The 70,101-nt window shown below is 41.3% G+C and overlaps 7 protein-coding genes across 8 annotated transcripts; 4 read left to right on the forward strand and 3 right to left on the reverse strand.

Moving 5' to 3' along the window:
• Window positions 1-2,130: 2,130 nt before the first annotated feature.
• On the forward strand, window positions 2,131-11,440 carry LOC130162398 (putative protein MSS51 homolog, mitochondrial). Its single transcript, XM_056366125.1, has 7 exons — window positions 2,131-2,270; window positions 4,171-4,345; window positions 4,505-4,654; window positions 6,464-6,588; window positions 6,909-7,472; window positions 9,980-10,073; window positions 10,637-11,440. The coding sequence occupies exons 2-7, from the start codon at window positions 4,188-4,190 to the stop codon at window positions 10,842-10,844; spliced, it is 1,299 nt and encodes a 432-aa protein (XP_056222100.1). The 5' UTR covers window positions 2,131-2,270; window positions 4,171-4,187; the 3' UTR covers window positions 10,845-11,440.
• Window positions 11,441-12,478: 1,038 nt separating this feature from the next.
• LOC130161999 (putative protein MSS51 homolog, mitochondrial) lies at window positions 12,479-15,692 on the forward strand. 2 transcript variants are annotated; one of them, XM_056365415.1, is made up of 7 exons: window positions 12,479-12,845; window positions 13,160-13,209; window positions 13,349-13,504; window positions 13,605-13,729; window positions 13,890-14,453; window positions 14,766-14,859; window positions 15,360-15,692. In XM_056365415.1, exons 1-7 carry the CDS (start codon window positions 12,687-12,689, stop codon window positions 15,562-15,564), a joined length of 1,353 nt encoding a protein of 450 aa, XP_056221390.1. In that variant the 5' UTR covers window positions 12,479-12,686; the 3' UTR covers window positions 15,565-15,692. The 2 variants fall into 2 exon arrangements, with proteins under 2 accessions (XP_056221390.1, XP_056221391.1); XM_056365416.1 differs by lacking the exon at window positions 13,160-13,209 and having other exon boundaries at window positions 12,696-12,845.
• A 695-nt stretch (window positions 15,693-16,387) lies between these two features.
• Window positions 16,388-17,831, reverse strand: LOC130162000 (myeloid-associated differentiation marker-like protein 2). Its single transcript, XM_056365417.1, has one exon. The coding sequence runs from the start codon at window positions 17,580-17,582 to the stop codon at window positions 16,746-16,748; it is 837 nt and encodes a 278-aa protein (XP_056221392.1). The 5' UTR covers window positions 17,583-17,831; the 3' UTR covers window positions 16,388-16,745.
• A 265-nt stretch (window positions 17,832-18,096) lies between these two features.
• Window positions 18,097-20,041, reverse strand: LOC130162649 (myeloid-associated differentiation marker-like protein 2). The gene has a single exon (XM_056366422.1). It carries the CDS (start codon window positions 19,986-19,988, stop codon window positions 19,086-19,088), a length of 903 nt encoding a protein of 300 aa, XP_056222397.1. The 5' UTR covers window positions 19,989-20,041; the 3' UTR covers window positions 18,097-19,085.
• Window positions 20,042-20,670: 629 nt separating this feature from the next.
• cog7 (component of oligomeric golgi complex 7) lies at window positions 20,671-27,874 on the forward strand. The gene is made up of 17 exons (XM_056366157.1): window positions 20,671-21,160; window positions 22,247-22,395; window positions 22,679-22,795; window positions 23,168-23,336; window positions 23,455-23,537; window positions 23,680-23,802; window positions 23,949-24,147; window positions 24,262-24,389; window positions 24,527-24,681; window positions 24,793-24,909; window positions 25,030-25,095; window positions 25,258-25,444; window positions 25,561-25,701; window positions 25,876-25,959; window positions 26,101-26,215; window positions 26,717-26,860; window positions 27,046-27,874. The coding sequence occupies exons 1-17, from the start codon at window positions 20,995-20,997 to the stop codon at window positions 27,210-27,212; spliced, it is 2,310 nt and encodes a 769-aa protein (XP_056222132.1). The 5' UTR covers window positions 20,671-20,994; the 3' UTR covers window positions 27,213-27,874.
• A 423-nt stretch (window positions 27,875-28,297) lies between these two features.
• Window positions 28,298-43,728, forward strand: LOC130162423 (ubiquitin carboxyl-terminal hydrolase 31-like). Its single transcript, XM_056366156.1, has 16 exons — window positions 28,298-30,562; window positions 33,907-34,044; window positions 34,283-34,371; window positions 35,454-35,546; window positions 35,761-35,896; window positions 36,150-36,300; window positions 36,535-36,715; window positions 36,803-36,914; window positions 37,024-37,118; window positions 37,649-37,726; window positions 37,895-38,024; window positions 38,445-38,564; window positions 38,712-38,937; window positions 39,051-39,209; window positions 39,321-39,473; window positions 39,566-43,728. The coding sequence occupies exons 1-16, from the start codon at window positions 30,029-30,031 to the stop codon at window positions 41,107-41,109; spliced, it is 3,939 nt and encodes a 1,312-aa protein (XP_056222131.1). The 5' UTR covers window positions 28,298-30,028; the 3' UTR covers window positions 41,110-43,728.
• Window positions 43,729-56,600: 12,872 nt separating this feature from the next.
• LOC130162010 (heparan sulfate glucosamine 3-O-sulfotransferase 2-like) lies at window positions 56,601-62,609 on the reverse strand. The gene is made up of 2 exons (XM_056365430.1): window positions 61,121-62,609; window positions 56,601-58,002 (listed from the first exon to the last, which is right to left on the reverse strand). Exons 1-2 carry the CDS (start codon window positions 61,621-61,623, stop codon window positions 57,384-57,386), a joined length of 1,122 nt encoding a protein of 373 aa, XP_056221405.1. The 5' UTR covers window positions 61,624-62,609; the 3' UTR covers window positions 56,601-57,383.
• Window positions 62,610-70,101: the final 7,492 nt, after the last annotated feature.

Raw genomic sequence — 70,101 nt, forward strand, 5'->3', positions numbered from 1 at the left:
TGGTTTCTAAGGATGTTTTGCCCACAGCTGTCTCACGCAGGTCCTCTTTATGCCGCTCCTTCTTTCCAGTTTCTCCACTGTCAAGGCCATTTCTCCTCTTTCACTAAGGATCTCTCAATCCTCACCATGGCAACATACTGTAGGTGTTTTATCAGAGGGGGGGCAACTAATGCGGTACTATAGCAACAAGTTGATGTCTTACTATTATGTAGTGAAATGGGAAAAAACTTGAAAGCTGATAAGCAAAATCCCCGGAGGACTCGTACAGTGAACGATTGTTTTGGTAGAAAAAATTAATTCTTCATGTCACGAACACTTTGAGTCTGAATATTGTTCCTCCGAGAGATGATTCATCTCAGCGACAAACAAGTGCTGAAACGTGCATCATCTCATGAGCATCGTCCCTTATGTCGGTATAGTCAGCACTGTGTCCCGATGCTTGCAGTCCCGCAGACTCGCTCTGCACAACCACGTCTGCCAGCGCCGGCAGGCCGAGCTTCACGACATCTTCAGGACACTTTGTGAGAAAACTACTACAGCAGAGTAAAGTTTCTTTAAAGAAACCTTAAGCTGAAGTAAGTGTAAATATGTTTTCCAAAGAAACATGATGTATAATGACCACTTTCAGACGTCTGTTTGTCCTATGAGTGTGAGTGCGTGTGTGCGTCATCACAGCCAAGCAGCTGTGAGTATAGTGTCTAATTTATTGGTATAAGTGATTTGCAGGCCTGTTGTCTATTGAATACTGTTGATTACTGAGCTGATGAATGACAGATAAAGGAATGTGATAATGTAAGGCTTTAGTTTGAGCCCAGAGGGATTAGCTTGACGAGAAATGAACCTGCACTGAAACACCTGCAAAGACAAGGCACCTCAGAATTCAGTGTCACTGCTGGATCACTTTACATTTACATGAGATTTTTGTTTTTTACTTTTTTTGTCATAATTGTCATTTTTGGCTCTTGCTTGTGTCCTATGAGCCCACTCCTCTTTCTATTAAGTTGTAGTGGGGACTGTTCTGTGCTTCAGGGGCGCCCCCTGCTGCTCAAGAGGCTGCAACCAGGGAGAACCTGGTCCTTGACAGAGCAGCCAACACGACGCCTTTTCTCTCCTCTCCTTCGTCTGGTTTCCTCCTTGTAAATTGTACAGACTGCAAACATAAGTCACACAAAAGATAAAAAATGGAAAAAAAAAATCAACTGACCCTTTTAAACTTGTAAAAAAAAATAAATAAATGTATGATAGTAGAAACAAAAAAAGAAACCTAATGCTGAAAAAAATGGATCTCTGATGAATGTGAGATATATTTTATTGATCTTTTCTGGGGGAGGGATATGAGTATATGTGTACAAACATATGTATGTTTAATTTTCAATCTCAGGTTCCAATGGACCAAATAAATTTTTTTAAATTAAAATCCAACGTTTGTCATTATTACAAATATAATATTTACGACGTTCAAGTTTCCATCGATTATACACTGACACAGAAGCTTCCTCAGTGTGCGACTCAAAGAAATGACCTGACAGGCACGCAGACCTGTCAAAGCTGAGATGATTTCAGATGTTTTCTCTGCTCAGACTTGCACTTGATGAATAATAAGAGGAAGTCAAAGCTTTCAAGCTGCCGATATTTAAGAAGAAAAACACAGTGTGATGAAAGGATAAAGTATTTACATATCAAACATGTTTTTCATTTACACACACACGCACGCTTGTTTACTGCACTTCTATTGATTTCAGAAATTCGCCCTCTGATGTGTTTGTTATCACTTCATTCCCTGGCTTGTGATGTGCATCTTCTCATCTTGTGTTTTTGAGGGATATATCACTCTGGGGTGTTTAATCCTTGTGTTTGTGTTTATGTGTCCACTCACTGTTTGAGTCTCCACCTCTTCCCCCACACATCCCACCCACTTTTTTCTAAAAATGGACTTCTGTCCCGCTTTCCACCCCTCTCTTCTTCTGCCCCCACCTTCCTCCAAGGCTACCCATCTCCCCAACCCATCCGTGTCCCTCTCCCTCTCCTTAGTTTACCCCCACCCCCAAACCTCAGATGTCAGGAGCACTTCATAGTCCTCAACCCACCCATCTCCTACTTTGGCTCTGGGGGGGGTAGGTTTTCAAGACTTCAGCAGAGACAGTGTGAAGGCTCCATGAGGTGTTCACATATAGCATAAGGACCTGTCAATCACTTTCTTCTTTCCTGTACCGTGGAACCAAGACAACTGAAAATCATCTAGAAGCCACTCTGCTCGCCTGGAACCAAAGGTATGGCTGCTAAAATATCTGTGATAATGCTTTGGCCAGATAGTCAGTGGAGAGACTTTGCATGCTTAAAAAAACTGTCATGGTCAGATATGTGAGGAGAGAAAAGCAAAGACCTGCTCTCCCGTGGGAAATCTGTTCATGCCTCCCTGGTGCTCTGTAGATATGGAGGAACTAATTAGATATAGACCTTTCAATTTTGTCTGCAGACATGATAAGACCAAAATCATTCCCCAGCAACACTTAGTATGAAATTGAAAAGATACAAAGTTTCTCAAAGTAGTGCAAAAGTTGTTTTGGAGGAGGAGTGCCGAGAGTACAAAAGAAAACATTTATTGTGCCATTCCCAAGCTAAGAATAGTGTTTTATTGCTGCGACCTGTTTGGAGTTAATTGCACTGTGGCGTGGTTTCAAGGCCAGGTTAAGTACTGCTGCACTTTAGAAACAGGTTAATCACAATCAACAGGAAAAAGAATTACGGGCACTTGATTTAAGCCAAATAAATTAGATTAAAATGTAGCATACATGCTGCCACGCATGAGTCTAAACAGCTTAGTCTTGGATGTTAGTTCCCAGTAAAATCTAAAGAAAGACTGAAGGAGACATGTGATCTACAGAGACGTGTATGCTGCTGCCACCACCACCACCACCACCACCACCACCACCACCACCACCAGATGATCACATTTCCCTCCCCTCTTTATTTTCCCTCATGTCAAACCAAGTAAATAAATCATGTGACATGCAAGTAGGGGTGGATGGCTTGTGGGGACGAAGGATTTTGGTCAAGGGCAGAGACACTGTGACGCAACTGGAAGAACACGCCTGATGCAGCCTCTGCTTGTCTGAGATTTGGGCGATCCTCTTGTTGTGAGAGTTTCTGTCATCAGGGCATCAGGCTGGAGTGTGTGTGTGTGTGTGTGAGTGCGGGTGCAAGAGGGTGTATTTTAAAGCACAGAGGCAAGCCTGGTCTACTCTACCCCACTGCATCTGTTCAGAAACGCTACCTATAGCTGCCTTGAGATTAGCGCAATGTTTACTATGAAGGACTCTATGCTGTCTGTGTTTATGTATAGCTCATATCACTGTTGCTTGGTAAAAAAAAAAATCTCATATGCTTTAAAATTCTTACTTTGTGTACTTGTGTAATGTTATCATTGATACTGAAATAGCTTTTGTGGGTCCTGGCAGCAGTCATGCATTATCAAGAGCAGCATTTCAAACCCTGTCTGGAATCATCAAAAAGCAGATAAAATCTTTGTTGTGTCAGTGCATTGTGTTGCTTGGTTGTCAGGGTGCATACTACAAATACCTCTGTGTGGTTTGGAACTGTACGTGCTCCCACTAAAGTCTATATTTCCAGCTCTGCTTTTTCTCATTTGTCAGTCTGACTTTGGGGTGAGGGGGTGGGGGGTGGGGGGTTAGGGGGGCTGGGGGGTCCCTATCTCTGTCTCTGTCTGTGTCCCTCCCACCCCAATGACTCTGCTTCGTATCTGTCAGTCGTCTGTCAGGTTGAACTGGTGGAGGGGTGTATTGTTTCCGGTATCGGGACCAGTTCCATTACAGGCACCAAAACACTGCATGACATTTTATAATACTCTGTGACAGAATTAGCACCTCTGAAGAGTAATCACCACAACAATTACCGTTGCCATGATCACAAGGTAAACTGTAAAATCATGGCACATACTTCACAAAGTAACCTATGAGGAATGTGCACTTGCACATATTTAACCGGTTGTTGCAGCAGCCAACCCGAGGACATCGAGTTACGTGTGTGGTCAGAGTTGTGTTTTGCTGCACCAGTAACCGAAACCAACAATGATGTCACAGTTTCCTGGAGTACGCCTCTACATCACTGCAGCATGGCTTGTTTTTTAATGCATAATTCTTCTCCTTGTAGAAAGAAAAGGCTACAATATGGCGTCCCAGATCCCAGCACTCCCTCAGTCCTACGCTCCAGGGACTGATAGCGTCTTTTCTGACCAGTCCGGCTTTTATTCTCTGGATGCCAATGTGCCCGGGCTCTCTAAGGTGATTCTCAACAAGCTCAACATGAAGGACTACGGACAGTACAGGTAAAAACTGATGTTATTCTCATAACTCTGCCAGATTTCTTGTGTCACTTTCACAGCACCCAGACTTTGATTTGTTAATATAACGTGTCATGTCATAAATGATTGATTACTTTTCCATGTTTCACTTCTTTTTGGCTCAACTTTCACTAACTAACAAAGGGCTGCTGTTGAGGGAAAGGCTAAAGGAATCTCATTCCGCAACTACAAGGAGATGTTCCAGAGGATTGAGGAGACCTTTAAGTTCTGCACCGGCTGCAACAAACTGCCCGACCATCTCGCCAAGGGACAGACCTTGAAACGCTGCGTGAAGTGAGTGCAAAGCCGCGACTGAAGGGCGATACCATGACATCACTGATGTGCTCGCTTTAGTAGGTGGTCTGTGCTGCTTGATTTATAATATCTTAGCATTAGCACCGATTAACATTAATCATTGTTGACAATCAGAATATTTTAGGCCACTGAAACCTGCACTGTTTTCTGTTCAGCTCTTATCATCACCCGGTGAGGACATTGTTTTGACATTGCTGCCCAATAGCTGTCATGTGCGAAGCATTACCCGTTGCCATTGTATCAGCGGCAGAATGATAGGCAACGATGGTGTGGACAGCTCTACAGAGGTGGACAATGGCCAGTGGCAAATATAGCTAAGTCCCCTGACTGCTATTCATTTCTCTGCAGCTTATTAAGAGAAGCTTAATGTAGTTTATAGTGTCACAACACCACAGAGTGTGTTTCAAGGAGCGTGTTGAGAGTAAGGAGTGGGATATTATGCTGCATATTCACACGGGTCTCATTGTTTTTGCACCTCATTTTTGATCATGCTCTATGCTTTCCTGTTGCTCTGTTTATCTCCCTCTCTCTGTCTCTCTCTCTCTCTCTCTCTCTCTCTCTCTCTCTCTCTTTCAGGCTGATTCATAAACACTCACACACTGTTATCCATGTGCATTCCCTTCAAATTCTCAGCTGCTACTGCCTCTCTCAAAAGTAACCAGTAGCAGCAGAAAAAGAAACCCAGAATCGCTGACAAGTCAAACTCTCCAAACCTTTGACATCTGAGAATTACCACCAATAGTCTAACAGTGTCCGCTTGTGACTTTCCATTAGACTCTCACTTCTCCTTTTGATTAATTTTACCCTTTTCATCATTCTTGAGGCTGAAGTACCTCTGAAGACGTGTTATACATTTTACCCCTGCAGCCATCTCTGTTTTCTCGCCTTGTTTTGATTCCTTCGTCGACTTGTAAGCCTCATTTGGAGGACCAATACGTCCTAGGTGCGCCCTGACAGAACACGTTGGCTGATAAATGATTTTATGTAAATGTGCGTGCCTCTGAGGCTGCAAATGATTGCAAGGTAAAGTAATATAGTCTCCCAAAGCACCACCTGGCAGTGGCTGTCAGACCTCTAATCCAACGTATTACCTCACCACCTAAACCGTAGGCTACATAGGGTACATACAAAGAGGTCATATAATCAGTAATAAATTCCAGCTTCTGCCAGTCATGGATGTTTTTGCCAGCTGTCATCTAAAACAGGACAGAATCCGTCTTCAGTGTCATGAGTATAAGGTCAAATATAACGATGGGTTTTAGGTGGATGTAGGATTGTATTTACATCCTGGCACAGACACGACATTCTAATAATAAAGAAGCCATCTTGATATACATAAGTGATGCAACCCTGGGCGCTGCAGTCCTACACTACTGAATGCTAACATGAAAATGCTAACATGCTTGCATGACATTGCATGACATGTTGCAAGTTTAATGTTTAACATGTTCATCATCTTAGTTTCATGTGTTAGCGTGCTAACATTTGCTGATCGCTAAAAAAAGAAAGCTACAGCTGAGGCTTATGGGGAATGTGATTCACTTTCCAGGTATTTGGTTGTGAACCAACCTATTGAACAAACTGAAACTTTTACTTGTTGATGGTGCTAGATGAGAGGTCAGCTGATCACCACAGTCATGAGTATTTATCCTTGAGGTTCCTTGAATGTCTGTAGAATTTTTTAGGGCAAACTCCAAACTCCACTAAAGTGCTCCTGATTAACTTTCATGAATTTCATAGTTTCTTTCCATTTCTTGTGTTGCTTTTCTCCTTGTCGTTCTCTCACAGGTGCTTGAATGTGTACTACTGTACCAAGGACTGTCAGAAAAAAGACTGGCCTCAGCATAAAAAGGTCTGCAAGATGCTTCGCCTGGTGGCCATTGACAGACTAGTGGAGTGGCTGATGTTCACCGGTGAGAAATGAAAAGGGAGTGCCATTTAAATTAAAATGCCTGAACAGCTGTCTTAGTTCACAAAACAGAGAAATCACGCTAATGAGATGGTATAATTTTAAAGCTGAGCTGCAGAGATTGAATGCCTGAGAGACAAAAAGTGACAGAAAGTCGCACTGCAATACTGGTGTAATTTTGAAATTTTAATTAAAGTTCCTCAGCCTTTATATTTCTCTGATTGCTTTTCAAACACAATCTAAACTTGGCAGGCACAATCAACACTTATCTTCGTCCTCAGTTTTGTGTCACATAAAACCATCAATGTTCTACCACCCACACAGGAGACCTTCCATTACCCACTGAGAAGTGGTCCAAGTCAGTCGCTGAGGTAAAGAACTGGGACGACTGGCTCCCGATGCAGGGAGACCTCTGGCCACGTCTGGACGCCATTTTGTCCGGTACCAACATGGCAACACTTTGGAAAAACGCTAGCAGAGCACGGCCAGATGATGCTGACCTGCGGCAATCTTTGTGGCGGCTTCAGAGCGAGTTCCTCTCTCGAGTTCTCACAGTTGGGACGGCTATGCAACGCTTCGGCCTGGATCCAAGCTGTAAACCCATCACTATTCACCTAGCAGGGGCATCCCACAATGAGACCATGGGAGCCAGACTGACTGACTATGATGAGCTGACCCACATGTTCCCTGGACATCAGGGCATAGAAATAGTCATGGTTGGACCAGAAGTGGTGGACAGCTCCATCATGAGGCCTCCTCTCAGTGCATTTGGCCCCAAGCAGAGGGTCTACATCAGCGCCTACAAGGGGCTCTACCACCAGTTCTGGGAGGAGCTGGTGGAGAAAGAGGAAGCAGCCAAGCCAGACCTGGTGGTGGGATTTCATCCTGGTATGTACATACAACATCGTGCCATCCTGGGGATATGATTGCACAAACTCTAAATTCTTGAGCTGGTCTGGTTGAAAGGAATTTTTTCACCTCAGATTGCTTTTAAATCATCCAGTAATGAGCGGAATAAACATTGCAGCTATAAATAGAAACAACTTAGCTTTAGTAGTCAGAACCAGTGACTTCTCTCCTTTCATGCTTGTCTGACAATAACCTCTTTGAGAGAACAGCGCAAGTAGGACACATATAACTCACTAGATCTGGCCTATTCATTAGTGCCAGGCTTTTATTGGGGATTTGGGTAATTAATGGGAGCAGCTGGGAAAGAGTTTGGCTTCTGATTGCTGGACTCAGCATAATGTCGGTAAGCTGTCCTTTTGGAAGGGGAGTCTCAGTCCGCCCCCTCGGATTCACTCAGGCGCACATCGCATGCCATGGTCATGTGCAAACTAACTGATGTAAAACAACCTCTCCATCCCTGTCCTGTTTTCACTCAGAGGACAAACAATATTCAAAACAAATAAAACCCTTTTTCTGAATTAGGGATATAGTTAAAACTTTTGGAATACAAGTACTTTAACATTACAAGAACTTTTTCCCCACTTCATGAAAAATAGCATGTTAGACTGAAATGTGTCCATCCTATTGTCCAGCCTCACAGACAACCAACCTCATTAAAGTGGCACTATAACTCTGCACCTCCTAAGCTCATGAGTCATGTGTCTCACCCTTTGACCTGCAAAGCAGCAGTAAAGCCCCAACCCAACTGAACCCATAACCCCTGGCTCAGTTGTCACTGCAATCACTGCAGGCTCCACTGGAGCTAAATATATATGAGTCAGTCATCCTGTGAGTAAACTGTTTGAGTGTCTGGCTGCATCTTGACTGCAAAGCTGGCAGAGCACTGCATTATTACACTGTTCAAGCGATAGGGGAGGAAGGCAGAAAAAAAGGATGGTGTGTGTATGTGTGTGAGGAGGCTTGACCTTAGAGAATAGGAGAGGATGATGTCAGCTGTCAGCTCTCACAAAGGAGATGGATGTGGGGGAAGTATTGTCATCCATACAGAGATAGACCACTGAAAACAGGCACTTCAGAAACAGAAACTCAACACACAGGCTGCTTTTTGTAATTCATGAAACAAACTGTATATTCAAAGTTATAAAATGTAGTTTTTCAGACCAGGAAACAAAGGAAGTCGACCATTAATAACAGCAACTTTATCTGCTGTAAGGCCCAAAGTGGCGCTGGTGGTAAGCAATTATTGCAGTCATTAACAGTCAGACTGGAACGTCTCTTTGTCACCTTATCCCCGGAAGGTCTTAACGCCTAAACGCTTACTCCCTGTTAAATGTTTTACTTTGATGAGGAGTGTAACCTCAGGGGTGTTCGTATCACAGCGTGCATTATTCAAATCAGAATCCTCTCTTTCTGCAGTTTGACTTCCGGTAGGCGATGAATAACATGATACCATCTGTGTGCCAGTATCACGGGCCCGACATTTCTCCAGCCTCTGTGGCATCCCCTGAGCCCCTCCAGCAAACACACATAACCAGTATACACACCAGCATGTACGTTACAGAGCAGCTGAAGCTTTAACAAATTCATAGCTTTCTCTCCTGTTTCTCACACACATACTTTTTTCTGAATGCTGATTGAATTTTAATCTGTGATTACATCTTTCTCTCGGGCAGACTAATAATGTGAGATGTTATTGATCATCGTAGGGAAATTCTCTATTTTGCTGCTCTGCTGGTTTTGTCTCACACAAGGACACTTAAGCCGCATGGATTTACAGTATTTGCTGCCATGGAGGCTTGAACCTCAGTCATCTGGTTGAAGGGCGAGCCATTCACCAAACTACCCATGCTGCTCAGAAAGACAAAAACATACTACTGACATAAACCATGAGTCAGGGGAAAGTGACATCTGTCAGTTAATATGCCGCAGGATTATCTACCCACCCCAGCTTGAATATAGCCAGACTGCTGCACTGATTTGTCTCTCTCTCTCTCTCTCTCTGTCTCTCTCTCTCTCTCTCTCTCTCTCTCTCTCTCTCTCTCTCTCTCTCTCTCTCTGTAAGCGTGTGAGTGTCATACATTTTCGGTTGGCGTGGTGTGAGTTTGAGCAACTCCAGTAAACGAGGTAGACGAGGTCAACCTGTTTGGGGCGCGATCAACTTTGTCATATTGACTCATAATTAGGCAGAATGCAAAACACCATCAGTGACACGTCCTGAGGGAAATACATTAAGAGAAAGACGTGTGCAGGTGGAGGCTAATGAAGCGTAATCCGCTCGATCTTCACCTCACCGGGGGGAGAAAAAGATCTGACTTTTTCTCTGTCAGTCTGCGAGAGAAACAGACAGCCCAGTTAGTGTTTCCTTTTTTTTTAGTGTCAGTGTCAGAAAAAGGTGACGTCAGGTTCTTCCACGCACCATTTAGGGTTCAACTTAAGATTTTACGTGAGAATGTGATGACAGTTGGTGTTTGTGTCTTTGAACCCAGGGTTCCACGCTAACCAGGGTCTGGTAGAGGGTTGGCTGCCCACTCTCCTGCTGCTCCGAGACTACAACATCCCTGCCTTCTTCTCCATGTATAGGTCAGTCACATAATAAAAACCCGTTTTCACATTTTTTATAACGGAGATAATAAGATTTCTTTCCCTTTGAACAGCAGTGAATGTCTGAGATTCCTCGTCCTCATTATCTCGCGTTGTATTCCATCTGCTAAGTGATTAATATAGAACCTACTTAAATACTGCATCAGCTCTGTGGCAGTGTCTTCTTCTTCACTACAGTCCTCAGTCCCGATACAATTATTACCGCCCGCAAACCCAGATCGCACTTCTCCTTCCACACCTCACACTCGCCTCCCTCTGGCGGCCGATACCTGTTTCCTGTTTATTTCTTCCGCTGCAGGCGCTCTCAGCAAACTCCCCCCTTAGACCGTGTGATACAGCAGAGTTATTGATGTTGTTCTCTTTCCCTTCTGTTGATGCTGCTTCTCTATAATTTCTCTGAAGCTGTTTTTCTTGTAGAAGGATATTGAAATAAGTCTGTGAACAGGTGCTTAGTCTCTCGCCAGGCCTCTCATGAGCCCCATCCCATAAAGCTAAATGTACTTAATTAATCGATTTCCTCCGCCATCCCTTTGTCCTCACAGCGAGATGGAGCTCAAGTACTCACTGCAGATCCTGCTGGAGCTGGAGATGCACATCAGGGACAGCGGATCTAATCCTTTCACCTCACAGAAACCAGAGCAGGTCCAGGCCTGCCCCAACAAAACCCCAGTCTACTGCAACTCTCATTACATCTGTTTCCAGGGACTGCTGCCACAAGAAGACTTTGAGGAGCCAAGTCCAGACAATTAAGCGGCCACCATAAAGAAAGAAAAATCAGAGCCTGTCTGGTCCCCCTCTTTAAAGATGTGGTTTTCAGTATATGATTACGGGAACTTCCTGGGGAACTTGAGGGGTTTCCTGCAGCCTCTCAGAGATGGACATTGCTCGACTGTGCAGCTAGTTGGAAGATGTGAGCGATGAAGCTTACATTCTGATTTGGGGAAGAGAGCATTTTTCATAGTAAAAAAATGAGCCTTCACTGCTGCTGTAGTGTCCTTTTGAATTCTGATATTATTAATGAATGAGTCAGATTACAGAAATCATTCAAAGCTCATGTGAGGGAACCCGAGGGCACCAGCAGGGGCACAAAGGTTTGCGCATCACTGGTGCCCTGAGGTGACATGAATGTTGGATACAAAGGGTCATGGGCATACAAACATAATGAGACCAAAATGAGTTCAGTTCTCATTTGATGGTTGTCTGTAATTTGCTCTGCAGCTAGAACCTATTTCAAAACCTCACAATGGCTGCATGAAATCAGATCACATGCTCACTAATGTAACACATGATCTAAAGCTATGCTTCAATAAATCCTGTGTGCTGCAGAGTCTGATTTGAACTCTGAATTTGTTTTGGGGTTTTTTTTCTTAACTTTTGTGATTCTGTTTCTCATTCGTAGCTGCCGCCGGATGGTGAGTCTTTGTGTTCTGTGGTGTGGTCTGTGGTGGATGCTCTGTTTTTGGACATTAGCCTAACCCGCCGTCATGGCTCCGTTCAACAGTCATCTGATCACCATTGGAATTGTCTTCTTCTTGAATAGACAATACAATAGTTCTTTATTTGCTAAATGGAGACTCTCGATAGGCAATTATATATTTCCCTCGTCTCTTAACAATGAAAAGGCCAAAAAGCCAAGCAGCATTTGTTTGACAGCTATTATCAGTTTTATTCAGGGTGGATTATATATTATATTATTATATTATAAAACACTGCACGAGCTACAGGATTAAATATTACCATGAGATAAGTAATCACCCAATTTGACACAGTCTTAACAAAACTGAACATTATATGCTTCACTGATTCCAGGCCTATTACATAGGATAGCATTGTCACAAAGCCTGGACAACCCATAGGATTTAGCCTCTGTAGCAGCTGTGAAATGACTTCTACAAAGACTACAAAACTACTCTCAGAGCTACTTTATGCAAACATTTCAAGCAGTAGTTTGCACGCAATCTTTCTGTGTTAATTGCTTCCAGCTTCCAATCAAAAAGAGAAAGAGTAGTCAAGTGATAAAGTTTATTAAAACAGTAATATGTTAAAGTGATGCCAGTTTTACAGACCATCGTCTTATCACACTGATCTCTCCACATATAAAAAATACCCCAACATGATGGTAAAGGGAATATAAAGTGAAATAATTCTACTTTGTAAACAGTAAAATTGAGCATATTCTTGTTGGATTAGTATATGAAAAAAATTCATAATGCTCAATCAGGGCACAGATGCTAATGTGTTAAACATAACCATGACATCTCTGTCTGCATGTGTTTCTTGTTTTGATTCATAAGAAGAGAGTTCTGGTGAAACGATGTGACACTGAACTCTAGTGGACGAGCGCGGTAAAGACACAGAAAGTACAGGTCGTGTTGTAACAGTCAGGCTCAGAAACATTAGTGGTCAAAGGCTATTTCCTGATGGGTTGCCATTACAATTGTTTGAACTGAACCCAATTAAAAGCTTTTATGGGTTGGATCATATTCTACAATAACGTCTTTGTTTATGAGTGATTTATTTTCCCCCATAAAAACCTGTATCAATGTAATTTTTTTAACGGTTCGGGTGAGTCCAGCTCTTGTCAAGTGAAGAATGGTCTCGAGTTGTCAGAAACTTACTAGAAGGGAAAGCACAGGTGCTATATCTGGCAGCAGCAGCCCCCAACAGGCTGCTCGGATAACAAACCCAAGGAGCAGCAGAGGAAGAAAAAGCGAAGCCTGTCTGAGACTCAGAAATGGCAGAGTCAGAGAGGTAAGTAGGTTTGACTTCCTTTACCCTGCACTTTGATTTTGGAGAACATTTCTAAATTTACATTTACCACCTCATGACACCATGAAAAAAAATCGCACGTGTCTGAAGCCACGCGCAGCGGGAACAGAGCCGCCTGGTGCTTGTAAACAGTGACAGCATGACATTTGAATGGCATTTTGAGATACTAACATACCACCAAGGCCTGTTTCATTACTTTTGCTCCCTGCTGTTCTTTGCTGTTTTATTTTTTCTATATGTAAACTTATTATGAATCTGCCCTTGCAACCCCCTCCACTCCCCTCCTCATACTGCAGCAAATGTCCCAGTCTAAGAATAGCAGAGTGAAGGCCTCAGTAGTCTCTCGGTGAGAACGCAGTTGAAACATATTTTAACAAGTTGGATCTTTTGGGGTGTTCATAACTTTTTATTAAATCACTAATCTGTTAAAGGTCATTTCTGCTCTATCTATATTTTATTTCTTATGTTTTAATGTCTTTCTACAGAGTTGTCCCAGAGACCAAGACCAACGGTAAACCTATGGCCTTCCGGTCTCAAAAAGAGATGTTTGAGAAAATAGAAGAATCCTTCAAAATCTGTGCACAATGTGGGAAGCGGCCGAGTCAACTTTCAAACCCACAGAGCCTGAAGCGTTGTGCAAGGTAAAAAATTCCATCCAGTAAACCTCCAAGTTATTTTGTCATCAAAGTCAGGAATATTTGAGACAATAGATCTCTCACTTTTTGTCCTCTCTTTGCACAGATGTCTAAATGTTTATTACTGCTGTAAAGACTGTCAGAAAGGTGACTGGCCCAAACACAAGAAGCTCTGCTCACAGCTGCGTCTGGCTGCCATTGACAGAGTTGTGGAGTGGCTTGTGTTCAAAGGTAAAACATCCACACAAACAGTAAAAGACAATGAGAAAGGATTCTTCTTTTTCTTCCCAGAGAGGAATGGAGGAATATACAAGAAATGATAGTTACCGCCTCATGAACTGTCTGCATTTCTGTAAGACGACTGAGCTAATTTGATTTTCTTTCATCGCAGAAGAGCTTCCGTTCCCCACAGAAAAATGGTCAAAGCCCCAGTCAGAGGTTAAAGGTTGGGATGACTGGCTTGCGATGCAGGGAGATCTCACAGCTCGCCTCGAACCCGTTTTAAATGGTGCAAAGATGAAAGACCTGTGGACCAATGCTGGCAGGCCTCGGCCTGACGATGAAGACCTGAAGCTGTCGCTGTGGAGAGTCTGCAGTGAGTTCTTCTGCAGACCGTTGACCATCGCCTGGGGGATGAGGCTATTTGGCCTTAACCCTTATTCCAAACCTCTCACCATTCACCTGGTGGGAGCAGGCCACAGTGAGACACTGGCAGCCAGACTGACGGACTACGATGAGATAAACCACATGTTCCCCAGACACCAGGGAATCGAGATAGTCATGGTGGGACCAGAGGTGCTGGATGGCCCCATTGTGAGGCCTCCACTCAGAGCGTTCGGCCCCAAGCAGAGGGTCTACATCAGCGCCTACAAGGGGCTCTACCACCAGTTCTGGGAGGAGCTGGTGGAGAAAGAGGAAGCAGCCAAGCCAGACCTGGTGGTGGGATTTCATCCTGGTATGTACATACAACATCGTGTCATCCTGGAGATGTGATCCTACAAACTCTAAAATCTTGAGCTGGTCTGGTTAAAGGAGTTTTTTCACCTCAAATTGTCGTGAAATTGAATTTCAAAATTGGAAATTGACGTCTTCCCCTTTAGACAAAGATATAATAAAAGTGTTACGCTATGAAATATAACATTTTGTTTTAGGAGAAAATAATCTTTAATTGACTTTTAGACTGTAATACATATACTGAAAAGGTGCTCAGCAAGATTTATATCCATTCCGAGCTCTTTTTGACTTATTTTCGTTTTTTTATGTCAAGACTTTGATGCCAGTCAGGGCCTGGACGACGGCTGGCTTCCAACACTACTGCTCCTCAGGGATTATGAGATTCCTTCACTTTTCACTGCTCTCAAGTGAGTGTTACAGACTAGTAGTCACACACGGTTAAAAGTCCTTGTAACAGAATCAGATAGAGACACATAAATATAAAAGAAGTTTCAGATTACATATTACAATACAGTAATACACTACAGTATTTTGTTTAAGTGCATATTTTTGGGGATTTGTGAGTTAAAGTAACTTGAAATATCTCAAATATTCATATCCTATTACTTATAAATATGTTGTACTGTACTACCGACTTGTATTTTTAAACTGCCCTGCCCTCCCACATGTTCTTCATGCGATTTAACAGTGAATAGCGTCCAAATTGGCATAGGCCATTATTAAATGGCACATGTTATTTGCGTTATTGTAGTGTATGTTACACAAGTGCTTTAAAGTATGCAAATATACTCAGTGTCTGATGAATGTGGTTCCCGCCACCATCAGCCGAGCTCGCTCTCTCTCCTCTCGCCACCCTCTTATCGTCGAGGGCGCGCAGCTACTGATGCCTCTCGTCCTCTCTCCGCAGTGAGACGGAGATGACCTACTCCCTGCAGATCCTGCTGGAGCTGGAGATGGACATGAAGGGAAATGGAGCCAACCCCTTCTCCTCGCTGAAACCAGAAGTGGTGGGCTCGTGTCCCAACAAGCCTCCTGTCTACTGCAACTCCCACTACTTCTGTTTTCAGGGTCTCCTGGAGACTGTGGAGTTTGAGGAGCCGGACGAGGCCTGAAGGAGCCTCTCACATCTGGAGCTCTGATTTTTTCAGACTAAGAAGCATTGTTTTTACAAGACTGCATTTTTCTTTTACTGTAATCATGTTTTAAAAATAGCAATAAAAATATTAATATTAAAAAATAACACGTAAATACATATTTATTATTGCTAAAAAAAAAATTGTGTACCATTTCCCTTGGTTAACAGTTGTAAGTATTGACTCTGACATTTGCATTCACTATCGCAGTTTCATGTCATGCAACTGCCAGAGTTGTAAGATTTGAATATACTGTTTCTGAACTATTGTGGCATTGTCAAATGTCGTTCACACTTTATTTGGATAGTCCAGTCCTGTAGTCTGTCCTGCAGGGAGTTTACAGAGTATATTTCACTGATCTTCCTTGAACATTCTTGTTGCTGGACTAATGTTCAACAATGCAAAAAATATTTTCGCTATAATTCCATCTATAAGGAACACGATGGCAGAATGTATGACTATTCTGGTCACGGGTTTCAAACACTTTCTGTAATAAAACATGTTAAAGCAAAAATCTTATCAGATTGGGGTCTGTGCTGTTGGTATGGCCGATGCAAGTATTCAACCAACAATCAGTAAACCAGTAAGTGGTGAGGGTGAGCATTAGCAAAACAGCTGGATTGTTTAATCTCAATTTATTACTTATATTAAAACTGTTGAAATCTTACAAATACTCTCTGTCGGCAGACTATCCAAACGTCTACTGATATAACTTCTCAATAAAACATTTCAAATGATTAAATACGGGAGAGACTGTGTTTTCTGTTCTGATTTCTTTCCTTTATTTTAAAGACATCATTTCACCCAAGAATAAAATGGCACCTTTTCATCATGAGGTTATATTTAGCTGTTCATAACTAGTGAGAATGAAGCAAACAATTTAGTTCATTAACCATCTGACTTGAACACTTGTGTTCTGCAAGGATTTTCTGTTATTTTTAAAGATGAAAAACAAACAAACAAATATTTGACTTGATTTCGGGCTAAATTGATAATTAAATTGCTTCATTTACTGTATTACATAACATACACGGCTGCTGTCAATTAAACACTTTCCTAATTAAAAAAATATCTACTTTCAGGTGAGGAAATAAAATCATGCATCACAAGCAAATCAGTGTTTCCATCTTAATCTGTAAATGCGAGGCATGTCTACACTTCTAGCGAGATTTGAAGGATAAAACCAGGTCTACAATGTAAAAGACGAGGTTGACAATGGCTCCAATGGAAACAGTGTTAAGGTCAGTGTAGGAACACTTGATGTAAGGATTGTATCCGGATCGTTTGTAACCAAAGACAAGCCAAAGAATGACAGCGAGGAGGTACAACAGCACTGCCGCAATGTTGAACACAAGCTCCATCATATTGAGCCCAAATGAGAGGAGACACTGCAGCAGCTTGAGCAGGTTGAGAACTATGATGACCACAGTGACCAGGAGGCAAACAGCAAACACAATGATGCTGCACATCATCCCGAAAGGACGAAAGAACCATTCGCCATTTACAAAGTGGTCAGTGGCAGCGGTGAGAATGATACAAGCCGTGAAAGCCTCTGCCGTGCGGAGAACTCCTCTCGGGCTGGACAGGTAGCCGCTCGGACACTTCATTTTTTGCATCACAGCATCAACCAGGAAGACAACGGCGGCGACCACGGAGAAGATGAAGCAGAGGATGCTGCTGATGCAGGAAAGGCAGATGAAAACGGCTGCAAAGATCAGAGTGGCGGAGGTGATCATCGCCGCACACAGGACGGTCAACCCGCAGGTCAGGTCAGCCCAGTTGGGTAGGAAGACAGCCAGGAGGATGTGCCACATTTTGACCTCCACCACAGTCAGGACTAAGGGCACAATGATGCAGAAAACCCAGACAAACTCACACCATACGCCCCATGGACTCACCATCCTGCCCCTGAAGATAACAATGAGGAGAGATAGAGCGCTGAAGATTATTTCCAGGAGGCGTAAAATGCCCGGACAGCTCTTGAAGGGGCCACACATGATGCTCAGTTTGGCGCAGTCCTCTGAACTGTCCTTGCTGCTGCTTAATCAGCAACAATGAACACTTGACCCAATGACCACCACATTTCCTTGTATTCAAATTTCTTGGTGCAGGAATTGTTCTTCAGACTATGTAGGTGTGTTTTCTGTCAATGCCTGTTTAGTAGAAGGACTGCTTTTGAACTCTCAAGTCATTTATTTAGTAAGTAAAATAATTCAATTTGGAAGATTTATTCCCTTATTTGCTTAAAATCTGGTGAATATGCTGCAACTTTTCTGCTATGTTTTTTTTCCATGTGTATGAAATGTTTAAATTTCCTGTAATTGAATTAAATAGAAAATTGAATATGAAACAATTCCTCGCGAGTTTTCTCCAAACTGACTATATATGAAGCATAACAGACACATACACAATGCCTTTCTGTCTCTTTTTTAACATACATATTTTTCTATCATTTTAAGCCATTTTCAGCTGGTATTGAAAAAATCAGGACAAGAACATGAGAGCGTCTCTTCAGAGCATCTTTATTCCCACTACACACTTCACACCGGTGTCTGTGGCTGACAGATCGCAGGAAACTCAGGTGTGTTCATTCATGTGTAATCTCATTTTCAGGAACAGACACATTGCAAGTTACAATTTTTCATTGGCAGTGCCATAGACAGTTCATATTCCAAATATACTCAAGATACACAGCAACACATCAGGGAGTATAAAAATGGTGAATGGAAAGTTACACACAGAGCTCATGTGTAATTTTAGGTTTGATTACACGTCATATGGGACAAAACAAAACAACAGATTAATATTAAAAGTCTCAGCTTCAACAGAACTGTACTCATTGTTCATGAATACATATGACATGGAAAATATAAATTAATATTCTGTATAAAAGACTGCAACCAGAAACCCCAATGCTCAAAAATCCTATTTTGCAACTCCAGTCTGATTGTGAGTCTGTTTGATGATAGCACCATTTTCTGCTTTGAAATCACATTATACATTGTATAATGTGATCGTGTGTTAATTCTGCTCTTGTTTGTTGGACCAAGTTACACGTGAGGCATGACAAAATGTAGATTACCCTTTAGCTCTGGCGTTCTGAGTGGATGTTCAAAGCCTCAGTCTGTGATGTTGCGGTGTACAGCTGCAGTGCTGTTTCTGCTCCGTTGGAGACTGTGTGCAACCAATTACATTTCCCCAGATGTGGAAAATGTGATCATGTGACTTCAGTGCAGAAATGGCAGTGTTCACCAACCTGAGACCAGGCTTTAAAAGCATTGTTCAAACATTTTAAACATTCTGACAACACAAACATTATTCAAGCATTTTACTTTAATGCTATGGGAAGATATGTTGAGCATTTACCTTACAGTTTTTAATTAAAATAAATAAATGAATTATTTTTTTTATTTTTTATTACCTGAATTACAAAGAGTTATTTAGAGTTGTAGTTCAAGTTTGGATGTTTTAAAAAGATGATTGGAAAGTCTCTACCATGTTTATGTTTTGCTAAAGCCACAGATACCAAGCAAGGTGAAAATAAGGTCCAGTGTGAAAAGAATGAGATTCACATACGTCAGGAATGCAACCATAAACTGAATGGCCCAGATACAGAAGCTGGGTGGACAGTCACTGGGACGAGGGTTGTTCCTGAACATAAAAATGGGCCACATGATAGCAGTGAAGATATACAGCACAACAGAGATGACCAGGAATATGAACACAAATCTGTCCAAGTTAAAAGGCAAGCATTTCTTCAGTTTCTTGAGGATGTTGGTGGCTATGATAAGAGGGAGGATGGGGAAAGGAATGATATAAGCTATGACGCAGATGATCAGAGCCGGCTTGTCTCTGTAACCAGTCAGTGATATAAAAATCATGCAGCTTATGAAGGCCTCCAGTACCTTGAAGAATCCAGGCAGAGCAGCAAGGTACTTCCCCTCCTTCTTGTCCAGGATTTTGTCCTTCACCACTTCAAATGTGTAGACCATACCACACAAGAAAGCAAATATACTCACTATCCAGCCATACAGACATGCTAATTTCAGGCAGGCATAGAAGTTGGCATATATGATAGCAACAGAAACGGTCATGAGTGTTGAAGACATGGCCATCCCAGTGGTGAAGTCTGACCAGTCCATGCAAAACAAATTGAGTACGATGTCAAGTTTAAACATCTCAATGATGGTGATGATGAGGGTCATAATGGGGCAGAAGGCCCAGGTGAACATGGCGTAGTTCCAGTAGGTATGGCTGCTCCCTCCTCTGAAGGCAGCCAGGACGAAGGTGACCAGAGACAGAATGATCTGAGCCATATGTAGCCCGCCTCGTCCGGATAACAGAGAAGAAGGAGTAAACACTGCTTGGGATAAGGTGTCCTTAATACTATCAATTATTCCCATCTCTCTGAAGGAGCTGAAGAGTGGTTGAAATATGCCTGTAATGTAGGTATATGTCCTCCCAGGTAGCTGCAAGAAAGTGGATGAGGTGTGTTTGCTAAGCTGCCTTCCAACTCCACTTTGCTTATAGTCTTTTATTGCCTTTCTGGTTTGCATAATAGTCATGAAATGGGCTGTGTGTAAGGATGAATGTCTGCTACAACCGATATGAAATAACTGAAGTTGTGCTTGATGCTTGACTAGGTAAAGCCATTATTTGAATAGGGACACTATTACAGAAAGGTAATGGGATGCTGACCTACAGGCTATATATTCAATGATGTAACATAACCATAGTAATCTAAAATATTTGAGGTGCAGATGTCTAGGGACTTACAAAGCCTGGAATGAAGGACTGCCTGAGAGACAAGCTCAGGGCAAACAAGCCCTTTAAACAGTTAAAGGGCGAGAAAAAAAAAAACGTTTCTACACGGATATACTTATTTGTGACACTGCTTCAACCCAACCACTGTATGTGCACCTTGCTCATTTTATCGGTCAAATGTGATAGATTTATATTTTAAACAAACAAACTGTGCCATTTTGTTGACGAAATATTCTTAATACTGCGGATACATTTTTTTTTATTCAGTAGGCCAGTCTGTTGGAGCTGGCGCCTGTTTCTGGGGAAGATAAACAGAAAGCACAAGGAGGAAGTTGTTGTCAAGTGTCAGTGGCAGTAATAGCATCAAGCCAAACACAGAGAAATATGTCCGTACTTTTCTCCTTTTGAAATTGTAGACATTTAAAAACAACTCTGGAGGAAGCCGTCGCCTTGTTGGAACTATATTTAGTTGTAATGATAATTTCATTTTCTTGGGCTATTTATTTTATATTCGTGTCGAAGCCATTGTTTGGGAAGAATTAGCTAGCCTGACGTTAGCAATGGGTCGATGACACAGACTGCAGCCGCAGAGTTTGACTGAACACCGCCCAGCTGTTTGCACCGGGGAAGGAGGGAGGAGACCAGATGGATTTCTCTAAGTTCCTGGACGATGACTTTGATGTGAAAGACTGGGTGAACGGCGCCTTCAAGGTGGTGCAGAAGGACGCGCCGGGGAAAGCAGACACACACGCAGCCACACTGGTCATGAAACTGCAGCTGTTCATCCAGGAGGTCAACAATGCTATTGAGGGTCAGTTAGTTTAAGAAAACTAGTGTATCTTTCCATTATAGCACCACAAACGTCTTCTTTCGCCTGCTGCCTCTCTTAACAATATTTGCTCTTGTCAAGTGTTTTACCTTTTCTGATGATATATATGTGGGATAGACTAAATACTAGAAACACTTCTCAATATATATAAATTATGACTCAGTCTACACAGTAGGGCATTACACTATATCTACATAGTTATTTATCGTTGCTGACTTCACTATTTAAAATTATGCAAAAGCAAGTTATGTTTTTGTGGAAAGTTTGAAAATGTGTGGTCTTGAGAGAGTTTGTACATTTGCAACAATTCAAAGAAGGTGATAAGATGGACAAGATTGTAGACAGTGGACAAAGGACAGTGATGTTTATGTGAATCCTATACATACACTAAATTGCCAATTTATTAAGTAGATTTAGCTACATCTGTTGATGCTGTCAGAAAGAGGTGTTGATTCAACTTTGTGATCATTTTACAGGATGTTTTTTGTGGTGCTGTTGAATTGTATTGCATTATACAAAGAGGTGTTTATGTGCCATTCATATAAAGGGGGGTAGAATCAGCTGAATCAGCTGAATCAACACCATCTGAGTTTCAATAAAAACTGAACGTTATAACCCTCATGAAGGGAGGATTTGTTGCAGGACTGCTGTATTAGACTGCATTACCTTTAGCTAGGCTTACCTAATAAACTGGCAACTAAGTGTATGATGACTAAGTGAAAATGAAGTGCAAAAATGACCATTACCAGTAACTCTAATCACAATTGCAGTATCTGTCAAATTAATTGCAATATGAATATTTTGCATATTGTTCAGCCCTATATAAAAAATATATTTTACTGCTTAAGGTCAAGACAATTCTCATGTCTTGGGAAAAAAAGCATCAGCACACCAGAGAAATCACATCATTCAAAGCTAAAACTAATACCAAAGAGAACTGCATGTAATGACTGTTTTCAGTTTGTTTTTCTAGAGAGTGGCACCAACTATGATATAATGTGGTTACAGCTATAATTTTCTTGTTATGTGCTTCAGTAACTGAAAGACTGCTGTATTCCTGTTTTGTAGAGAGCAGTCATCAGGCCCTCCAAAATATGCCCAGAGTGCTGCGAGATGTGGAGGCTGTGAAACAGGAGGCTTCCTTCCTCAAAGAGCAAATGGTCCTGGTCAAAGAGGACATCAAGAAGTTTGAGCAGGACACTGTGCAGTCAATGCAGGTGTGTGAACATTTCCATTGCTATGACATTATTAGATAATTAGCACTTGCATGCTTGAAGTATATTCAGGGTTCACAAGTAACATATTGCATGTTAAACAAAGACACATATCTACATTGACTATTAAAGGGATCAAGTGATGAATTTGATATTATTGAAACAATTAGTGTCTTTTGTTTTTGAGCAGCGGAATCATCAAAGCCTGAGTACCATAAACTGTGCAGGGTGCTCTGAGGATATTTCTTATGCATGACTTGTATTCTCTGTGGGTCTTATTCACCAGGTCCTGGTGGAGATAGATCAGGTGAAGAGCCGCATGCAGCTGGCAGCTGAGGCTCTACAGGAGGCAGACAAGTGGAGCACACTGAGTGCAGACATTGAGGAGACCTTCAAAACACAGGTATAAATGAAATAAATTCCTGAAGGACTTTCCTTGTTAAGTTTTTGTAGAGCTCGCTGAACCTTTGTGTTGTGGCAGCTTCTCACCGTCTATATAAATGTTCTCAATATGAAAATCATGGGATTGAATTCCTTTTTATGTTGGACATATATATTTATTATACTGTAAGAGAAGGAGTTCATACACAACTAAATCCTGTAGTTAGCTCCTAATGGATTATCACAGGCAATTGATAGCAACAGATTTTCTGGTCAGAAAAAGTGATCAAAATATTTAATATCTCATACTTGTAAAGTAGGAAAGAATTGACAATAAAATTTTAGGTGTTGGCTTGTTGACATTAAGCTTGAATATGCTTCTTTATTCTCCCAGGACCTTGCAGTGATCTCCTCCAAGCTGACCAGCATGCAGAACAGCCTGGCCATGCTGGTGGACACACCAGACTACTCTGAAAAGTGTGTCCACCTGGAGGCTCTGAAAAACAGACTGGAGGCCCTCGCCAGTCCACAGATAGTAGCGACCTTTAATTCCATGTCTATAGGTAAAAACCTGTGACAAGTGCGATTGTGTTTTAGATTTCCATTTCTTTGTTCACTGTAGGTCACTGTCAGTGTACACTACATATGCTTACTGTATGTTTTCATGTTTTTTCTCTGCAGACCAAGCCAAGCTGTTTGTTAAAGTCTTCACAGAGATAGATAGAATGCCACAGCTCCTTGCTTACTACTATAAGTGTCACAAGGTGGGTGTGACGGGCCTCTCCCTGACCGTGATTATTAATTAATAAATGAACCATCACAAAATCATATTCTCTTTTTAACCTGTTCGGTGGAGACATGCACTACTGTCCATTTGTGAATGAATGTTTGTTTTGGGCTCTCCAGGGCCAGCTGGTGAGCATTTGGCAGGATCTCTCTCAGAGCGAGCTCAGTCTGAATCAGCAGTTGTCTGAGTTCTACGACACCTTGCTCTCCACGTGGCACGCTCAGCTCCAGTGGAGCAGCCAGGTCAGAAACACTACAGTACTGACAGACAGTTAATAAGTTGTACTTCATGTTGCATCGACGCTAACACATTATTTGAAATTGCCGGACAGTAATCAGTCAGAAAAAGTCCAATACCAAACTTTACCTGAACTGTCAACACCCAACAGGTGTTCAAGAACCCATATGAAGTGGTGACAGTGTTGCTGATCCAGACTCTGGGGGCCATGGTGCCGTCCATCGCTGTGTGCCTGAGCACGGCCATGGAGCGGGCAGCTCTTGAGCAGCGTCTTGACACCCTGCTGGAACTCCATCAAACTACGTCCACCTTTGGACACAGCCTGGAGGCTGCCATGCTGCCACACCTGGGTCTGCACAATGCCAAAAAATGATGCATTCAAAACAAAGAAACTGTATTGATTGAAGGTGTGGTGAGTGTAGCTCACTTATGTTACTCATGTTACGTCTGTTCTACTTCTCCAGGTGAGAATAACCTGCTGAAGGTGAATGAGCTGGTGTGTGCGCTGTACGACCCCTATAAATCTTATCAGCTACAGTATGGAGATCTGGAGGAAGGTCACCTCCTCATCCAGATCAGTGCCGTTCCTTTGGTAACACAACCCACAAACATACACATACACTTTTGCCACAACTGTCATTTTTGTCTGATTCCCTTCCCGTTTTCATTCTTTTCTTAAAGTTGGTGCCGCTCATGTTTCACACACTCCATATTCTTTCTTCTTTTTAGGAACACGGGGAGGTAATTGATTGTGTAGAAGAGTTGAGCCACTCTGTCGGCAAGTTGTTTGGCCTGTCTAGTGCGGCTGTGGACCGCTGTGTCAAACTGACTGACGGACTGGCCGTGTGTGGCCTCCTTAAAGCTCTCAAAGCCCTTTTCACCAAGTAAACACCCTTGACTCTCACATGGAATATTGGTAGAAATAATTTGCCTCATTTTTAGCATGTGTGAACTTTTGATTTATGTTGCCAGTTTTAATGCTGTGCTTTTCGTAGGTATGTGTCTGATTTCTCCACGACACTGCAGTCAATCAGGAAGAAGTGTAAAATGGAGGATACACCTAGTTCATCTTCTTTTCAGGAGGACTGGACAGCATTCCAGAACTCAGTCAGGTTAATTCTCCTTTACATTTCAGATCCGAAAAACCAAGTGGTACACACCTTACTAGTTTGAGGATGAGGGTGTACAAGACGTTGCCCATACTTAACTGTTTTTTCTGTTGTGTTTTGCAGGATTATTGCCACTTGTGGAGAGTTACTGAGACAATGTGGGGCGTTTGAGCAGCAGCTGTCAAACAAGTAAGAGAAACTTTCATGATTCATATTTCATGTTCCACTTGTCCCATCTTACCTTAAACTGTTGTGTACACAGTATAATTGTGGCACATCGTCAGTCACATCATCAAGTTTAAGGGAATTTAATAAAAAAATTTTTTTGTCATCAATCAATCCCTCCTATAGGATCCTGGGTACGGCAGGTAAGTACTTGTCAGAGTCATACAGCCCCCGCAGCCTGGCAGGCATCCAGGAGGCCAGCTCCACAGAGAGGAAGAGCGCCACCAAGAACCCATGGCAGGAATATAACTACCTTCAGAGGGGCAATATGGCTGAATATAACAGCCTGATGGAAGTCCTCTACTCATTAAAGGTATGGAGTGGTGCTGATGTCAGAAAAGTCTGGTGATTTCTCTCTGAAAAGAACTGAATCTCAGTCAAACACCCTCTGCAGCTGTTTTTATGCATTTCTCTCTGTTTGTCTCGCAGGAGAAGGGGACAGGTAACTCCAGCCTGTTAGCTGAGCCCAGAGCAGCTCTGACCAGACTCAACCAGCAGGCCAACCAGCTGGCATTCGACTCCGTCTTCCTGCAGATCAAACACCAGCTCTGCCTCGTCTCCAAGATGGAGGTGATTAAGTGTCAAGTTTCTAGATTATTTGATTTCAAATACTGATGGATGTGATTTGAGTGTATGAGTGCTAAGAGCTTTTGGATTGTATGTGTGAGTGTGCATCTGAGCATTGCTGTATCTATTTTAATCTCACCTCGTGCTGTTTGATTTGTGCTCCTTCGTTGTGATAAGAGTCAAGAGGCACCCGGTTTTGGAGAGAGCTACACAGAGGACCTGCCAACTTTCAGCCTGTCGCCGCAAGAATACATTACAAATGTCAGTCAGGTTTGATCTGAATATAAGCCCTGATTTTTAAAGTAAATTATTCCTAAATCATAATTTATACCAATTAAATTGCTGAGTGCAGATCATTACTGGATGTATCAAACAATATTAGTTTATGTTGTCCCCTTCCAGATAGGGCAGTACCTGATGTCTCTGCCACTCCACCTGGAGCCATTTGTGACACAGGAGGACCCGGCACTAGAAATGGCTTTACACGCTGGGAAGCTGCCTTTCCCTCCAGAGCAAGGTTACTGACCATCAGTCCTGATTCTCTTCTCAATCTGTCTCTCTAAACGATATTTGTTTTCTTCCGCTATTTTCTTTCCACAAAGCCTTCCGCTTCAGCTCTGAAGCCCTAATGCTCTGCACTTATAGTTTCTTCATTTTCCTGAGAAATTCACAGTCAGAAGGAGAGATACTTCATAACTTTAGCATAGTGAAACTTTTATGTGTGAGCATATGCACAAATTTAATTTTAATTGGATATTTAAATAAAAAGCCATTTAGCCCACATTACTGTATGAGCAAAGGCAGTTGAGAACCTAAAGAGTTGAGGATTCAGCACTAGTTTTTTCTTATCTTTGGGTTTTTATTTTTACCTTTTAATTTTAACCTTTATCCTCCATCTTTGGCTCCTTTTTTCCCAACCAACCTCTCCAAGAACGTCTCAGCAATTGTGCCACTATCTCTTATACCTTTCACACCCTGTCAGCTGACTGACTGAAACATCACCTTCCCTCTGTTCCAGGTGATGACCTTCCCGAGCTGGACAACACAGCAGACTACTGGCTGGGCTCCATTGCTCGGGCAACCATGCAGACCTACTGTGATGCCATCTTGCTCATCCCCCAACTGAGCACCCATTCCACCAAACAGCTGGCCACAGATATCGGTACAGTAACCATAACGCTGGATGGACACATGCAGTTAGCCGTGACTGATGGCTAAGAGAAACAGTGATATATATTGACATTGTTATTAATATTCACAGGGAAAAAGGCAATGAAATGCTGGCTCCTTGGCAAATGAATGTATGTTGAATCATTTTGGGTGATGACTCCTGTTCTTGCTTCACAGACTATCTGAGCAACGTGATGGACGCTCTGGGCCTGCAGCCCTCCCGCACCCTGCAGCACATCGTCACCCTGCTGAGAGCCAAGCCAGAGAACTACAGACAGACCACCAAACTGCTGCCTCGTCGACTGGCCTCCACCATCGCTGCCCTCCGCTGCATCGACTACTAACAGTAAGGGAGAGGGAGAAGGACTATGTAGGTACAGTGGCTCCCAGAGCAGCACCGGGGACTCGCAGCGATGTTTTATCCATTCCTGGATTGTTTGGGGCGGCAGCATTTTAGGTTTATTGTTCTGTCTACGTGTATATGTATACACGTACATACGTATATGTATGGGAGTTATGGGAATGTTAAGAGACTGAAATCAGGGTGGTCCAGACTTTTTTTTTTATACTGATTAATTTTGAACTAAGTGTGACTTAAAGTGACAGTGTCATCAGTGATAATGCCTTCAAGTCAAGCCAAAAAGCGAAAGTGTCTTGACACTACATCTTTAATCTCTGCGTTTATAAGTTGCTGAAGCATCTGAGGAAATAACAAAATGTACATCAGGGCATGTGTGAGAGCATTTGAAATCTATCTTACTGATATAATTCATCTATAATAATAAAGGTAATATTTCTGATATGAGCGCTATTGTTTTTCTGGTAACTGAGCCTCACGTTCAGCAGTTGACTTTAAACAGTAAAGGTAGAGGATCTGTCTATCACTCTCTCTCTGATGTAGTAGGGGCTGGATAAATGATATGAATAATCTCCATGTGGACATTTTTACTAATTTTTCCATGCAGTATCTTGAAAATCTGTACATAAAACATTTACATCAACACTATGATGTAGCCTTTTGTGTGATTTTCCAAAGCTATTTTTTATTTACTTGAGAAATGCGGGGGCAGAATGAGTTGCTAATGTAACTGATCTAGTTTAATAAACGTGTGACCTTTTCCGTAGCTTGTCAAACGCAGATTGTGAATCCAATGTCTAAAAGTGTCTTGTCTTACCATGTTATGTTCTTAACCGATGTTGCATGTATTTGCACCCTCGAGCCATGAAAATTGGCACGTCTGTCACAGTCAGGTGTCAGGGGAATACTTGCAGAAATAGAAGACTTTACTGAAACACACAGGTAAGACTCCTGACTGAGAGGAATGAGGAAAAAGAGGAAAAAAAATATTTTTGGCAAAATGGGCAAATCTAATATTTGAACTAGTGCTGATTATTTTTGATTAATCATTTGGTGCAATTTTAATAATTGATTACGTAATTTATTAAGCAGAAATGCCATTGATTCTCACATGTAGAGATCTGCTGTGGTTCTCTGTGACTGTAAATTGAATATTTTTGGGGTTTGGACTGTTTCTCAATCAAAAAAGAAATCTGAAGACATCACCTTGGGCTCTGGGAAACTGACATACATAGCCTTTCACTATAGGTTGTGACATTTACAGACTAAAACAATCTTTAAGTCATCAAAATAATTAACAATAGAAAATAAAACACACAATTGGATTTATAATTTTTACTACACAACAGCTGCAGTATAGTTACTATAGTTGTCATATTAAGATTTTATATACAAAACATGGCATGATCATTTTATAAAACTACTAATGGCATGGTTACAGATGAACCTACCCAACAATATATAAAATACTTAAAAATAGCTCCTCCTTGACCATGCTTCTTATATGTTAATAATAATACTAATACAATAATATGGTGGAATATGTAATAATATAACATTGTTAAAAGGGCAATTTTCCATAATAGAATTACATTATATAATTTTGAATGATTTTTTTAATGTTGTACAGCGGAGTGAATTACAATAAAATGTACTAATATATCTAAAGGTTAATAGCTCATCTAATACTCAGACTCATGGTAAAGTTTGCTGTGAACTTGTTGGCTCGATCAAAGAATTAGTCTTTTTATTATCTGTTAATGATGTGATTATATATTGACATTGCTGACCAATTGGCATTGAGCAGTGTCCATGCTGTCCAGAGACGGGGATGGATGGAGCATCATCCAGCATCACATGCCGCTGTACCTGCTCCACTCCAACATGGACCAGTGTTTGGCCCTGACGTCAGCCGTTACCGCCCTGCCTGCAGTGTCGGTGCCTACAGAAGATGATGGAGACGGGAGAAGCGGCCTCGCCGTGAATCCCATCCGGAGTGGGAATTAAGACGCACGAAGACTAAGACAACTATTCCGAAACTTTCGGATGGGGACACCGAAACGTGCACCTTTCACATCTGGCTCACGAAATGATGCTCCACAGCAGGCAGGCGCGAGGGAGCGGCGGGCAGTGCCGCTCCGGTCGGGGGGTCCCTCGGTTTGGCGGAGCTCGTGCGAGCGCGCTCACTGTGGAGGCGATTTAGGGAAGACATTCACAGGGTAAACACCACCAACCGATCCGTTTTCAACATCCGCGTGGATTTGATGACCGGAGGTGAAGGAATACCTTTAAAAGGGTGGAGCTGCGGTTTCTTTAATAAATGATGAGGAATTCCGCGCGTCACTCTCTGCCTAATTGTGAAAGGTTGTTTTGATGTTTATGTCTGGCTGACATTGTGTCCACTGGTAGTCAACCACAGCGCCTTGTTTTTGTGTATAAACAATGACACAGGTTGTGTTATTTCACCCGACCGACTGCTAGAGATGATGGCTGCTGGCTGGTGCGGGACTACCCCAGGCATTCATGTAAAGCGCCCTGGTAGTGGCTCTCCATGGAGGCTGTTTATGCAATCCGACGCAGTGTTGCAAGTGGGCTGATTTGATCCTTCTCTGCTGTATCCATATGATATGATCCCCAGAACTGCCAGGCCTTTGTGTTTGTGTGAAATATGCTCAGGCCTTGTGTAAAACATCAGAAAGTGAAGGAGCTGTCATTTCATGGGGACGAAGCGGTGCTCTGAATAAAGGGGGGGCCCTCTTTGGATTTAAGGCGTAAAACGCGGGCAAAGACATCGGACTGACCATGTCGAAAGTTGTCAGTAACAAGGAGAAGAAATCCTTCAGCAAGAGGCTGTTCCGGAGGAGCTCGGTCCGCTCAGTGGGGAGCTTTATGAACAGAGTTCTCCGGACTCTGTCGACTCTGTCTCATTTCGGCACCGACGAGCAGGCCGCCGAGGACGAGAAGGACGACGCAACTTTGATCCCGACCACCACCGGGGGGTCAGTCCCGTCCGACGACAGCGACTGCGGGGGGTTTCCCTTCGGGGACAAGGTGCCCGGTGTCGCCGGACTCAAGAACCACGGCAACACCTGCTTCATGAACGCTATCTTGCAATGCCTGAGCAACACGGAGCTGTTCGCTGAGTACCTGGCTCTGGAGCAGTTCAAAGGAGGGGAGACGACCAGCAACAACGAGAAGGCCAAGTCTAACGGGGTGCTGCTCCAGAAGAAGGGGAGCCAGCTGCACGAGGCGGGGGAGGTGACGGAGCAGCTGTCCGGGCTGGTTCGGGCGCTCTGGACCTTTGAGTACACACCTCAGCACAGCAGAGACTTCAAGGTAAGTGTGAGGTCTCAAAACATGATTAATCTCACAATACCTCCCCAAAATATAATGCATGAAGTGCATGCACTATATTGACATATATGGATAGCTGTATGGTGCATACAGACTCAAATGATATCAGTGTAACTGCTTTAATACAATAATTAAGTTTACAGGTCCTGATTTTTTTTCCCCCTCACATTTATTGATTCTTGTTTGTGGCAAATCTTCATCTTTTCAGCTGAAAGTCTAACTCACAACAGAAAAGTAAAGTCAACTGAGTTCAGATTGTTACAGATAACATTACTGGATACCTCAGCCCCAGGTTGTCTTTTGTTTTCTGCCATAAGGATAAGGCATCTAAGTGAGCTATTTTATACTGACAACACCAAATGCAGATGCTTTGGCCTTATACTGGTCAGCCTAAAAATATGAACTTGAGCCTGTTTAATATCCCCTTATTCCTTCATTCGTCAGAATAATTGCAGACAGGGTCAGATGCGGTGATTAAGTAGCAGCCTTCAATGACTGATTTTCTTGTCAACAAGCCTCTGGAGCTCATCATTCATTTGGCATTATTATAGTCTGCCCTCGACTTCAAATCTCCACCTTTCATTCCATATTTTATGTACATTTATATGAAAAACAAGGTAGTTTCTCTCTTTTGTCAAGTGTCAGTTTTTATACAGGAGTCACAGCACAGTTCACAGTTGTGAGTTGCTTATAATCACCCTTTTTATAGGAGAATGAATCATAATGGAAGAGGCGAAATCAGTTTTCCTGGACTAAAACTCCTTTCTTTAAAAGGCTCTTTGAGCTGCTCAGCTGATTGTTGAGTCCTAGAGCTGAGCTGTAATAAAACTCATGCTTTTTTTTTTTGAACTGCTTGATTGTCCGTCCCACACTCATCAGCTTTTGTTCCAGCCTCATCTGTTGTTTCAACGTTTTGCCTCTTAAACTCTTATCCCAGCACTGAAAAATCTGCCTGTCACAATCACAAAGGTTTGTTCTTTGCAACAGGGATTTCTTTTTATTTTTTATGTGTGTCTTTTTTTCCGTCTGATAAGCTATTTTCTTCTTTCAGAAGTTCAAAATGCACGAAGGAGAGGAACTAAATTGAACAGGGCTATTCAACACTTTGCTTATTCTTTAGAGTGTTACTATTTCTGTCCATTTTTTTCTGCCTTGGTTGCCAGCCAGAGTACAAACTGTCTGATTGGATATAGATTATTCTCTTCAGAGTGAGAGGCCTTGAATATGTTTAACTGTGTAGGGAGATTAAGTACAGCTATCAGGAGTATCAGGTACTCAGAAAAGGAAAATTTAAACAATTTAGATTTTAATTTGAAATAAGCTGATTTCCGAAGTAAATCGTACTTGTTGTTTTTTAATATCATTGTTCCTGATGTGTGTGGGGCGGCATACAGTAAAAATTTTACTGACTTTCTCTCTAATATCTCACAAAATCAAACATGTAGATGGATTGGAAGTACTTTGCTCTCCAATTTATAGATCACAAACTTAAACGCTGCTAATTGAAGCATGCTATTTTCGTGGTTCGTGTACTTTGCTGCTCAGCATGCACATGTGGCGCTTTTGTGCCTCTTGCCTCAGACCACAATCTGAGCCTAAACTGAGAGCACTTAAAGATCGTTAGGGAGACATCCGTAGTAATAACACAGGGGAATCATCCACTGTGCCTCAGAATCCATTTTCTCTCCAAAGAAATAGGTTTGAAGATTATGTTGTTGTTCACCATCCAAACTGCCGAGGAGCACGAGCTACACAAACTCTCTCATAGAAGATTAGGAAGGACGTTAACTGATGGTGAAAAATGATACTTAATTTCATAATATGATTGATGGTAAAACAAATCCAACATGATGGCAGTGTGTAAACAACACAAACTCCATGGTTGATACAGTTATTAGACTTTTCTGTAGATCTTCTTTATTCTAATGTTAATAAATGATGAGTTTCAAGCAATCAGTCTTTCATTAATTAATGTCCTGCTTAACCTGCTTAAAGTCAAAATGATGGTTTTGATCAGCACAACTGCTGAGAGGAATAATCTGTTTCTTCCCAAACTGTTGCTGTGTGAAATATCTGGGATGGAATAAAATAGAAAAGTTAAAAGCTTCTTTATCAACTTCTTCTAATATCGCAAAGGATCAGTGTTAGAAAATGTTCTAATATTTACTTTATGTTAATGGGACATTTTAGCCCTTGCCACATTTGTGACTTCAAGTATCTCTACTGTGGTTGTTGAGTCAGAATTCATTTTTTTTTAACTGGTCCTTAACAATCCCACAGACTTGAAAGCTGCCTAAACTAAATTACCCATGTTTTCATGTCAGTGTAGATATTCAGATCAACTTCCTGTTACTCATGAGAAATCACTCCCTATACAAAAATTGTTTATAGTTTATTTACTGTCAAGGGAAATGTGACGAATTAGTAAACACTGCAAAATCAATTTTATTGCAAATAACAGTATAAAATATACATGAAACACTGAATAGTAAATGTGTAATAGAAAACATTTATTTTTCCACAATAGTATAAAATCTGACCCCAGTCTTTCTTTTCACTCTCCATTAGATTGCTTCATAAACACTAAATATTTCACATACAGCCTGATAATTCATAGGACACACTAATTCTGTCTGTTTCAAAGGGATACAGATGTTTAAAACAATGCATCATTAACATTTGCTCGGCATTTCACTGAAACAGCTCGTGTTTACGTTTCGTTTCGCCCAGTGGTTCTGTGTTTTCGCCTTAAAACTGTCTCATAATCGGAGGAGTCTGCTGTGGCAAGCTTGAGATCTAGTTTCATAAACAGACCTTTACCTAAAGGGAGCCTCTGTGGTCAAGCCACAGAAGGAAGGCTCGCTCTTTGTTTGCATCACAGTTTGCACAAATTGCAGAGGCTGCCTTGGTAATGTCCTCAAAATGAGGAACAGTGTCCCATGGGAGTGACTGGGACGGCACACGGTGCTCAGCCCCCCCCCCATATCTTTGACCTTGTGTGACATTTGATAGCTGGTGAGTAGAGGTGACTTTATAGCTGCCAGCCTGGGTGGCTCTGTAGAGTACACACTGTTGTCATCTCCAATAGCTAATTGTTAGTGAGGTTAAGCTGTCGATTTTCAGCCTGTGTCCTGGTTTTAAAAAGCTTCTCTCAAACATCGCCCCCCCACCTCTGCTGACCTTTAGGATAGTGCTGATCGTCATCCTGGTCAAACACACTGAATATTTTATGATCAGCCAACTCGCTTGCACTATCAAACCATCTCCCTGTTTTTGGAGCGATGCGCTACGACCTAATTTGTTTGTTCCGCTGTTATCTGCTGCAGAATGTGGTGTCCAAGAGTGCCCTTCAGTTCAGGGGTAACTCCCAGCACGATGCCCAGGAATTCCTCCTTTGGTTGCTGGATAGAGTTCATGAAGACCTCAATCATATCGTCCACCCTGAGATCAGACCCCCCCGGAAGGTAAACAGCACCTTACAACACAGATAGACATTGTATTTGCAGTATAGGATACTCTATATTCAGCTATAGACCAGTATAATCTAAATTTTTGGACAATTTTCTTAATGTTTTTACTAGATGTTGTTCCTTTTGTGTTACCTGACCGATCAATTTTGCAATAAACTGTACTGCTGCTGTTTTTTATCGTGCATTACATTGTGTCCCAAATAACTGTTCAGTGTCTGTCTTATATTTGCAGCCTCCAGTAGAAGAAGAAAATCCCCCTGAAGGATCTCCACTACCAGCACCTGGCTCTTTTGTACAGGAGCTGTTTCAGGCACAATACAGGTGAAATTTTCAATCACTGGTATATACTGTTATCTATTTATACCAAATGTAAATTGACTTCACACAATTTACTCACATACATGTTAATTATCAGAAAATCAACGAGGAACATTCACAAGTAGTAAAACAATGTCCACAACAACCTGCATCGTCTAAGTCAAGGGAAACTGTGCAAAACTCTGACAACATGTGCTGAACACATAAAACACAAATTGTGATAAAATATTCTAAACTTTCTAAAGATTCACTTACTATCTTTTTTTCTCTTGTCATCTTGTCATCAAGCAACCTAAGTTTCGAACTTTGGTCACTTGATAACAACAAGTGATTGAAGTTAAAATTTTAGGGATAGAAAGTCCTCTTTCATCAAGCACGCATGTTATTTTATGTACCTGCTGTACTTTTCTATAAAAGTAATCTACAGCACTGATGCTTAAAAAAATGCACCAGTAATATCACATATTTATGCAGATGTATGAGCTTTACATCAAAGCAACCACTGTACAGATCATGCCCGCACGATAAATATGAATCTGTAGCTATTAGCCGGTTCGCTTAGCTTAGCACAAAGACTGGAACAGAGGGAAACAGGTAGCCTGGCCCTGCACCAAAAGTAGCAAAAGCCGACTTCCAGCACCTGGAAAACACATTGTATCTTGTTTGTTTAATTTGTGCAAGTGTAAATTTTTTTTTTATTATGTAAAATCAGCAAGTTGTGGATTTACAGGAGGTTATGTGGAGTGTGTTAGCCAGGAACAGTGACTTCCTGGAGTCTTGTTGTCATTGTGAAGTTCAACCCTAAAACCACACTGTGTTGTTTTCACTCTCTAGAGTAAGAAGGTAGATTTCTAACCATTGGACAGAGACAGCTCTTTCCACCTGTTTCCAGTCATTACACTAAAGCTAAGCTAACCAGATATGAGAGTGGTATCAATGTTTTCATCTAACTCTCAGCAAGAAGGCAAATAAATGTACTTTCCGAAACACTGAAGTAATCCTTTAAAATGATACACTCGCAGTAACTAACAGTAACTACCAGTAATCCAGCAGCTTTGCTTTATTGTCATCATGTCTCTGTGTAGGTCCTCTCTGACTTGCCCTCACTGCCAGAAACAGAGCAACACCTTTGATCCTTTCCTCTGCATCTCACTGCCAATCCCGGTACCTCACACACGGTAAGGTGGCTCTGTATCTAGTTTACAAGTAAGACAAAAAAAAAACATGTCTCTCTATCCCAGCATTAAAAACGGTGTCAAACCCAGCCTAGACAAACACCATGAAGGATCTGACAGGAGAAAGCTAAAATTAGAAGATGCCATCTATCTTTGTAACATCAGTCCAGCTGCCGCTATGAAACAGCCAATTAATTTCAATCTTTCTGTGTTGCAGGCCACTGTATGTGACAGTGGTGTACCAAGGAAAGTGCTCCCACTGTATGAGAGTCGGGGTGGCGGTGCCTCTCTCTGGCACCGTGTCCAGACTGAGACAAGCTGTGGCCCAAGAGACCAAAATCCCTGCCCAACAGGTGCTGCCTCATTTGAAACTTCCTTTTTTAAGACCCTTAGTACATCAAAGTGAAGAGGATTAAAGAGAGTGTGTGCTACTTTGAGGAAACTGGATGGATGAGTGTTTTCAGTTAGACATGAGAGAATTTGGTGGTTATGTTTGTCTTCCTGTCCTTCTGCTATTTGCCCTTTTTAGTAATACCTCATTGATTTTATTTGCTACCAATTCTTCTGCAACCCACGCTCTGCTGTTGTTCCCCCGTCTCTGCTCAGATCGTCCTCACTGAAATGTACTATGATGGCTTTCATCGCTCCTTCTGTGATGACGACGACGACCTTGAGATCATTCAGGAGAGTGACTCCATCTTTGCTTTCGAGACACCTGAGCTGTTCAGACCAGAACAGATCCGCTCCAAGCGAGGCGGTACAACATCCTGTGTATTCCCCCAGAAATTAGTTTAGCTCTTTGTCTCGTTACGGCAGTAGGAGTGGAGATTAGATTAGAAATGGACTTATATTAGAGAAATGCTTTATTCAGGAAGCTGCTGCACACACTGACCTGCATGTCGGATTGATTTTTGAGGCAGTTTATAAAGTAGTGTATGGCTTTCACTTTTTAAAAAAGTTTGTAACTTTAAACATTGTGTGTTGATTTCAGGAAGCCCACATGCAAATCTCAACCAGAACAACTTGAAGTACGGCACAGATAATAACAGGATAGCCACACAAATACAAGAGCCTACAACACCACCTCAGAGTCCTAATAAGAACAGTGGGCAGGCTGAGAAGATTGTCCTGTTGGTGTGTAACAGAGCCTGTGCTGGACAGCAAGGACGCAGGTACTTTAATGAGCAACGAAGTGCAAGAATGTCCATCATCAACTCAAAGAATTCTTTAAAACCTCACTGCTTTTGTTTTCCGTGCAGGTTTGGTAATCCATTCATTCTGTATCTGGAGCGTACAGTGACATGGGATGTACTTCAGAAAGAGATCCTGGAGAAGATGCAGCATCTGTTGCGCCCTGGAGTCTTTGTGCAGGTACGTACTCTAAGCATGCTCTTATCCACGCAGACCCTTTGATTTGAATCATCCTTTCATTACGTTCATGTGTTATATATTAAAATATCTTATCCTGGATGGTCTGTAGGTGGGGCCCTTCACTTTGCGTGTGGTAGGAGTGGTTGGAATCACATATCTCTTGCCTCAGGAGGAACAGCCACTCTGCCATCCCTCTGTGGAGAGGTAATGTCACTCACCACCACAAGGGGGGTGTGTTACCTCACTTGAGTAGTCGTTACATAAATCCTGCAGTGTGTTCAATGCATTTGAAGTTGATTGAAGAGCTACAGTATGTAGGCTGACTCTTCAATGGTATTGATGTTAAAATATGTATAATAGCTTGCCTGTTTTTTATGGATTTCCTTCTCAGAAGGTGCTAACCTCTGTGGCTGCTCCATGGATTTTTTTTAAATGGAGGGAATGAGAAAAAAATGACATTTGCTTCACTACTTCAACAAACAAAAATGAACCCTTGAAGAAGTGTTTATTAAAACCATCTGGGATCCAATGTGCAATTTCAAAACACATTTTACAAACAATTTGTAGTAGTGGCTTGTAGTGGGAGTCTCAAAATGAAACTTAGTCCAGTGTAGCTTCCAAATATTCTTTACAGTTCTTCAGTCAGTGGTACTGTTATAATTCTGTATGAGTATCAGCTAAATGTCTTAAATGGGAAGTTTAATTTGGGGTTCTCTTAATCTAATTTTTAACAGGGCATACAAGTCTTGCGGCCCTGGAGGGCCCCCTCATGTGAAAATTGTCGTTGAATGGGACAAGGAGACAAAAGACTAGTAAGTGAGCTCTTGCAAAAAACTAATCTCACTCACTTGATGAAGCTCAGGGCAGATGTGTGATGTGACATGTTGTATCTTCTGTCAGAGCATTTTAACACAAACACATGTAATGTTTGAAGTTCTACGTGATCCCTGTGAGACTTGTGTGCCATGTTATGCCCACAGTCTGTTCAAAAGAACTGAGGACGAATACATCCCAGATGCTGAAAGTGTGCGTCAAGTAAAGGAGCAGCACCTGCAGCCTCAGACATGTTCACTTGCCCAGTGCTTTCAACTCTACACCAAAGAGGAACAGGTAGGCTGAGACATGGGATCATGTAGTCGGTGAGAATATCACTGATACTGAATAAATACGCGGATTAAAGAACGTTTTTGTCAATCTTTGCTGCGTGCTAACATTCATTGACAGTTTCAGCTCGTCTCCAACTAATGCAGACTATTTAATTCAAGTGTGTAAAGGAGACAGGGAAGGGTAAATTGCAGGTGTGTTGTTAGATTGTAATTTATAGATTTGACATCAGAGGTGAATTTAAGATGTTGTCGGGGGTGGGGTTAGTATTTGTAGATGAGTAAAAAAAAAAACTAAATTCATACCTTTTATCACACAAAAAAACATACATACATGTTAACAGATAAAAAACAACACGACATAAGAGAACATGATACCGACATTGGTTGCTCTTTAATAACTGATATTTTTCCACATTCATTTTAGCTCGCTCCTGATGATGCATGGCGATGTCCACACTGTAAGCAGCTCCAGCAGGGCAGCATCAAGCTCAGTCTGTGGACCCTGCCAGACATCCTCATACTTCACCTGAAGCGCTTTAGACAGGTACTCTCTTGCAAACGAAGCTGCCACAATGCTCAGATTTCTAAAAGTAAAAAAATCTAATGAATTAGAGATAATGTATGTATTATGTTACTGAGTAGGAACTGCTTTTAAAAGAATATACTCACTTGAATGTGTTGCATCCTTCAGGATGGGGATCGACGGATGAAGATGCAGAACATGGTGAAGTTCCCACTCACGGGTATGGACATGGCACCCCATATGGTAAAGAGGAGCCAGAGCAGCTGGAGTCTCCCCTCCCACTGGTCACCATGGAGACGGCCTTATGGGCTGGGCCGTGATCCGGAGGACTACCTTTATGACCTGTATGCAGTGTGCAACCATCATGGGACCATGCAGGGAGGACATTACACAGGTAACACAGCACCATGCACAAGCAGTCACAGATATGGTTGTTGTATTAACTGATTTTGCTTTTATGAAAGTTTTGCAGGATATTTTAACATTTTATTGCATTGTGTCTTGTAGCTCACTGTAAGAACTCCATTGATGGACAGTGGTATTGCTTTGATGATAGCGATGTTCATCCCATGTCTGAAGATGAGGTGTGCAAGCAGACTGCTTACATCTTGTTTTATCAAAGACGAGCCACAATTCCCTCCTGGTCTGCCAACAGCTCTGTGGGAGGTAATCTTTTATTGATGTTAGGCTGTACACTTCCTTACATACTGTATTTGTTTGGGTGTGCTCTATGGAATATATTGCAGATGATCAGCCACTCTCTGTTTGGGTCTTTAGGATCCACCAGTTCGTCCTTGTGTGAGCACTGGATAAGTCGGCTGATGGGTAGCCGTCCACCTAGCCAAGCCTCGTCTGGTTCCTCCAGACGCACCTCGTTGGCTTCCCTCTCGGAGTCTGCTGAGTTTGCTGGTGAACGGAGCGAGGATGATGGTGAGGGACACTCATCCAAACACAGGCGATTTCTCAGATGATTTTATAAACATGAATATTTTCTTATTGATGTGTATCTTTCTACAATGCAGGCTTATCAAGCCGCCCAGCAGTGAGAGGCATGCAAAGACAAACGTTCTCCTCGAGATCTTCAATTGCCAGTCCACTGGTACTCAATGAAAATGGCACTAAACCAACCTGGCCCCACTCTGCTAAGCTCCAACTCCGTTCCAACTCTCCCTCACGCTTCTCCCTGGAATCCCACTCCTCCTCTCCGACTCTGGAGAGGATAGGAGAGGTGGTTGATAACAAGCTGTCAACCTCCTGTTTCCCTGGGTCACCTAAGCCAGACAAGCTTTCAGGGGGCAAGTCAGTCCTCACAGCCTTGGATAGTAATCCTGGTAGTAAGAAGCTGATAGAGCAGGTCCACTCCAAGGCTGTGGCACAGGCAGAGCAGAGGACCTCCGTCCAGACCGGGGATAACAACAATGTAGTCACTGCTGCTGAGCAGGTTAGTCCTCGACATGGGGCGGCTGCAAAAGAGCTGAAACAAAGAAATGTGGCTCCAGATAGCACTGGTGTCAAAAGGACCTCAGCAAAGACCGGGATAGAGAGTGAAAGGAGTCCCAAGAAGCGTCCTGCCACCTCCTCAACGTCATCCAGCTCTCTCTCTCCTGCGTCCCCAGCCGTTGACAAGTCACCGTCTCGAACACAGGCCAAGGGTGCAGCATCAGCATCAAACCCCAAGGACAAAGGGGATGGACCTCCTAAAACTAGCAAGGCTAGCTCCTCAAGAACAGCAACCCCCTCTAAGAAAGGGTCATCTCAAACCCCAGAGGTCTTACGCCCTGACTCTGCCCAACAGAGGAAGAGTGACTCTCCGGGATTACAAAGCTCAAATCCTCAGAAAAGGACAACACCTAGAGGTGGAGGTGAGAAAGGCTCAGCCTCTGGAAGGACTAGAGCAGCAGACAGGAGCACTAGCCGTGAATCTTCACGGACCAGTGCGGTTTCAGAGAAAAAGGTTAACCCTGGAGGACCTCCCTCCAGGTCAAGTGCTACCAGTAAAGTTGAGGGCAGGCCGGGCCGGGCTGCGGAGAACAAGGCAGCTGCCCGGACCTCAAGTAGTAGCTCCTCTATGGCTAGTCTCCGATCCTCAAGTGTGGGAGTTTCCTCTGCGAGCGCGGCTCCACCATCCAAGGGACCTCGTAGGAACAGTAAGACGGAGGAGAAAGGTTTGTCCTTCTTCAAAACTGCTCTGAGGCCCAAAGAGACCCGTAAGTCAGTTGATGGTGGGAAATCAGGGACGGCAGAAGCTAAAGGAAGTCCAGAGGATAGTGGTGGGGATGCAGTTAAAGAAGGAGTCCCACATGGAGCCAGCAGGAAAGCCCAGAATGTGGCATCAGACGCTAAGACTAATGTGACCACAGCCAAAGACAAGGAATCCTCCAAGGCAACCGCTGCAGCTAAGCATTCACTGCTGCCCTCCACAAAGTCCAAGCTTTCTGGAGCAGAAACGACCACCCAGTCCTCCGCCAACTCAAAAGACCCTTTGAAGAAAGAGCCTGCTAAAAAGACAATGCAGTCTAGAAAAATTCCCATCAACTCCACACAAACTAGCCAGAGGTCCAAGTAATGTTCTTCTGAGGACCTGATAACAATCTCTCAAGTGCAGCTCTGAGGTGTTTTAACCATCAAACTAGACCCAGTGTCTGACCCCAACATCTTTAAAGCACCTGTAGCTTTTCAGTGGTTACTGAATACCAGCTGCCATACTGGACACTTACTGTCCACATTGTTAAATAGTTATTTAGGAATGGATTTTAACAAAGCACTTTGTATGGATTGCATTGTTTTTGAGGAATATTATACTGTATTGTAAATAAGCATGGACTGCACATGTATTGAAAATATTGCCTTGTTCTGTCTGTAGCATAGTTGGGAGAAGTACATCTCAGTAGGAGGTGAAAATAAAAGTGACTTTGCACAAGATGGAAAGCAAATATATAATGGTGGAAAGAAACTTTTGAGAAATATCAAACATGGACTACTCAGTCACCAAAGGAAGTTTACTGGCAATTTTTAAAATGCTGATGCAGTGAAACACTGAAATATTTCCAAAAATCTTTATGTACAGCTCTCCTTCAATATTGAGAGCCATATGTCAACAACGAACATCAGTGCCTCAGATAATCATAGTGAAGTATTTAATCTAAATTGTATAACTGCAGGTGTTGGTAAATTTATAATTCAATTTTAATATTTATTAAGCACTGAAAATGTAATTTCAAGTAAAACACAATTAAGCCTATTTAACCTGAACTGCTGTTTACATATGCTCCTTGATGTAGTAATTGTGCAACAGCCTTTAAGAAGTATTTTTCTGCAGCCAAAATCAGACTGTGATGGAGAGACCGGGGAGAAGTGCAGGAATGAAGCATGTGTCGTTGGTGTTAAATGTCCGGAGACCTTTGGTTTGTAATGGTTCTTAAATGTTTGTGTTTTATTTACCAGTAATAACCTGTTACCCCTCAGACAGCCACCCTCCCGTCACAACCTCTGCCCTCCAGCTGCTGATGCCAACACTTACCTGCGGTGCCCATGTCCCTCATGGGGATCAGCCTCCTCTGACTGCCAGACATCTCCAAACATTCCTCCCAGACGAACACAGGGTTAATGTAAAAAGCCACTATACGCACACAGACAACATTATTCAGAGACAGCTGGGTTTGCCTTCGTTGAACACCATACATGTACATAGAGCATTATGGTGCGTGTGAGTCAGCCCATCCTCTTGTCTTTCATATGTGACATCACAGCTTGTGCACATCTTTAGCTTGCATCAATGAGTAGATCAACACTGAACGCACTGACAGAGATTGAGAAAAAGAGATCACCATTCATGAAGTATATGACAGTTGTTGCATGATAAATTGCTTATGCATGCACTTAACTATGCAAGCAGACTCTTGCTAATGCCCACACTGAGTATGTAGAAGTGCTACTCTTGGATGTGTATATATTTCTAACTGTATATTTTTCCAAATGCCAGCATCAGAGAGCATGTTAAGGCATACTTTATTAAAGCTTTGTTTGCACATTTCTTCAACTCAATATACATTTTGTATGAATGATAAGTATTGCTCATTCACCCTCTCAAAGTAAATCAACTCACTTGCAAATTAATGTTTTCTGTATTGTATTCATTTGTCTCACATTTCCCTCCCCACAATGCCAATTTTAATCAGATTTTAAAAGAAGAATTGTTTTTATATGGTTTTGGCAACAAAACATCGCTGCAGTTTATAACTTGTGGTATAACTGTCGTTTATCATCTGTAACATCTGCTCTGAGAGCTGAGAAATTAAAATGACCAACACCAGTAGTGTGCTGTACAAGACCTAATGCCAGGCTTGTTTTCTGGTTCTAAATGTACACATTTTGTCAGGTTAGGTTGGGACCGTTCAAGACAACATGCTGCCATTATGACCTCAGTCCTCTGCTTTTGTCTGAAGATCCAAAAAAAGCAACAATGTGCAATATATTCTCTGAAATCTGATGTTGTTCTGGTTTTAATTTTTGTATGATCAAACCTCAAACCTGTCTCAAAAAAGTCACAATACAACAATAGACATAACATCTTGACTATAATACTGTATATGATAATATCTTGAATTTTTCACTGTGACAGATCGCGCTTGAAGGTATCATTGACTAACGTTGTAAGGAGTCCCACCAAGTATAAATTCTTAAATGATTAAACATCACAATTATAGATCTACTGATCTACTAAGTGTCACATTCAAGGAGGAGTGTGCATCATTTGCCCAAGCAGCTGGACCATAAACTACTTTACAGCCTTCTGGCACATGGTGCAGAATAAATCTAAACATTATCTTCAGTGCCTGGTGGCTACAGTGTGTTCATACTGTGGAATTACACCCAACACATGCAGTGTATAAACTGACTTATGTACAGTACGTCACATCAATTTTAAGTGAAATCTTGCAGTGTTGATGATATGAGAGGGATGTATATATCTAGTGAAATGCTATGAGGAGTTATTTATTTTCACAAATGCATGAGAAAAACCTTTTTATTTTTCCATTTATATTCTGTGATATAATGTAATTTTTTGACATGTACTGTGTTCATCTTATTTCGGGGGGTAGCAGTGTGTGTTGGCATTGTTTTAGCAATGCAAGACAAACGACAACAAAATACAATAATGTCATGAAATAAAATTTTGTCGACATATGCAGCTCTGGGTGATTTGTTTTGCATTTCCAGTTTTTGTGCTGCTACTTTTTGGGTCACATTTCTCCTTTGCTCCACTTGGTGGTGCTCGGTGTTCGCCTCAAAATCCCAGTAGACACAAAAATAATGAGTTGGGGAGATGAAGCAGCGCTCAACATGAATTTGTCCGTGAGAAATGCCCTTCAGTTTGAACTTGTGGGATTATTAAGATATATAGTAGCGTCAAATCTAATGCTGTCAGTGACAGAGATGATATGTTATTAAACTACAGCACCATCATTTATTTAGAGCTGATTCAATTGTGGTTTTATTAGTTTGGCCCAAGGCTGGGCATATTAAGTGTTAATGCGGCCTCTTTGTCTTTCTGTTCTTGTAATTTTGTAGAGCAGTCATCAGTTTTGGGAATTACATTTTCACCCTCTCACTTCTCACCTCTTGTGTAGTCTGAGAAGCAATGAAATTTTAAAAAATGGCCTGTGGCGTGAGGGTGCTGCAACTTGCTTCTCTTGACATGCAGCAGTAAGGCTCTGCATTGTTTATCCTATCAGAATCGAGCATTTGCGCATTCCAAAGGAAAATACAAAGTTGTGCAATTAATATACATACATGAATGTAATTAGAAAATTCACAGACTGCAACCCGGCACAAGATCATTCTGTAAGGGAGCCAGGCTTCTCTTGTGCTGAAATCAATAATCATTTGCCAATTGTATAAGCTCCAAGAGAACATCATTAGCAAGACCTCAGTGGAGAATTCAACAACTTTTATCTGGATTTAACACACAAATTGTGACATTACCCTTTTTGACTCCTCAACATAATGCATCTAACATGCTGTAATTAGTTTACATGTTTTGCTTTTGCTACATTAATGTGTTTGATGCATTGTAGAAAGGCAATCTTATCTTATTGATCAATGCAATCTTGGTATCTCCCGGGGCCAAATTCGATCCCTAATGCTGCTGCTAAGTCTCCATTTTGAGAAACTCTGTCCCTGGATAGGAGACGCCGAACAGAATTTTCATGATTAGCTTTCACTTTTTCACTGCTCGCTGTTTGGATGGATCAATGCATTGAGTGCTGTGGTGAAACCGAAATACAGGGGATGGCCACAATATCTTAAATACCTGTATAATACAGCCTAACACCTCCATATTACAAACCAATAAAATAGCCCTGCAACATTGTGAACCTTGTTGTGTCAGAATTTTTTTACTGAGAATATTTAGACCAATATTTGTGGTGGCATTGCACCAATAACATGATGTTACATTAGAATACAGTATCTTACATCATATTGCAATACAATACAACACAGACCAAACTACAATTGAGAATTAGCAATACCACCACTATGAAACAAATTCAATAAAACTGAACAGTATGCACAATAATAGTATTTGTTTCAGGGCTATTTAATTGGATGCACTATAATGACACTGTGTCCACCTTCTGACATATTTACATCAGTGATATGGTGCTACAGTGTATTCTTTCTGTTTACAGGCCTATGTTAGCCATAGACACTAGAGACTGCAGAAAACCCAGAGGAATATGGGACATTTGAAAGCAGGTCTAAGCATCTCATAAACATCCACACTCATCCACGGTGATGGAAAACACAGGAAAGATGTGAAACTTGCAGACAAGAGGAAAACTTTACAAAGCAGGTGTTAGCAGCTGAGTTGAATACACCTCAAGTCAGATATGTTGGTATTTATAGATCAGAGAGAATTCTGAAGTTCTTCTCAGAGCAAGAAAGAAAGAGAAAAAAGCCTTTTGAGTAATTTATTAATTTTTGTCTTTTTTTTAAGAAGAGCGCAGGAGAATCAAACAGCATTATGACAGTGTAATTCTTCCAGTTTCATTCAAGAATTTTCTCAAAGTTTGAAATTTACAATGGCTATTTTAAAGCAAAACTATAAAGTACCCCACTAATTTTGATTTTGTATGGTGTTTTTATATGCCCTTTAGTTCTATCCTTTTATATTTTGTATATTGAAATATATCCTGGGTCAGTATGAAGTTATTTTTGGACATTAATACGAGAAAATGTATACTTCTACAAACTATTTTGGTAAGCTAGTGAAATTTCCTATGTTTGGGGTAGACCTTGAACGTCTCAGGTGCGTTTTCTGTGTGTGTGTGTGTGTGTGTGTGTGTGTGTGTGTGTTTGTGTGTGTGTGTGTGTGTGTGTGTGTGTGTGTGTGTGTGTGTGTGTGTGTGTGTGTGTGTGTGTGTGTGTGTGTTGGCTAAAGACAGGTGTCAATCAGTCAGTATCAGCTAATCAGTGTAAAGTTAGGGGATGAATAGTGTAACCTGTCGGATTGTTGGAGGGGGCGGGACTAAAACTTAGAACGAGGAGCAGACGCACCGAGAGAGACGCAGGTGGAGAGAGGAGATGTCGAGCTCTGATCAATAAGTTCGTTAAACCCTGTTAAGTCACTCCATTTTAGTCAAGTTAAGAGCTGGTGGTTTTATAAAAGGATGTACCTTGCGAAACTGTGAAGGAGATCAGATTTGAAGTTGTTTGAGTCGGTAATTTCTTGCTAAATTAGCACAAACGCTGTAGCACGTGTGGACGGCGTGAACTGTTGTTAGCTAACTCATTTTCAGGCTTGTTCCACTGGAGCAGAAGACTGACTGCATGTGTGGGAAAGCACGTTCTTTTCACCAGGCTTGTGAGTGAGTATGGATCCTAAAACCATAATAATATGAACATGTATAGTTAATAGACCGGAAGTTTATTAGACTGTGCTTCCTATTGGCAGTGTGCTTCAGACGCTGCCACGCATGCTGCTGCAGTGGAGGTGCTCAGGACTTGTTGCTGACGGAGAAGACTGCTTTCTGCACATGGATCAAGCCTCATTGCTCAGCGAGCCGCTCCACAGAGGGTTTGCACTGCTGGTCACTAAAAGCTTCCCGCTTTTCCCAACGGACAGTGAGTAATGACAATATTGCCCTTCAAAATGAGCTCCAACATGAAAGCCAATGTTATGGTGCCATAAACTGAAAACGAAAACCCCGGTTATTATTTTCATGCATTTTATTTTGGGTGGAATAAATATTTCCTGTTTTTGCATTTAACCATTGTGTCTGACATTTATTCAGATATATGGATTGATACTTTGTTTATTCGCTAGGAGAAATTCATGTGTCCAGTAGCTCATTAGTAATATTAACATTCAATAATAAAAAAACAATAATTAAATTAGTCCACTTCCTTTGGGTGAGGTGTTGTATGGCCTGATGGCGGTGGGAACAAAGCATCTTATGAACCTCTCTGTTCTGCAGCGCAGTGAGATGAGACGTTTGCAGCTGCTTCTGTCAGCCAGAATCTTGTGGAGAGGGTTTGTTGGTATTGTCTAAATGGCCTCATCTTAAATCGCATACATCTCACCACAACAGTCCTAAGTGAGTCCAGACTTGTGCCAACCATGCTCAAAATGTATGTTCAAAAGTGGGGTCATTTTATGTGAGGTGTTTTATGGTTAACTGTAAGGGCTATGTTTGGCTTAAGGTTGATGCATGGGAGTTAAAGCTCAATATGACAGTGTAGCTAAACAAGCTACCTTGGCCTTTTGGTCGTTTGTTGGTGTATAGTATGAGTAAAATGTGAGCCCGTGTAGACAGCTGGATTGATTAAAGTAGGAGTGCGTATCTGTTCAGAAGCGTATGAAGCCAGTCTAATTTGTTTCGTCAGTTTCATAATGAACGGACAATATTTTACTATTTCTAATGGATAAAACTTTACTTCATTATAAAACCTGTAAGCAGCGCATTACTTTGCTCCACCTCTACGTCCCCCGCTATCTCACTCTTTCTCACTCTCACACACACAAGCACCTTGATAACGGACCTGTCTGTTGATTGTCCAAAAACAACAGCATATACGTGTTTATTTGCATAGAAAGTGGGGACGTGAGTTCCGATCACAAGTGGTCAATCGAGGTGCATGTGGAGGCGCATGTTAAAGCCAGGTGTGAACTGACGAACTTATAGCTGACCGCTTGGGATCGGATCACTGAAGACACATGTTAATACCAGAGGGGTATCCCATCAACGTCTCAAAGGAAATCTGCGCTTACTTGTAAAGCCCAGTTAGAATTAACGCCAACTTTCACTTTAGGCTCAAGCCGTTCCATTAACACTGTTTAGCCGAGCCTCATCAACGTTAACTCAAACCGGGCTTGAACAAACTGCATGATGCGTGCACACTAACTATACAAGCACAAGATGATGATGTCACAGAAGGAAGGGAAAACTAGAGCCGCTTTCTTGTCAGCAGCAGAGCAACCCCCTGCTGAATGGGGTTACCACCCGGCCTGTATAATATGTGAATAAAGTAATGCCAAATAAAACCAAACTAGTTACAACTACAGGTGGACTGGAGAAGTTTATCAGTGAGCAGTAACTGATGAGCTCTGTGTGCTGTGAGATTTACCTGTGAGAGGTAAAGTCAGTAACACAGCCCTCTGGTAGCTCACCTGGCAGAACGCATATCATCAAAGTTTACTCATAACCTCAGTGACACGGGTTCGAGTCTGACCCGTGGCCCTTCCCTCATGTCATCCTCGCTTACTGTGGCTATCAGGATAAAGGCAATAAATGTTAAATTGTATTTTGCCAACTGTAGCCTTTATAATAGTCTATGTTAGCCTATATTATACAGATTGATCATGCTAATATTCTATCCATTCACTTAGATTTGGGGCTGAAGCTTAAGATAGTTATTTATTATATAATACATAAATATGATTGATAGCTTATATTATTAATATGACAATGCAGAAACATAAACATACAGCCTACACATAGAGAAACCTTTTTATCTAGCTGAGGAAAAAAGTATCAAGCTATTCTTTGAGGGGGAGGAGGAGTTGACCCTAGTGTCTGAACATGGACATGAAAAAACCTGATGGAGCTGTCTTGGGATTCTGTTTCCGTCCGTTGGAAATTCATTGACACACAGCTAAGTTAAGCATGACTATTAGCCTGCTACAGGCTAGTTCAGCAGTATCAGTTACCATGGTGACTGAGCAGGGAATCCTATAGGCCACAGTGATGGAACAGAACTCTGTCTTATATTAGCGAGACTTAACAAAATAAGCCAGATTTTCCTTTATCTGCTTTGATGGAATAGGGCCCTGATGTGAACAGGGCCATGGGCTAGCTTTGAAGTGCTGCCAGTCATCATTATGCTAAATCTTACTGAGGAAATTTCAGGAGGCAACTGTAAAGTAGGCCCTGTTCAGACCTGGTATTAACATCCGTCTCTGTGATCCGGTCCCAAGTGGTCAGCTATAAGATCGTCAGTTCACACCTGGCCTCAACATGCGACTCCACATGCGTCTCGATTGACCACTTATGATCGGTTCTCACTTCCCCGCTTTATATGCAAATACACAGGAATGCGTTGCTGTCAGCCAATCAAGAGAAGGGCCCGTTGTCAGTATGCCTGTGTGTGTGTGTGAGCGAGAAAGAGAGCGTAGTGATGGAACAAAATATAATGTACTGCACAGTTTATAAGTATTAATTCAAACAACCTCATTTGGTTTCAAAAAGCAGCAATAAAATTCCTAATAACAGAAATGAGAAAAATCTGTTGAACTTTTCAAATCTGGGTATTTTGCATTTCTAGTTAATTACAGTCGAGATGCGTTTTCTTTTTACAATAGCAATAAAAAGGAAAAAATGGCTAATAAGAAAAAAATAGTTTTATTCTAGACCACACAATTTTTCTTTTTTTGGTCACTGTCAGAGTTGGAGAAAATTACTACAAAAACACCAGCTCTCTCTTGTTATTTCAAGTCACGCCTATTCATTTTATCATCTTAAAATGTCATTTTTAGCATCACACTAAGCAGCAAACTACACTTGACTAAATGTATTCTCAATGCGAGCCCCCCCCGCTGGATGGCAAACAAATTCAATTATTCAGTTGTTTCAGGAGCGAGCATGTCAGTTATTTCTCTTCTCTTGAGTCCAGTGATGCAGTGCTTTAGTTCCCTTTTTAATTGGAGATGAAAAATCTAGCAAGCCTTGAGTGCAGGCGGGAGAGAGAGAGAGCTGCTTTTTAGGCAATGCAATATACATAACGTGTCATGTGGGACATCCATGGCTGAATTACATAACCCTGAGCAGTGAGTGGTGCCTTGAAAACAACTTTAACACCCAAGGAGACTGTGCTGTTGTTAGCGGACCAGAGATGACTCCCGTGTCAGGATTAGTCCTCATAGTACCTTTCAGGAGTCATCTGTGATCACAAAAGCCTTTTTTATGCAATAGAACAGTCATACAGGATACAATTTCCATCATTCCTCTACCAGCATATTATCAACTTGCAGCTTTATTTGTAAGATGGTTTTAGTTTTAGTGTAATTTTCCTCAAACCGCTCTGATGAATTAATTCACTGACATTTTAGTCGACTGCTCTTTCTGCTTAAGATGGCAGGGGATACACTTATTAAAACCTTAACCTGTTAAATGTTTGAGACCCAGAAGCCATATTTCTCCCACATGCTGCACATTCATGTCTCCTACATAATGCACAGTAGTGGGTTGCTGGAATCCTCAGAACTTGCCAATACATCATCAGGATGCTAGAGAGCAAGGTGTGAAGTGTCAAAGTTGGACATACAGCCAGCGCATGTCTGCCACGCTTCCTCTGACACTCTTCCTACACTATTGGCTGTGCGAGGAATGATTGACTGAGAGCTTGATTATGCTTCTTCCAGCCAGGTGGTTGGCAGGCAGAGAGGCGCATATCACCAGATTGCTGCATCAGCCAAAGTGTGAGGCCACAGTTTCTGGCATCAGTGTGTCTGGACGAACTTCACAGGAATAATAAAAAGATGCAGGGATGTCAATCATCACCCAAAATGTGTCTGTTTAGTTGTTGATCTGTTTTTTTTTTTTTTTTCTCCCCATGTTTTGTTGGCAGCAGTCTCTCCATCTTGTATCTTGTATCATTAGAGGCTTTTGCCTTTTGAGCAATGCTGAGATGGAAGGCAGGCGAGGCTGCACGAGTAAAAAACTCGAGGTTCCTGGGTTCTTGTGGGAGAGGGGGAAAGTCTTTGATGTTGTGGAGTTTCGTGGAGGCAAATAACACACTTTGATATTTCATAAGCCATCTCAGCTCAAAAAAAAAGAAAATACATGCGGGCACAAACAGACAGCACAAATACACACACACATCCGCACACGCAATCCGTCAAAGACGAGGTTTGAATTACCACCCAGCTGAATGATTTGCAGTTATTTTGGCTGCAGATATTTGTCTTAGACACGAGCACAATTTCTGAAAGTTCTAATTTTCTAGAGGACTGGTGAATGTCTGTCCTGTTTGATTTTCTGAGGAAGATAAATTAGTGCTTGGATGAACATAAAAGGTAATGTATTCATAAAAAGCTGTGATGAGTGCAGCTGTCTCCAGCATCTGACATCCAATCTGAGACAAGCCGCCCGGGGAGGTTGGACCATCCTCCACCGTGTGTGTGTGTGTGTGTGTGTGTGTGTGTGTGTGTGTGCGTGTGTGTGCACTGATGTTTATGGACACAACAAAGAATTTATTGTCTGATCGAGTACTATGTAAATGTATGTGGAGGAAAGCGCTGTGCTGCCTTGATAATAGTTTAAACTGAGATTGATTTATAGGTAAATCAATAGTCAATGAAGCTCAATATTTGAGTGAACAGGCATTTTTCTTTCAACTGTAGGTCTATTGATATCAAATGTTTTTCTAATTGTGTAGTTATTTGATTTATTGGTGAGCACTAGATCAAATATAGTATCATTATTTATTGATCAGAAATTGTTTTAAGACCCAAAAACTGAAAGTAGATTATTGAGTCTTTCACACCAGAGTTGAGTAGCATGTAGCATCAAATTTTTCTGCCTGCTCTCACACTTTCTCACAGTGTCAATTGGTTTTACCCTTATTTTGTATCTGTAATTTGTGTGGAGGCATTTGCACAACAACCCAAGACTGATGTGTGATTTAAAATAGCTTCACATATTGGAGCAGGCTTATGCAGGATCATCTTGGCTGCGTGAATCCCATAATCACAGCCCCCCCCCCCCCCCCCCCCCCCCCTTAAATGTCATCTGGGTTGTCCCTCCTTTTAGACTGCTCCATATGTTGAAAAAAAAAGACACCCTTCTCTGGTAAAAATGCACCATTGAAATAGTCGCCCCACTGATATAATTTCCCATTTGCTAATGATTGGGGTTTGGGAATGTGTTCATTACCTGAAAGAACTGTTTGGACATTAAAATCTGCATGCAGAGCCAGTCTACCTGGCTTCCCTCATTGTTGCTCCAGCTTTGCAAGGCTTCCAGCTCAGAGAGCGCTACCACACGATGTAAACCCCCCTCAAAATCCTAATGCACTGCATGTCGACTCAGGTGTGGTCTGGAGTCCAGGGGTTGCTGATGCATCAGATGCGTTTTGGTTTGCAGCGGATGTGAGGTTCATCTGGAGGCAGCCTTGGGATGAGGCTTGTTATTCTCCTCAGTGAGACATGAGGCACACACTCTAATTAGAACACATCTCCTGGTGAGAGAGATGCTGAGGTCTGACTACTCCTCCAATCTAATCAGCTTTCTACCTCACTTAGGCTGCTCCACAGAAAACAGGCTCTCGGCTCGTCTGACAAACAGATACAACAACAAGGAGATGGCACTGAACAACTGTTTCTAATTTGGAGGACTTTGCAGAATTTCACAGATCTAAATCTTGAGAGGGCACGCGTCCAACAAAATCTCACGTCTTTGCCATCTTCCTCTCACTCTGCTGGAGACAAGTTAAAAAGCGGTGGGCTGGTGGCTGTTGATGTGTAAAATAGATGCAAAGATCGGAACACGAGCACAAAAAAATGTTACTTGCTTTTAGACAGGCCGTCGTTGATAACATCATTTTGTAAAAAAAAATAAATAACAAGAATATTGCCTACGTTTAAAATTACATTTCACTCTAAACTTACGTCTATTACACATCACTTCTTCCTCTTCACTTTGCTGGTTTCCTCCATCAGCCTAATAGAGCACATCACATGCACACACTTATTAAGTGTCATCCCTCCAGACTCACTTCTAACACTAGTCTGCAAATAGTTGTAGAACATATATCATTATGTACTTGAGACTGTGCCACAGTTGTCAGCACTTCATTTTAATTTGGCTCCTAAGCCACTGGTTATTTCGACCACTGGGACATCCTGTCGGCTGCAGAAGTTAAACTATTCTGAGGCATTAGGACTGAAGGAAGTACACCGCTGAATCCCTGCCTCTGCAGTGTCAGCTGCTGTCTCGCTCGGATATCAGGGAACCTCATTCTATCTCATGTGAGCATCTCGAGCAAAGGAGCAAAGGATGTGAATGTGTACTATTTTAATTTAGCGCTGCTTAAATGGAGCGAGCATGTAAAATGCATTTTCCTGTAGGCTTGCATTTATAATAGTTAGGGCATTGTTAACAATTATGTTTAATACTAACTGCAATATTAACGTTTCAATGGAGAATTCCTTTTTGAAATAATCCTTTGCCGCTGCCTCCATCTTACTTGTACGCTCATTAAAAATCCAAAGGAGTGAATGTTTGAAGCTACATTAACCAACAGGGATTCTGTAGATGAACTACATTATCTGCATGAGGAGCATCACTGTGACATTTAAACACTTAAAGCCTGTCCTCTGCCTCTGCACTTGACTTTTATTTAGTCTTGTTTTTTGGTGCTTTAGAGAAAAGTAGACCTTTTGCTGTTTTGATTTTCAACCCTCCAGTAATATAAAAAAAAAAAAAAAAAAAAAATTATGCTGCTTTAAGCATTAATCAATATCAGATCACAATGTTCAAAAATTACTATCAAGAACGCTCTAAGCCTCTTTCCAAAACTCTCCATGGAGTGTGAAAGATAAAAAGAACAATATGTCTCTGCTCATGTCCTTGAAGTCTTATTATTAGTCTCAGCAACAACTAGTCCTTATCAACAGTACTCTTAAAGTATTAATTCGTCCCTTCAGGTATTTTGAGCATTTAATAATTACCTAGAAGCTCTACAGGGATGACACATGTAAATTGTACTATATACGAAAATCCTTTAATTAAAAATATAATCCACACATTAAAACTTAACCTTGTGTAGGGAGTTGCTTGAAATGAATCATTTAGTCACAACATTTCATAACAACAAGAGAAAATATTAATCAACACAATATTCACATGTTAGCTTTAACAAATACTCATTAAGCTTACCAAGCACCTCATTAGCTTGAGTGCAAATAGGTCACGTCATGGTGCTCCGAAATGCAAAGGATTTCATGATTTGCATGGGCTGGCTCCTGAGGGGATTCATATTTGAAGAGAAAGCTGTGTGTGTGTGTGTGTGTGTGTGTGTGTGTGTGTGCGCGTGTGTGCGAGGGTGAGAGAGAGAGGGAGAGATTTGACCTGCAAGCAATCTCTGGAGAGCCGTTGACTTGCAGAGTCTAATCAGACTCTGGCTGATGCTTGTTCTAGGGGATTGCTCCTCTCCAGCCCTCAGGCCTAATTAGGACCCATGTGTACCATACAGAGAGCTGCTGCTCACTGTGACTACTGGATAGACGCTCACCTGTGTTGCGCTCAGCAAGCCACAGAAATGAGCTGCTGGCGAGCATGATGACAAGAAGGGCACCGGGTAGGTGTAGGAGCCACACGGCCCACGCCCCCACCTGGAGGTCGTATGAGTTTAATGAATGTGGGGACAGGGGGAGAGAGAGAGAGAGAGAGACGGTGAGTGAATGAAAAGCTGTGAGGACAGAATGTGAGAAAAAGAAGGCAGACGTCTGGGCTGAGAGAGGGTCAAACAGAGTGGAGCATCTTTTTATGATTCCTCTCAACAATGCACTGTAGCCATTTGCAGAGGAGGGGGAAGCTGAGGAGACTGAGAGGCTGAACATACAGCAGAGTAAAAATACGAACAGGATTTAGGTTTCATAAGCTCAACTTTCTGTATTGCTCTGTCTAACACCAAGAAATCTTCAAAGGATACTGTGTTACATGTAAATTTCAAGAGAACCTCAGATGAAGTAGTATTCAAACAGATAAAAGTACTAGACTTCTGAGGTATGTAGATAACAGAGAGGAGCAATGTGTCCTACATTTCACTGGGAGCAAAATCATTATTAATGAGTATTATTAGATAAGAAAACCGATTCTCACAGTTCAATGTTCCAACGTCTATTACTTGTGATTTTGAAAGATACACATTAAAATGCTGAGCAAGTCTCTGCTGTTCTGTTTGTGAGCCGCCCTGCACTGAACCCTAGATGTCTCTATACTCTCTCCATATGTCTGCTTACTCCTGTAGGATCTACATTTGTTGATATTGATTTAATTCTTGCTTGCAGACGTTTGTGATGAGCAACGATTTTATTTTAGGACTGCAAAGAAAGTGGGTGACACTTTATATCGCAGCATCACAAGTTACAGTGTAAATTTTTTTGTACATAGATGTTCCAATTACATATTTACTGTTGTAGGAGTAGGGCAGAAGAACAGGGAATAGGGATAATACATTTTTGTTTGGATGGGACCTAGTATTAAACTATACTAAGTACTTTCAATTCCTCAGTACATATTGAACAAGTATAGGGTACAGTATCCTGATACCACGGACTAGCCCTATAATATATTCTTACTCTTTGGTCCACAGTTGTAATCCTAATAGTATCCTAGTGTCATTTGCTGAATTTGAATGAACAGCACGCCACTTTGTCTTCCAATAAACCTGTTTGTGCTTTGATTGTCAGACAGATCCAAAACTGCATTACTATTCCGCTGTTCATCATCATTAAAATAAATCATGAATAAAACACCAATTATGTAATTATAGCTGTCAAGGGACTGTCTTGATAATAAGTAGGTTACTCCATTTTTAAAATAAATTACATGTTAATTTCTCAAAGTACTTGATTTTGTAAATACATCATAATTTTGAAATAAATTGTAGGGCAATTTAATTTTAACATTTCAACACTCATCATTTCCTCATTGTTCTTGCCTTGTTACCCAGTAATAATATTACTTTAAGCCATAACCATGAGATAAAGTCCTTAAACACAATCATTGCCTCTTTATTTCCCAACCCATCGTCGTCTTCCCTTGTAGTTACCGAAATATTTACCAACACTAGTATATAGTTATTTGTAACCCATATACAGTTATATAATTTAAGGCATGAATTTAAATCATAATCTAAACCCGAACAGGATGACTCGGTTCACATTGCTTCAACTCATAGAGCACACTGTAATGTCCCCGTTCATGAAACACAAAAGTGTTTTCCTTTTGTTTTTGCAGTAGTGTATGAGTCTGGCTCAAGCTCAGACAGTCGGGCTTTAGTATTCGTACCATGCAGCCAAATCCAAACTTTTCACTGCAATCATGTGACATGCAGTCCCAGAATCTATTTGATAACCTGCCACGACTAGGTGTTCCTTGCTTCGTCTTTTGAAAAGTGATTGAAATTCTTCACAGCTACACCCACTCACCCACCTACTACAACAGAGGCACACGGACAACCTTACAGAATGCAACAAACCAACAAGGATATGTTTTCGCTGGCAACATGGGAGACAGATGTAATCGCTGTCTAACCACAATTTTACTAATTAGATGCAAAAACTACTGATTCAGCTGTTTTTGTGATTAGTTCGAATTTCAATCACGATGTCAACTTTTAGTTTAAAGGAGCATTGTTTGATTTGGTGTGTTTTATATAAGTCAAGCAAAAGCCGGGAGTAGGAGGGGATTTAAAAAGTGAATTAACACTTTTGTGAAATGCATGTTATCAAGGTCAAGGCTTCAGACAGAATCAATCATTTGATAAATGTATTTGTGCATCTGTTTCATTTAATGATGTACATGGACAAGCAGTGTGGGTAAGGCAGTGATTAAATACTTTTTGTAACAAAAATATAAACATGTTTTTTTTTGGTTTTTTTTTTTTTGCAAACAAAGCACAGACTACAAAGTGAAGTGCTGAATGTTACAGCATGGATGAATTTATATGATTCATGCTGGGAAAAAAATGAAAAATAAAAAATCTCTCGCTCTATATAGAAACTGATGAGACCAACAGTTAGCAACATTAGGTGGTTCACACTTGTGCTATGGCTTTACATTTCGGATTTACCACCACAGTGCAGCAGCTTAATTCTACTCTCCCTGAAGACTTCACTGACATTTTCCAAGGTCTTGCTTTCAAACCCTGCCTTGATTAGTGAAGCAGGTTTAAGAAGAACTAATCCCATTCCCTGGAATTTCCTCTATTTTTATAAACCAGTCAGGAAATGGGGAATCCAGTGGGCAATAATATACGGTTACAGGAACTGAAATCATGTGATCCTGAAGCTGAAATAATGGCTATATCTAGCAACAAACAGGATACTGATGCTGGCTGGTAACTGATCATTACAAGTGCAAAAGCAATGTCATAGAATAGATTTTGCTCTGTTCATTACTGTCACTTGAAAGAATAATACTGTTTTTGACATTTAACACAAATTGTCTGAAGGCTGCTCAGTTCCCCTTCGCCTTCATATTACTGTAGGCAAATCATTTTAAAAGAAGATTCGTAGAATACATAAATCTTTCAAAAATATGTCTCATACCTTTACTCCCACTTAAAATCATGGCCCACCATTTCATAAAACTTGACATTGTAAGGTCTATAGAAGTCTCGCAATTGCTCAATAGCATCTCTGTCTATCTGCACATGAGTTCTGCCCTTGGACTTGCCCAGGCAGCGAGGCGAGCCGCTGCTCTCCGGCTTCTTAAGGCAAGGGAAGCCTTTGGTGCGGTTGAAATAGAAGTGTTTGTCTGTGACGATGCGCTTTAACCCGAGGAAGTCTTGCACCCGAGCCAACTCTCCTGCTGGGTCAGTGATGAGACGCTCTCCGCTCACAAAGTGGATCTGAGCCAGAGGGAAGTAACGTAGCCAGTTTTCGAGGTGCAGAGCGTAGAGGCCGATCCGAATGGCGTTCCAGGACGTGTCCACAATGCCCAGGCACTGGTTTCTAAAGGCCAGCTCCTGGAAGCTCGGCAGGTCGGGAGTTTTGGATAAAGTCTGTGTGTAATCTGATATTGCCCGAGTGACGGGGTCTCTCACCACCACAATGAGTTTGGTATTGCGGGACATGGTGGAGATCCGGTGTGGTGTTTCTTTTGTCACAAAGTAGCTTGGTGTCTTCTCCATTGTGATTTGGCTTTCAAGAGTCCTTGGCATTAAACCTCTGAATGAAAGATGAAAACACAAAGTAAAAGTTCCAATAACATAAAGATTTCTCATTCACACTGACTTTATCTTAAGAGTTTCTGTCTGCATATTTTCTAGCTGTTTTGAATTGCTTAAATACCGTGAAGGGTAAAAGTCTTAGATACAAAGGACATATTGTCCTTGTATTCACTCTGTCAAATGGTAAAAAGTGTATTTTAGATGTCTATTTAGGGCAGGATTACACAAGTGATTTGCAAAGATATAAAACCTCACAAACTGAGTAGCTCCAGTTTGACTGTGAACCCACTTTCTCCATGTAAATGCTTATAGGAGCACAGAAGCAAAGTCATAGTAGTTTATTGTCACTGGAGACCTGTCTTGCAGACAGCTCTCTTGTGCATCAGCCCTGCATGGTTCAAGAGCAATAAATCACCATGAATGCAAACAGAACACATATAGCAGACTGACTTCTGGGTCTTCTAACTAGGCCATTGTGGTCTTTGAAAGAAATTATGTGAACAGGTACGCCTTCCCACAGTAATAGTTTGATTGGAAACCATCAAAGATCAAGGACAGACTTTAACAAGAGCCTGTAAATAGGGCTGTAGCTAAAGATTATTTTCATCATTAATCAACATTTTCTCTATTGGTTGCTTCATCATTTGTCAATACAAGACCAGAAACTGTTTAAAATGCCCATTTCAGTTTCCTACATCTGACAGTGATGTCATGATTCATTGTCTGTTATTGTTTTATGTCATGTTTTATTTTGTCTGTCCAGCATCTAAAAATATTCGTGTAAATGTCAAGACAAAGAAAATGGATTTTTTTTTTTTTTTTTTTTTTTTTTTTTAACATTTGAGAAACAAACTAGAGAATGGATTTGTATTTTGTAATTTGTAATTAAAAAGACTTAAATGGTTACTTGATGATTGAAATAGTTTTTGATCAATTTTGGCGACTATTTTAATAATCGATTAATCGACTAATTGTTGCAGCTCTATCTGTAAATTAAAGCCCTTGTGTGTTTTTTGAAATTTGACTGGTGCATTATATCTACTGCTTTCAACCAATTGATCTGTGTCCCCAGGTTGTATTGAAACTACCACTAGGAGGCACCATTTCAAGTATGTTACAGTCCTACTCGCATAGGATTAAATTACATTCTACCATAGTCTTAAATTGATTGAAACAGCTGGAAAATGAAGCTCAGATGAATTTTTGGTGCTTACTTTGCTGAGAGGTTTTGTTGTGCCGCAAACAGCCTGTGAAATAATATGAAATGTTTATTTGTTTTCCACAGGAGTGTTGCTCCCTGGCCGACCTGGCTCTGCACTGCAGCCTTTAGTACTGCACAGACTTGTGCCAATTTATTGAATTTCTCCTTTGGTCTCGCTAGTCCAGTCACCATCTGATGCATCCACACTCAGGTAGTCAACCTCAGGGATCTTTATCACGACTGTTTTCTTTATTCTTTTGTTTGCATGAGACAAAACAGTAGGACACTCAATGGCATGCTGACAATGAGACTATGACTACTCCAAACAATACTTTGGCCTTCATTGATGAGTGTTTACAAGATAGTTTCAGAGAGGCAACTCTTTATTTTGAAAGCAATCCTCAAAAGTCAGTGAGTTGGCATTTGACCTTTCCTCGACAGCTTTGACAGCCGCCAGTCAAGTTACGGTGATGGGGGAGGGTTCACACCTCCAAGACATTTCTGAGATGAAAGGGCTTCAGCCTCTAACTGTCCTGAAGAATGCCAATTAGTGGAGATACTTTCAGTCTTATAATTATTTTATAATACTACTAATACATATACCTCCTGCAGGGTACATGGCAGCCAATCATTAACATAGAATGTATTTGGAAGTCTGTGAATGTGTTGTGCATGGTTGTCTCTTTGTGTGCACAGTATTTCATAACTTAACCACAACACACATCTGCTTTACATCTGTAATTAAGGAGTTTTAAATGATATGTATGGGGTATATAGGTAGATACTTGATGATCTGTCAAACAAAGCAATTTGATGGGGAAGCACTTTGTTAATGGTGCATTCATTTAGAATTTTTAAAACAATAAATCACCCACTTTAATGTTCATTTAGAGATATTAGTAAAACTATTACAAACAAGAACAAGACAATAGCTCAGAGGCCTGGCAGCTACAGCGGGCCTGCACACTGCAGTTTACACTGTGTGCCTCCAGAGGTTGGATTTTTATGAGAAATCTGATGAATTGCTCCACAGTACATCTAGAAAAAAAACAGCCCCTGTTCTGCGGGTGTAAACAGAAATGAGGCCTCCAAAGTTTCTTGCAATAAGAACATGAAATGAATCAAGAGACTGGAAAACACATCGAGCATGTTCTCAAAACACAGTTTACTGTACACAGAGAGGCACCCTGGAGAGGAAGGGGGACAAGGACAGTGCAAGGCTGTATTTTTAACGGCAACAAGCTGATTTTACATGAAGAGTGATTTTAAATCTCAGAGGAACTTACACTGGCTGGCAGGAGGCACATCATTTTCTACATTGCAAAATATTGGGTAACTCCTCCAAGAATAGATAGACTTGCACAGAAAAGAAATCTTAGGAAAAAAAACTAGGCCTACATTAAGTACATTTGATCAGCCACAACTTACCTGAATTCCCTTTAAATTCCAATTCTAGAAATTGGAATTGAATTAGACATTTATATTGGGCAAATATAATCTTTTAGATTGCAAAGCAAAAATATTCACAGTGTACTGACTGCCCATTTTATACATCCTTCCTCACCATTAATTTGCAAGCAGATACTTGCATGTTAGATTAATGATCTGATCCTATGACCAGAGACTCCCATGAGTCTTTGCGGCCCCCAGCTGAGTGAAAATGCTACACTTTAAGCAATCTAGGCAACTAAGTACTGACCCCACAAACAGAAGAGATCAACAGTCACTATAATTCATTTTCAGTGTCCACAGTGTAGAAACTTGCATAATATATCACACCAACAATCGCATTCTCTGATTTCTTGCCATAAAACGTGAATGAACTGTAATCGTGGTATCATTTGCAGGTTCCATTTACATATTTGATGACAGGCACAGATGGACACGCACCTGTGCAGGTGAGATATGCTCTTACCTGTACCACTCCAGGCCTCTATCATAGTTCCTGTCGAAGAAGTGTGTCTCGGTGCCAGCCGCTCGCACATCAGGATGGATTCTGATGAACTCCAGCACAGCTCTCGTCCCTCCTTTTTTCACACCAACTATGATGGCATTTGGTAACTTTTTATTCCCAAACTTTAAACTACCGATCGGGGGGCTGGGCGTGTCGTTCCTGACGATGTGGACAGTCGAAGAGGATTTTTGGTCGCTTTTCAGCCGAGATGCCTCAACACTGCTCGCCCTCTCGTCCAGCGGCAAAACGCAGGAGAGGGATTTCTGAAGGCGCCTTTTGGCTCCATCGGCCAGGACGCGTTGGCAGCTCGGAGTCGGATCACCTGATTTGTGCATGATGGTATCGGCAGGGAATAGTGCACAGTAGCACAAATATGAAAGTAGAAGGGATAGTAAGCAAATGGATGTTCTTGTGAGCCTGTGTGAGAAGGGGAGAAGCCGACTGAAGAGGAGCACGCATGCCATCTCTCCATGGATATGAACAGTGCATGGTTTTCTAATTGATTCTGCGATCCGTCCTTTCTGGTTTGTTTTAGACGCTTAAGTGGCTGTGAACTGCTCACCGACTCCAAAGCAGGAAAAAAAAACTTCCGTCAGTTGGTGGTCAGCACTTCCATCACTTGATCACGCAGCATATTAACACAATCCCTCCGTGTCCCATCTCCTCAGTTCGGGAACTGAAAAGGCGTCCCTCGCCGCGCACTGAGTTTGGCAACGACGTCCTCCTTTAAAACTCCTGGACGCCTCCATGGTCATCACGCACGAGTGAGGAGCAAAGGGGTGCGCGCGCTCTCTGGCAACTTGAGCGGACTGTCGGCTCCAAACCGACTGAGCGACGGAGAAATACTTCAACACGGTGACGTCAGAGCATCTTTGCATTAAAAAAAAAAAAAAAAAAAAAAGTCCAGTTCTCTCCTCTCACTCGTCTGACCTTACTCACTTCTCAGCATGCAGGTGTCTTTTTTTTGGCACACCTTATATCTGCTGCATATAAACATGGAGGCGCGAGACTATTTTTTGCAAGTTGAGTGATGCATCCCCATATATGATTTATTTATTTTTTTTCCCCTTCCCAGCCAGATGAGATTCATAATATAATTTCAATATGTCTATATGTGTGAAGGATGAAGCAATAGTAGTTACACCAACAGCACAAAACGGATAAGAAACACATCCACCATTTATTACTTTCATGACCCGAACCAGCGGCACTGCAGCCCTCCATTCAGAGGAAGCTGCAGCGTTACAGCTGTTTTCATCCTCTTGCACAAATCAGCACTAGTTTCTTCCTTTCTGATGAAGTGACCTGAGGTTACCTTTTTTGATAACTAACTTAACATTTGTTTTTATTTAATGGTTTGTCCATGTCTAGCTAACTGCCAGTTGAGTTTTACTTGAACCACTGCTTAAAATCAACATCACTCACTGCTTAAACTTAGTCAGAACCCCCCCCCCCCCCCCCAAAAAAAAAAAACAAACAAAAAAAACTGGGCAAATTCCTATTGCTGATGAAGATCATGTGATATGATTGAAAGCACAAGAACAGTTTGGTCTTTCAACTGCCGTTTCCACATTTAAAGGTGTAATGTGTAAGATTGTGCTTCTTGCTCCGTCTCCATAGGAGGCAGCATTTCACCTCTTCACTGCTGTCTAGTTAATCATGTTTTCCCATGTTCCTTATTATTGATTTTTTTATACATGCATTTATTATTGATAGATAGCATAGTTGATAGCACTAAAACAAATTATGAGTACTTGTAGTACAAACAGTATGTTTTTATTTACCTATAAAAAAATATGAAGGCAAGGGGATACTGCATGACACATGGGTGTCAGGCTACAGCAGCATGATGAAGGGATGATGACATCATCACAAAGGCAGAATCAGAAAATAAGGTTTATTGCTAGGTAGTTTTTTACTTACAGGATATTTGGCTTGGGGTTTGGTGCAGTAAACAATAAACATTAACAGGAAATAATAAAAAGTTAACATACTGCAACTGTCAAAAAGATAAATATACATAGATACACATATTAAAAAAAAATAAAACTGAAAAAAACTGCTTGAGTGTTGACTTAGCAGGATGTGCAAAAGATCACAGTATAGACAATATCTGTTCTGTGCAGGGATAATACTCCAAGGTGTTACTGTAATGTGGTTGTTGATGGTTGATGAGGCCAGACAGAAGAAAAGGCAGGTGCTGGTCCATCACTGGGGAGGACTGGACTAGAATGTAGTGTCATAAAGTGGTATAACAACACGGCCTGCGATGCAGCTTGTTGGTTAGCATGCTCATTCCAGTAGATATCTCTGAAATACATTAGATGGAGGTCTTAGTCATGACATCACCACGGTGGCTCCTTCACATGCTGTTGATAGTGTTATAGTTCATTTTTTGAACATTTTAAACTAAAATTCTGGCCAGATCTTACACATTGCACCTTTAAAACTAAACTTTGATGTGTTGATACTTTGAGTTGATTTTTTGCTTTGATGAAGGTTTTGTTTCAGGAACACGTCTTTCCTGTTATGTAACATATTTTGTTGACTGACTGGAGTTTGGAGATAATGAGAAAAACTCTGACCAGAGTTGCCAGCCATCTGCCTGTATTTGCGATTTAGTTCATATTTTTCCATTTCCCATTTTGGAAACTGCAGCATGAGCGGCTAACACACTGTTAGGATGGAGCTTTTAGAGGCACAGGAGTCCTGAGGTCCTGGAGCAGTTGCCCACTTTGCTCGCCAGCCCTGAGGGGGTGTATCTCCTCGCAGCCTGAAACCAGTAATCTTGTGCCTGGCATCTCTCTCTTAGCAGAGGTGGTGTTGGTGTGAGCAGGGTAAGTCATCTCTCTTAGTTTCCTGATGACTGATACAAATGCAGACAAGCCCGAGGTGGAAACAGAAGAGGATAAAAACTCCCAGGACTGCAGATATACGCATGGGGAGGAGTTGAGGTGTCACAGTGTTGCTCCCGCGGGTGTCTGCGCCCAATCTCAGAGGTCTCTGATTAAAGAATGATTTATAGGGGCCGGTCGGAGAGGCCCGCTCAGCAATTCGTCTAGTGAATGAGATTTTTCCTCAGGAAGAGGGCGGGTAAATCAAACCTTGGGGCGAGAAGCCTGCAAAGCTCGGCGATAGGGCTCAGTGATTAAATGTTATAATCGCCTGTGCTGAGTGTGCGGCTTGTTTTTGCAGTGCCACTATCAAGGATACTGATACCTGAAATCAGTTTATCCTTAGTTTAATTTACAGAGCATATGTCTTGGTTTTCTTTATCACGGAGGCGAGAGACCGTCTTAGACAAAGTATGACAGAAGAGCAACGTGGAACAATTTAATTCCATACTGTTTTTAATAAAAAAAAATTTTACACTGTCATTTTATAAAGAAAGAAAATTATGTGAGAGGAGTTAAAAGTAGCTGATACAAAAGCAGATTTTTCATGTATCAGGATATAACTTTTAGGGGAAACAAAATAAATGTGTCTGGCAATATACACTGTTTTTCCTTTGTGCTGTTGGTTTCCTTTTGCAGATTACTGGATAAAGGCCATAGTTTGCCCACTGACCACTCTATCAGCTGCACTGCTCATTTGTCTGAGGTAGGTGAAACATCAGGAGGGGGGGAGGGGTGTGTGTGTGTGTGTGTGTGTGTGTGTGTGTGTCAGGTTGTCTCGACTCTTGATCTGACACTGGGTGCAGATACAGATGATCCAGGATGAGAAAACACTCCCACTGATTCACTTCACACCCCTTTTATGAAACAATACACACACACACACACACACACACACACACTGAAGTGTTTTGTCTGGTGACAAACATGCAATCGCAGTGTTCCTTCAGTCAGTGTGTCAGTTGACACAGTGTTAGGATATAAATGCAGCGTCAGATAATCCAGTCAAGACGCTAACAGTGTGAAGAACATTTTTAAGCAGGCAACAGTGGATCTGTACGTTTAGTAGCCTATCAGCTGCATTGACAGTGAAAAGAAGACAGACTTTGTAGATCCTGTAACAATCAAAACAAACCAAAACCTCCAGCACAGTAAAATCCTGAGCAGCTTTCACTTGGACTCCTTTATCCTTTTAGCTTTAAAACATGCAGTCTGTGACTTCAGATTCTCTTCTCTTCTGTGTGTAGGCCACAGAGACAAGTGACACCAAAAATGTGATTCATCATAAATCTTTAATTTATGAATAGTACATGGGTTTGAAAGTAGTTTCCACTAATGTCATTCTTCAACTGTGAAATTTATGGGGGTAGCCGTGTAGGCCATCCTTTTACAGCTTGTGAGTGCCCAATACACATAACAATACTGACCTCTGCTGGTCATATCATGGCAATGCACCAAACGGGCGACATTTGGCTGTTTCCGCCAATGTACTCAAGTGAAAGTGAAAGCTTTCAAGGCGTAAACATTGCATTTCGTGTATCGTTTGGATTGGTGTCAGACGAAACAATTCGACTATAAATCGACTCGAAAAGTAAGTTTCTAAGTTTTCTAAGTGAAATGATTTAATGCCATGTCTCTTATAAATCGTTGTATAATGTGCCGTCTGCTGCAAAGCTACAAATGACGTCCTGAACAAATTGCTTCAAACAATGTCTAATTATTCCAAAACATTTTGAAAACCTTTCAAACCTTTAAAAAACTTAATTGGAAGAGGTGTGGATGACATCACCTATAAAAGTGAACCCCTGTGAGTTACCACAGGCGTTCCCTTTTCATTGTTGTTGGTCTCCCCGAGGCCAATGTTGTATGATGTGGAAAAATAATGATAATAATTGCAAACTAAATAATTTTTTCCTTCAAATATAAGTATTGAAGTAGTAATCCTCTCCTTTGCAACAAACTGGGTTTACATATTAGATCAAGGTACCAAAATGCAATTTTGACCATTAAGGCAAACTAGGACTCAGGTTGTATGTTATACGGATTCTGTATGATCAAACATATCATCCTTCCTTCTCTTTGCTAAAAAGTTCTTCAGAGACAAGGAAATGCAGATTACAGTATCTTGCATAGTGACCAACAACATATCTTGGGAAATTAGATCCCAGAGAGGCATAAACCTCCTCTTGACCTGTTAGGAGCAAACCTTTCTAAAACATGATTAACAGAAATCTAGATTTGTGATTCGGGGGGAGCAGAGCTTCATAAAAGTGCTGTCTACACCAGTAACACAGATGGAACATGTGACAACCCCTCCCATCACAAACATGACATCACTGTTTATTATAAGATATTCTCAAAAGTATCAAGCTGATAGAATTATTTTTAGTGTGCAGTTTGAGTTGAAGAGGGTTCAGGATCTCCGAGACCCTCAGAAAGTTATGGTGAGGGAAAACTAAAATTTGACTTTTTTTTTTTTTTCTTTTTCAGGAAAAATGAAAAAAATTTACTCATATGTTGCCGGAAATACATTGGAAGCTCACCAGAAATTTCTTAAAAAACTCACCAAAAACGGTGCAAAGACAGTGAACTCACCTGAGGAGAGAGAAGCGACTATTGTCTTCTGTCCCATTGTCAGTCGTTTTGAGTCTGACATCAACGCAGCCTTAGATGCAGCTTTGTCCAAAATCCCAGGTAAACACGCAGATACCCAAACACAAGAGAAAATGTTACATTTATATGTTGTCTTTTAGCTGCAAAGTATGATCTGTGTTGTCTGTCTGTGCCACAGATTTAAGAAGCCAGAAAGTGATCCTGGTGGCGATGCATCACACTTTTGACCCAGACTACACTTTGCCAAACAACAGAGACCAGAACCCTTTAGTCACCTGTCAGGTAGACTGTCTCTTTTACAAAGACATGGGACTTTTACCTTGTGCTCGTAATAAAATGGCATGGAAGAAGGTCCGTGAAGAGGTAACTGCACAAGTTATGCATCGTTTTTATATGGTGTTTTATACATTTAATATTGATCATATTTTCTTGATCATTTGATCATTTTGTTTGGAAATTATGTACCCAACATCCTCATCTCCCAATGCATATTTACTATCCTTGTTTACAATGCATTTATCATAGAGTTTGACACTCGTTTTGTTTCTTTTTTGCAGCTGGGTCTTAAAGCTGGACCTTTTGGAATAAAAAGAAAATGAGTCGGCATATCAGCATTTTAAAAAAAGATCTGAGAAGTCAAGAGGCCCGTTGTTGGAATAAAGAGAACACAACAGACTTTCACATAATGCTTGCCTAACCACTCTTTAACTGCCCTCAGTTTGAGCTGTGGTTTTGATGCATGCACATGACTGTGATTGCTTATTATTTCTTTCTTTCTTTCGTTTTCATGATGGTTGGTTAAACATGTGTCCTCTGTTGTTAAAATATGACAATGCAGTGTACTTAAAACTTTCAAATTAATATATAAGCTTATAATGATGATCCTTGTACAATGCAGAATAAAGCAATCTCATGCATATACACTTTGCTCTTTGTGATGTGGGTTCATTTCATGGTGAGTGGTTCTTACTGAAGACATTGTGTCCTTATCCTCTAGTTTTGCACAACAGGAAACTAAGAACATGAGTGCTGCAGAGTGTAAGGCCCTGCAGTTACATTGATCTAGTTATCATTCATCTGACTCTTCCTCATTACATGCTTACAGCTGTGTGAGTCTCAAAGTGACAGTGTCCTGCAAATGTGGTGATGGACAGAAAAAGCTGCTGTCCATGGATATTCCATTCTTTCAGCGTTTCATGATGTTAACATGCTGATGATTAACAGGCATATTTACCATCGTAGTGAAGCATGTTAGCATGCTAACACTAAATAATTAGCACTAAACACAGCGGAGGCTGATGTAATTGTCATTATTTTTTGCCGGTAATTGCTAATTTAAAAAAAAAAAAGAAAAAAAGAAATTACATTCAAATTTGAACCTGATAATGGGGCTAATTGGGAGTGTATATCTATATATCTGTACCAGATTTCAGGGTAATTGATCCAACAGGCATGGCATTTCAATCAAAAGCACAAATGTGAACTTAATGGTGGCGCTAGATGATAAGTCAAGGGATCACCAAGGTCAGACAGATTCATCCTCTGGGAACCATGAATTTGTGTACAAAATGTTGTGTTAAATCATCTCATAGTTATTGAGATATTTAAGTCTGGACCAAAGTGATGAACTGACGTACCCACATTGCCATCCCAAAGGCCACATCGCTAGCATGACTAAAATGTCTTCTTTATTTGCACATGATCCTAACATTGTGCATATTGTATAATTGTGTATTCAGAGAACTACAAAAATTGATCTCCTTAATGACAATATATCATGTCATCTATGTCCCTAATGCACTGTATATATGCTATTTGCTGGTGTTTTTGTAGGGGATGTCTGTCTTGGCTACAGAACAGGCTGTGCAGGGCAACGTGTGTGTTGTAGATGCCGGCCTTTGGTTTTTGTTTTTTTTTTTTACAGGAGTGACTTTGCTGCTTTAACTTTCCCTCAGCTCTTCCGTTTGATTGAGGGAACTTTAATGATGAAGTTGTGAGCTTGAATAAGAATGCTTTGCTGAAGTGAGCACATTCTGCTGAAGCATCATCTTGGCACAGTGCTGGACACTGATTCCCCTGTGATGTCTTGTAAATCGTATGCTGATCTGTATGATGGTCTGAGTCTTTGTGTTGCTGACTGTGTTGATTCATATGAGCCTGGAATAATAATCATCTGGTAGAAGCAAAAGCTCTGTGTTCTTTCATGTACTGACCCATATTTTTCCAAGGTCTGGACTGTACACCACAACCTTTCTTGGCCACTTTTTTGTCATTTGTCATTTTCATCTTCAGCATCTATACTGTCACAATACTAAAATGTCCTGACATACCTTGTGAGATTAGAATGAGATTAGTGTACCCTTTGGCTTTTATGAGCCATGGTCTCTAGAATATACTTTCTGTGACATCAAACTTGTGACTGTATGGAGTTCACTGTAATCCCAGTAGAGCCAGTCTTCCTGGAACTGGTCTTAAAGTCCTTTTTATCCTTTGGGTTGTAGGGTAAAGTTTAGAGTCTTTTATGCTTCTGAAGTTGGTAAACAGAAGATTGCACATGTGCACATTAAAGTGTCATTAATCTCTTGCTGTTCTTGGTAGTTCCCGCTCAATGCATCTGCAAAACAAAATCATTACCTTCAAATGCATTTGCAGACGGCTTTGTATCCATGTGAAAGTGGATGTTTTTTTAAATGTCAGTGAACACTTTTGGAGGCAAGTGCTATGAAGCTGACATGTTATAGTGGCACACCTGATGAAAGGACACTCAACTTTACATGGTTCTATGCATCATGTTGTTTCAGGATAAGACTAGTTTTTGGGGTATTTTTTGCCACAGTGAAAGAGAGCCAGGAAAGTCGGGGAGAGAGAAAGAGGATGATATACAGTAAAGGGTAACAAGTTGGACTCGAACCTGGGCCACTGTGATTAGGACTAAGCCTTAATGCTATATGCTCTACCAGGCGAGCCACTGTGGCACACTGAACATTTTCAAAAGCATTTTCAATATCATCAAGTCTCTGGTATCTTTGAGAAATAGTTTTTGGGAAGTACACAGTTTCTTGCTGAAGAAGAGTGATTACACCGTCATATCTGCATGCTAAATTAGAAGCTATCCCATGAGCTAGCCCATTAGTCACAAAGATTGTAAAACGAAAAAACAAACAAACAAAAATGGGAAGATGGGGAAAATCATATTATAATATGTTGAGTGCAGTTTGGAGGTTAATGTTTTCCATAATTACTCTAGAGTGCTGGCTAAATCTGGGAAGAAGAAGCAAATTCTGTTGAACGCACTGACTGTAAAATATTATTCTGAATTTATGATTTTATATCTTATTTCCATTGGCAAGTTCAAGTGTGACATAATGAAATATTTGATGTTTATTTAAGCTAAAAAAAATATATACAACATAACAGTGACTTAAGAATAAAGTG

This window comes from Seriola aureovittata, chromosome 21, assembly GCF_021018895.1.
Source record: "Seriola aureovittata isolate HTS-2021-v1 ecotype China chromosome 21, ASM2101889v1, whole genome shotgun sequence".
Lineage (NCBI taxonomy): Eukaryota > Metazoa > Chordata > Actinopteri > Carangiformes > Carangidae > Seriola > Seriola aureovittata.

Excerpts from the sequence above, each read along its gene's own strand:
- LOC130162000 (XM_056365417.1), bottom strand. The coding sequence starts at position 17,582 with ATGTGTGGCCCCTTCAAGAGCTGTCCGGGCATTTTACGCCTCCTGGAA.
- LOC130161999 (XM_056365415.1), top strand. The coding sequence starts at position 12,687 with ATGGTCTCGAGTTGTCAGAAACTTACTAGAAGGGAAAGCACAGGTGCT. Across the intron at positions 12,846-13,159 it reads GAAATGGCAGAGTCAGAGAG|CAAATGTCCCAGTCTAAGAA; the intron begins GTAAGTAGGTTT and ends CTCATACTGCAG. Across the intron at positions 13,505-13,604 it reads AGCCTGAAGCGTTGTGCAAG|ATGTCTAAATGTTTATTACT; the intron begins GTAAAAAATTCC and ends CTCTTTGCACAG.
- LOC130162010 (XM_056365430.1), bottom strand. The coding sequence starts at position 61,623 with ATGGCATGCGTGCTCCTCTTCAGTCGGCTTCTCCCCTTCTCACACAGG. Across the intron at positions 58,003-61,120 it reads AGAGGCCTGGAGTGGTACAG|AGGTTTAATGCCAAGGACTC; the intron begins GTAAGAGCATAT and ends TCTTTCATTCAG.
- cog7 (XM_056366157.1), top strand. The coding sequence starts at position 20,995 with ATGGATTTCTCTAAGTTCCTGGACGATGACTTTGATGTGAAAGACTGG. Across the intron at positions 24,390-24,526 it reads AGATCAGTGCCGTTCCTTTG|GAACACGGGGAGGTAATTGA; the intron begins GTAACACAACCC and ends TCTTCTTTTTAG. Across the intron at positions 25,096-25,257 it reads GAGCAGCAGCTGTCAAACAA|GATCCTGGGTACGGCAGGTA; the intron begins GTAAGAGAAACT and ends TCCCTCCTATAG.
- LOC130162423 (XM_056366156.1), top strand. The coding sequence starts at position 30,029 with ATGTCGAAAGTTGTCAGTAACAAGGAGAAGAAATCCTTCAGCAAGAGG. Across the intron at positions 36,301-36,534 it reads GATCCGCTCCAAGCGAGGCG|GAAGCCCACATGCAAATCTC; the intron begins GTACAACATCCT and ends TGTTGATTTCAG. Across the intron at positions 36,915-37,023 it reads GCCCTGGAGTCTTTGTGCAG|GTGGGGCCCTTCACTTTGCG; the intron begins GTACGTACTCTA and ends GATGGTCTGTAG.
- LOC130162649 (XM_056366422.1), bottom strand. The coding sequence starts at position 19,988 with ATGGGAATAATTGATAGTATTAAGGACACCTTATCCCAAGCAGTGTTT.
- LOC130162398 (XM_056366125.1), top strand. The coding sequence starts at position 4,188 with ATGGCGTCCCAGATCCCAGCACTCCCTCAGTCCTACGCTCCAGGGACT. Across the intron at positions 6,589-6,908 it reads GGAGTGGCTGATGTTCACCG|GAGACCTTCCATTACCCACT; the intron begins GTGAGAAATGAA and ends CCACCCACACAG. Across the intron at positions 7,473-9,979 it reads GGTGGTGGGATTTCATCCTG|GGTTCCACGCTAACCAGGGT; the intron begins GTATGTACATAC and ends CTTTGAACCCAG.